Source organism: Halichoerus grypus, chromosome 8 (assembly GCF_964656455.1).
Source record: "Halichoerus grypus chromosome 8, mHalGry1.hap1.1, whole genome shotgun sequence".
Classification (NCBI taxonomy): Eukaryota; Metazoa; Chordata; class Mammalia; order Carnivora; family Phocidae; genus Halichoerus; species Halichoerus grypus.
Genome location: NC_135719.1, coordinates 111,602,809 through 111,672,296, shown reverse-complemented (window position 1 = coordinate 111,672,296; position 69,488 = coordinate 111,602,809). Strand labels below are relative to the sequence as shown.

The 69,488-nt window shown below is 41.8% G+C and overlaps 1 protein-coding gene and 1 long non-coding RNA gene across 3 annotated transcripts; both read right to left on the bottom strand.

The window, feature by feature from the left end:
- Positions 1-24,423: 24,423 nt before the first annotated feature.
- Positions 24,424-34,392, bottom strand: DACT1 (dishevelled binding antagonist of beta catenin 1). Of its 2 annotated transcripts, none has more exons than XM_036115783.2 (4): positions 33,790-34,392; positions 31,285-31,417; positions 30,393-30,548; positions 24,424-27,477 (listed from the first exon to the last, which is right to left on the bottom strand). In XM_036115783.2, exons 1-4 carry the CDS (start codon positions 34,132-34,134, stop codon positions 25,574-25,576), a joined length of 2,538 nt encoding a protein of 845 aa, XP_035971676.2. In that variant the 5' UTR covers positions 34,135-34,392; the 3' UTR covers positions 24,424-25,573. The 2 variants fall into 2 exon arrangements, with proteins under 2 accessions (XP_035971676.2, XP_035971677.2); XM_036115784.2 differs by having other exon boundaries at positions 24,424-27,366; positions 33,790-34,390.
- A 6,644-nt stretch (positions 34,393-41,036) lies between these two features.
- Positions 41,037-42,539, bottom strand: LOC118550578 (uncharacterized). The gene is made up of 3 exons (XR_004924646.2): positions 42,383-42,539; positions 42,094-42,249; positions 41,037-41,207 (listed from the first exon to the last, which is right to left on the bottom strand). It is a non-coding gene; the product is annotated as an uncharacterized LOC118550578 (long non-coding RNA).
- Positions 42,540-69,488: the final 26,949 nt, after the last annotated feature.

The window sequence follows — 69,488 nt, the reverse complement described above, 5'->3', positions numbered from 1 at the left end:
ATGCTAGATGTAATGTAGGATCTTGAACCAGAAAAAGGAGACATCAGTGGGAAAAATTGATGACATCTGAATAACGTCTGTGTGCTAGTTAAGGGTATGGTATCAATCTTAATTTCCTGGTTTTGATCTTTGTACTATGGTTATGTAAAGTGTTAACACATTTGAGGAATCTAGATGAAGAGTTTACGCAGACTCTATTTTTTGCAATTTTTTTAAGTCTAAAATTATATCAAAATAAAATGTTTTACAAATAGCTGAAGCTAACATAACAAAAATTTTTAATGGTAAGGAAGTATCTATTATCTATACTCTCTATGTATAAAATATTTTATAGTAAGAGAAAAAATGAAGGATGTATAAACTTAAAATCTGAGTATAAGGAATTAGAAAGTCTAAAGAGATACTGTTATCACACAGCAATTTTTTAAACAATGAGTCACTGCAGTGAGGGACCAGGTTTGTATCTGCCGGTCAGGAACCTTGATAGAAAACTAGAAATACAAACACTGGCATATCAAGTGGTCCTGGTCTTCTGACTATTGTAAGCAAAATGTGTGATGTTAATTTCCATTCCCCTGCTGGTTTTCTCCTATGGTTCATGCTAATTTTGCTACTACTCTAATATTTTTCCTGTTTTGCTTTCTACCTAATTCCTCACCAGCCTAGAGGTCTATGGGTTAGTTTATTTTGCAGCTTTAGAAGTAATTGTCAATTTGTAGAAAAAAACCATTGGAACAAAAATAGAAAAATCAAGGGTACAGACTAGCTTTAAGGAGATGATGATGAGTTGAACTTTGAAATGTTGAACTCAAATGGTTTCATCATGACCTTCAAGTGGAGATGCTCTTCCAGGAGGTGGGAATGCAGGTCTGGAATTTGGGACTGCTATTAAAATATGACCTGGGTATTTGGGGATTATCCACAGTAAGTCCTGTGACCTGGTAAGACCACCAAAGTTTGTGAACAGAACCTTGGAGAATACCTAAATTTAAGGAGCAGGGACAAGAGAAACCAGGCTTTATTGGGAAGGTGGGAATGGAAACGGAATTATATTTTATTACCAGTAGTGTTAAATGATGTAAGAAATTCAAGAAAGATGAGAACTAAGTAAAAACCAACAAATGTGGATATTAGAATGTGGTCTTCAGGGCAGTGGATTCAGCAGGATAACAGAGAGGGATAGGACTACAAAAAGATGAGGCCAAATTGAGTGGAAATAAAGGAAAAGGAGTAGATATGTGGAGGGGAGAAGGAGGAAGGTGGGCTGAGTGGCAGCCTTTATAGAAAGCTGCCCTAAGGGAAGGACTGTAGAAAAAGAAACATGAGCATACGTGTAGGAGAGGAGAAGGAACCAATAGAGGAGGGAGAAGTATGCCCTAGGAGAACAGAGCAAAGACAGGGAGGAGCTGAGAGACAGTGCAGTCCATACACAGGTAGAGAGGTGTGCAAGAATGAAGAGCTAAACCCACCATCTTCAGGGCAACAGTGAGAGAAAGATTGAAAGTGAGAATCTGGGAGGCAGAGAAAAGAGACACTGAAGAAGCCTTCACCTAGAGCCTCTGAGAGGTCAGAATCAAAGTCACCTGCCGAATAAGGAGTACAGGGGAGAAATTGAAAGTAGAGAGGTTGAGGGGAAATTGCAATTTGAAATAACATTAAGTGTAAATCAACTGCTACCCCATTTTCTCGATTGTTAAGCAGCCCTGGAGTGAAAAGGATCGATTCATATAGCATTTAATAAGGTTGCTTGTGCATTTGTTTTGTAACTTGATTCCAACAACTGTAAGACATAACTGGAATGGATATCACTAACCCTGTTTTGTCAGTGAAGAAATCAAGGTGTGGGAGTTAAAGTCGTACATCAAATCAAGACAGAACTCAGTTCTTTTCACCTCACTTTGTTCACTCTAAGCACTTTGGAAGATTGTGCTACTTTACACAAATTATATGCAGCCAAGCAATTTTTTAAAAGCTCTCAATAAAAGCTGCCAATGTGTGCACTGTCAACAGAATCATGCCAAATAATCTTATTAGTTGAACAAGAGTCTTCACTAAATTTGTTACATAGTTAGATGGGGGTTGGTAGCAGATGGTAGGTAGTGAAAGCAGCTCCTTACAGCTAAAAGCTGTTGGTAAGAGCATTTATATTGTACAATGATGGATGACATAATATTCAATTTGGGGAAGGTGGTTGAGTCTAATAGGGTGACCCAAGGGTCAAACTCAGGCTTAGTCCTATTCAACATCTCTTGTGATTCTTTCAGCATGTATTACAAATGTTAATAGAATCTGAAGCTGGGGCGCTTGGGTGGCTCACTTGGTTAAGCAGCTGCCTTCAGCTCAGGTCTTGATCCCAGGGTCCTGGGATCGAGTCCCGCATCAGGCTCCCTGCTCAGTGGGGAGCCTGATTCTCCCTCTGCCTGCCGCTCCCCCTGCTTGTGCATCATTCTCTCTCTCTCTGACAAATAAATAAATAAAATCTTAAAAAAAAAGAAACTGAAGATAATCATAACTGATAGGTGACAAAAATACTAACAAGGCAGGAGCAAGAAAGTAAAAGGAATTTGATATGCTTTAAGGTTTAAAGCGAAGAGGGTAAGGAGTTGCATAAGGTTTAAAGTGAAAACACTTTTCACTAAAAAAGAAATGCAATTGTATAACATATAGAATTGCTGAATCACTATGTTGTACACCTGAAACTAATATGATATTGTATGCCAACTGAACTTTAATTAAAAAGAAAAAAAAAAGATTGGCTAACTAATATACTATAGTAGGGAAAAACCCCTACACTGTTGGAAGAGGACCAAGAAGAACCTAGAAGATGATCAGAAGAGAGCCAGCAAGTATTAATGCAGACAGGACAAACAAACTGTCAACCAAAAGGTTCAATTGAGTTAAAATTATTGCAACTGACATGCTATCACTTGCTTAACAAAAAAGTGGGAGAAAGAATGGATTTATGCCTTTGTACACGTATAAAACATGGACACACACACACAGAATATTTCTGAAAGGATACAGAAGAAAATAATAACCCTGATCACCTCCTACGAAGTAAACTGGTGGCCCACAAGCTACATCCAGCCTCCAGATTGTTATGTTTGGCCACATGTTATTGAAACTGTGAGTATCTTTAGGCTAAGTATAAGCACTTGGGTTTAGCATAAGCCTCGTCGTTCTCTAATTTGCCTTATATACAGCTGATTTCACACATTTATCTGCCTGGCCCTCGGAGGGAATTTTCTTGGCAGCATCACACGTGCCCACACACACACATACAGCTATACAGAGAAACAGAGAAATGCGGCCCTTACAGATATATATGGCCATATTTTGAAAGGTTAACAACAATGATCTGAGTAGCTAGATTATGGGTAACTTCTATTTGCAACATTTCTAAATGTCCTTCTCTAAACACATAGCGTATTTATATGATAAATAATAAAAGACAGTTGATCTTAAATTCATGTTTAAATTAACATCAATTAGCACTCTCTAACCAAATACAATCGTGGACCTTCCAGGGAGGTGTGGGACAATTAGCCTGATAGATTTGGCTTTCTGTCATCCCCTTGTACCTGTCTCCAACACCAGCCAGGATGGGAGACTCTATACTATGAGTTGATCATGCACATTAACCAAAAAACACACGAACTAGCATGGTATCCACTTTTCAGTAAAGGAACCTTTTAAGAGGAATTTTTTTAATTTTCATTCTCATAGATAATATTCTCATGGTCATTTTTAAATTATTAAATAATAGCCCACTCCCAAAATCATCCAGTTCCCCGACACAGAGGCAACCAAACTTACCAGGTTTTACATGTATTATTTCAGAGGTGGCCTATGCAAAAAAGTAATTATAAATATATAATCTTTGGGAAAATATTGCCCATAGCAAGTCCATTGGCTTTATCTGAGTATATAAAAATAAATTTAAAAATGTTTTTTGGGTTTTTTTTTTTACACAATGTGAACAGAAGTCACTTTCAATTTATTGTGGAACGACATTGTGCTTGCTACAACAGGTATGTGTTCATTTCATTATCATGGTGGCCACAGGCACCAATGGTTTTCTTACTCTTCCCGGTGCAGGGGAAGCAACGAGACAAGCGCCAAACCAAATATTTCAACCAGGCAAACCAACTGCCTTAGTGCTTTTAATGATATTCCTCTAATCTGATAATTATTGCCCCATTCCTTTCCTGTTGCTGACAAAAAGCCTATAGAGAATAGCTAGTTTCAAAAGTGAAATGGGCTTGACTGTGAAAATATGCAACCTTATGATTTTAGTGACAATTTATCTTAGTCAGAGCTAAGCGAATTCAAATCCAATCTATCATATTTCTACCTCCAAATCTCCTAACAATCCTGAAAAGACACGGTTGTGTCTGCTTCTCCAAAGTCATTTATCATTTTTAAAAGAGGAGAGAGAGAGAGTGCTTTCCCGCATAATTAAGAATCAAGAGCTCCCCCTGAAGATGTAGGGATTCTAACTGTGGCAGGTGTCTCTGCCCAGGGAGTTGGGAAAGGGGCTGGGATGTGTGTACATGAAGGCCCAGGTGAGATAAACATCCTTTCTTTAATAACCCATGCAAAGGCCACATTCGAAGGGATTAGGAGAGAGGCATTCCACCTTATCATCAGGATGTTAGGGCATGTCTGGTGACCCCTGTGACCTGGTCCCCACTCTGGAGAAGAGGGTGTCTAGGAAGCAGGGGCCAGCTCTCTTCTCTCTCCTCCCCCTTCCCTCCTGCAATCTAAGTGGTGTGATTGAGGCACGCTGAAAGGTAAGGCTGTCACACAAATCTCCTCTCCAACAGCCTGCCAGAACACGGAGATGTGTGACAGGAAAGGTCATAACGCCCAAACAGAAGTCTCCCTTGTGATTTTCAGCTGTCACTATGCAGGGTAGCAAGGCTGTCTTCTACTTATTCCAGAACTTGGGGTGTTGACTTTCCCTGACTCCTCTTCTGGACAACCCTCTCCCCCCCAGCTCCAAATTAGGAGCGCGTACTATAAGCTACTTAGAAGGTGAGTCCACACTGTGCTAAGAACCAGAGGTCAGGCAGCAGGGGTCAGTCAAATTGCTGAGAATTCTCACAATCCTCCCTATTTCATTTTGCTTTGCCTCTGGGCCGGCTGGCTCACTCCTCACACGCCCCTATGTGGCTTGAAAGTACACCGCCCCTACCTTTAGGAACAAATCCTTGGCTTTCCTGAAGCCATCTGACCCCAGCACCCCAACACCTCTTTAACGAGATGCTCTCTCTCCTTCATTGTTCGCACTCTCAAAGCTTCTTTCTTTAGCAAATCTAAAAACAGACGTCAGGAAGAGATTAAAGTTAAGCATATCTACTTCAGTGTTTTGCCAATCACGTCCACTCGCCCACCCCCACTCCTATTCCACTCTGTGTCCTCAGGGTCTAGAGCTGACAGCTGACAACAGACACAGACAGCATAGCACAGTTGAACGGGAGGATGTGGACACTGTCTACCCTCACCAGGGGACTCAGGAAAAGTACTATTGCTTCAACGGCCACATGGCACCCGCCCCCTTTTCCCTATTAAGAGAAACACAAAAAAATGTGCATTTCTATTTGTTGTAAAAATGTTCACCGAGTAGATTAATCACTTTCATTCTACTTCTAACCAATTAAGGGACCATATGCCATCCAAAGTATAATGTGGTGAGACAGGCTCCCTTTGTCTAAGTGAACATGTACGCTTTTCCCTCAACAAATGTGGACAAGTTACATAGATTCATAACCCAATAGGCTTGCTTTACATAGGACAGGCATTGCTTTAAAAGGACCCCTACTCTTGGATTTGGGGTGCCCAACTAACTTCAAGCAAAGCCCAAGCATGAAAAGGAGAGGAAGAGTATCTAAATAACCCCCAGAATGGCCTTGCAACCAAGGGCTACAGGGCTGGAAAAACACTGCAGACCTGGCATTCAGGTTTTGCCTTGCAAAAACAATGTTGTACAAATCTTCCCTGTCTTATGACAGGGTTATATCCCAATAACCCTGTTGTAAGTTGAAAATGCATTTAATATACATAACCTACCAAACATGATAGCTTAGCCTACTTTACATGTGCTCTGAACCAACAGCTACCACAAAGCCTATTCGATCATCAAGTGTTGACTAGATAATGTAATATATTGAATGCTGTACTGAAAGTGAAAAACAGAATGGCTGTATGGGTACAGAATGGTTGTCAGTCTATGTATTGGTTGTCGACCCTCATGACCGCGTAGCTGACAGCACTGCAGCTCACTGTGGCCGCCCAACATCACAAGAGAGTCTGGTGCCACATATCTCTAGACCAGGAGAAGATCCAAATTCAAAATTCAAAGTACAGTTTCTACTGAATGCATAGCACTTTTGCACCATCGTAAGGTCAAAAAATCATAAATCAAACCATTGTAAACAGGAAACCATTGGTACTGGGATAAAGAACATTATCATAAGAAAAACAATGGTTTCAAGACTAGTGCTTGGGGATAATCTGAGATTAGGATGCAATGCCCTGTCTAATGAGAGTACCAACATTTCTAAAAGGACTTCTGGGAAAACTGGGGTGATGGCCTACAAGGGCAGACATTGCTCTAGCAGCAAGCAGCCAGCTCTCCAAGGCCAACATCAACCATTCCTCCAAAAAAGAACAACTGAATTCTACTCCTGCCAGCCCCACCAAGCCCTTGGCCTTTTCTCTGGCCCCTCACCGCCTGCCCACCTCAAAGAGCAGGTACTTTCCCACCCTCTATTCCCTCTGCACCCAGTATAGATCCTGGACCACACAAGCCATTTGCAGCAGCCCAGGCTGCCTTGAAGCCTCCCCTGTCCACTGTCAGCTGACCCTTTTGGCAGCTGGTGGGTTCAGGGAGCACACTCCCTTCAAAGATACCTCTCCCCTGAGCCAGGGATGCTGTGGAACACTAGCACACCACTGAACTAATTCTTTGTAATTTCACCCAAACCTAACACAGAGAAATAAAACAAAACCACACAGTAAATATGACAGTTGGGGCCATAACTGTTCCATATGAAATTTGAAATTCCATATGAAATTTCAATTGTTAGGGACTCTAATAGTGGGGAAGTCGGTAGTATGGGAGGGAAGGCATTATAGGGTGATTTAAATTGACATCCATCTGGAAGCAAAACAGTCTATTAGTGTCAAAATGTGTAGCGCATACAAATTTTGTATGTAATTATCAGATACAGACATTGTTTATTGTTATTCAGAGGCCTTATTTTGGGTGACAGCTTCATTCTATTAGAAAAGAATCCCGCTCACCATGAAATTACTTCCAGCTGGTCCGAGACACCACCAACCTAGACAGGGCCTTGCAGTTGAGAGATGAATGCGCCTGGAAAAGGAATCAAAATGTGAGGCTGAGTTATACTCTGAGGACTTCCTGGGCACTAAGCAACCCATAACAACACTCCTGCTCTTTCAGGATAATTTTTCTGCCATGGTGCATTTGGCTGGGAAACACATGAAGCCATTTTTCCTGATAAGTATTAGATGAAAGTTTCAACTGATTTTTTGTGATCATCTGAAGGTTTCCATTGAATACGTAACACAGCCAGGATTTAGAGCTAATTTTGAGGATTTCATTATAATATACTGCTCCCCCCTCTACCTTCACACTATGAGCTGAGCAGCATACTTAAATCATGCGTAACTGAATAAAGTAAATGTTGAGTTTAAAGCAATTGAGAGAAGGAAATGTTAATTACTTTCTTTTGTAATTGGAAGGTATATAATTATTTTTATTTGAAAAATTAAATCATGTGATTGAAAACAAAATAAGCGTTTTAGTCTCATATCTGTGAAATAGCTGCTGGATGATTTGAAGGCAAAAAGCAGCTTGGACATCCTATCATTTAATCATTTTCTAAATAAACAACAACATATGTCCCAAACCTGCATTCTAACATACATGTACTTTGTCAGCTAGACACTGAAACTTGAGACTAATGAACAAAAGGTAGAAAATTATTTAATGGCACAATATGGTTGTAACTCCAAGAAAAATGCCAAAGAACTTAAGAAGTCCCTTCAGACACCAGCCAGAAAAAATTCAGAGTTTCTCTGACCCAACCAACTTTCTGTCTTGCAAATTAAGAAGGACTGACAGGCCCTTCCAGGTTATCATCCTGCCTGAAGACACAGCAAACATCATTCCAGAAAAACAAGAATCACCTGTTTGTCAAAATAGCTATAGGCGAGGCCTCCACTTTCTCCCCAAAGCCATCAAGATGCCTGCAGTCTCCGCTGCCACCACCTCCCACTTATCATCCAGCCTGAATCCTTTCTGCTGTGATCCAAGTCTGGTCCCTCGCAGTTTATCCTTAGTGACGACAAAGGATGGTCAGGCTGTCCCCACCTCTTACACTAATAATCTCCCATATGCTTAAGACTGTTTAATGCCCAATTGCAGGCTTTTTCTCAATGAATTATCCCCAGTCCTTTAGCATCTCTTCTCAGGCCTAATTGTTTTTAGCTCTTTCATCATACCTATGGCTCTCCTTTGGATATCTTCATGTTGCCCCCTCCCGATGCAGAGTGCAGGCCTGGACACTGGACTCCAGTCGTGTGCAGGCAGTACTGATTAGAATAAGGTTGTTTCCCAACAGACCAAGCAGAGACACAGAGAGGAGCAAAGACTAGATATACAAAGCCCCAACAGGATTCCAGCCTTTGCTTCTAGTCTATCCCAAAGCACCCTGTCTCTTCTTTTGCTTAGGTTGGTTCCACTATTTTCTGATACTTGCAAACTTTCTCTCACAAATACAACGTCTGTGTTTAACAGCTGCTCCCAAATGCAGCTGCTTAAAGACTGGCAAGGCCCAGGTACAGAGCAAGGCAGAAACAAGTTCTTAACAGCAAAATGCCAAAGCTTTTGGCCACTGATCCTGTCTGAAAACTGTGTCCTAGAAATTCCCTCTTCCCACCACTTAAGCTTCATGACTCCTGAAGATTTGATGCTCCTGGCTAGCTCTACCTAGATGACTGATCCATTATTATCTTAGATAATAACACCCAACTCAACATTCCCATCTGCACAGCCATGACCTCTTCCCCAGCCTTTGCTAGGGTTTCAACCATCTATTCCAGTGCCAACATTTCACAGAAGCTGAGAAAAATATAAAGTACATCTAACTGTAAAGCCCTAAAACCTCCTATTCACTTGACTTCTGCCAATTGATCCACAACTTACCCCAGTCACTGAATTCCTTAGCAGTATCTAAATCATGAAGGAATTTGCTATGCCAATATTTAGCAGTGTGACCTTCAACAAAGTGTTTTATGATTCTCTAGCTCTGTTTCCTCATCTGTTTTCAGAGTATTTTGTTTCTCTGAACACCAGCACCTGTGGACACATAGCCCAGTGGCCAGGAGCCTTGACGGCCAAATTACAAGACTCCTCATAGTCTCTGATCTCAGTTCCCCTTTAAAAAGCTACTTATTTCAACTTCATGACTATTAACAGAAGGACTAGCTTCTAGGCAATATGCCTCGAAAAGACTGTCCCCTAGAAACATGCGGCAGCTTTCTGTCTTATCAAAAAGAGTAAAAATGATCCTTCTGAATATGCAGAATTCTACTTAACATGAGAATCCTACTCAAACTCTGGCTCTCCTAACTGAAAAACCATTTTTAGCATTTTGACATATTTTTACTTCTATACTACATAAAAGTGATATCTTTATTTCCCTTCCTCCCTTCCTTTCTTTCTTTCATTCCTCTCAAGTTCCTATACTCTGCCTTAATCCCCTCTGAATTCTTCTGTTTTAATCTTCATTTACTTCCCCAGCTTACTGTTTGATATCTAGCCTGAGTCTCTGCTACCCTGGCTACCTTTACCTTTCCAAATTCCCATTTTAGGGTCCTCTAAGAACTTAAACATGTTTTATTTTCATTAAATTTCCCATCAATCATTAACACTGCTCCTGAGCATTTACTCATATTTCAATAATCAGTCATATTAGAGGAGAGGTAACATGACTTTCTTGGGCAATTTTGTTGTACATATTTTGTATCCTATCCTATTTCTAGACTCCCCTCTGTAGTCTACTCACATTTGCTGGGACATTACACCCAATCCGTTACCCAGAAAATGGAAATATAATACTAAGTGATTTATTGTAGCCCCCATTTCTTTCATAATGTCATAAAAATTTATAACACTTAAAAGCCAATGATCCCTGAGGTCATTTATCCTCTAGAAAGAACAAGTTTCTTCTTGTGGAGCAGAATCTCTATCAGGTGCAGTTCTCACATTATAAGATATGTACCCTTAATGCACAACATCAAGGCAGCCTGCAAGCACCCAGCATCCATTCAGTGCCCTGATGGTGCAAAACCCATTAGATGGAGGCAGGTGGGCTCTTACCATTCAGAGGTAAGGACCAGTATTTCAGCAATTCACTTCAGCCTCAATGTCAGATGTGGTTTCACAGAGAGATAATGACCCCCTTCAAACAATAGGAAATAACTGAGAAAAGTTATTATGTCACTGTTAAAAAATGTACTTGATTATCCCACCCTAGCTGTTACCTAATCTGAGTTTTATTTCTAAAGGCTCCTGAGCGGGAAGACTTAAGCGCTTGTGCATACCTAGTTCATGAAGTAACTGCATTCAATGTACGCCAGATATCGGTAGCAGAATGTGAGCAACTGGGGAATGAGGGGGTGAGGTAACTGAGGAATGAGGTAGCAGTCAAAGAAGTTACGAATCTACACCCAATTTGACAGAGCCCTTACCCCCTAACACCAACTGGAGAAAAGGCAAGGATCCAGCGAATGAGGGCTGTTTACAGGAACACCAGCTGGCCTGATGTGACTTCTCCAGCACCATCTGCCTCCAAAGAGACTCTCACCTGGGCTCCAGGCTGCTTCCTGGGGGAGCCCCAGGCAATGAGCAATACTGATCCCCACTGACAGCCACCTCTCCAGACAGCCTCCTTTGGGAGCAACCAGTTGTCCAGGTATTAGATTCACTCGCTCAGCCTCAGGCAAGTGTGAAACTAACCTCTGATGACCTTCTTTCAAGCCTTCTGCTCCCTCTCAGTGAGTGAGCAGTTCTCCTAAATTCCTGATAAAAAGAAGCATTGCAAACAGACGTATTTCCTATCACTGAAAATAGACCCTTCCACAACCCCCGCCCAACAAAACATTATACAGCCCTTCAAAACAATGATGCTATTATACTTGTTGACCAAAAAAATTTCACTGTAGATCATTACATTGAAAGTGCAGATTATAAAATATTAATCTGACAGTGTTTTTTAAATAACTGTTTATGTGAGTATTTTTTAAGGCATTAGAAAGTCTGTAAGGGATTACATCAAATATTAACCGTGATCATCTCTGTAAAGTGGAATTATAAGTTATTTTTTCATTTTGCCCACCCTTGTTTTCTAATTCTTTGATGAATATGTACTATATGTATAATTTTTTTAAATAATAAGTTAAGATAAAGAAATTCAGCCTCTAAATATGTGGAACATTTTTTTTTCCTTTTTTTACAGCAGTCATTGGACAGGGGCACTACAGTTCCCTAACTCTGGGAGAAATTTCCATTGGCCACAAGAGTTCCTTAAGTGCTCTGTGCCCCACAAAGGAACAGAAGAGCCTTATAAAGAAAATTGAGGCCTTGGACAACCACTGATTAAACACAGAAGAATTTCAGGAGGCTTGAAGGGGGAGGACCAAGTAACATGGCTTTAAAAAGTTGTTTAAAGGAAATAAAAGTATGCTTTAAACAAAATATATTGATTTTGAAACTATTACTATGATCTTTTCTTGATGATCAAAAGTAGATAGAATTTTATTCATAACCATCACAATTTTCTTTTTGTATTTTTACCAGCACTACCTAACATAAAACATCTGCTGCCCTTGGACTATACTCCAATGTGCCTGCTGCCCACCATGTATCCAGGCCCACGCCTCAACTATGATGCTGTTTTTAACTATATTCTTTCTGTGCTTCCTATCATCTATACAACTTTTTTTTTTTTTCTATCATCTATACAACTTTTGGCTTCAATAATATAAAACCTTTATGTGGTTATTTAAAATATAATATGTATATGGCTTCACCTCTTAAGAAGATTTCAGTTTACTACCAGGAGATCCTGTTAGTTGTCCCCAAAATACATTTTTTTCCCTTCCTCCAGAGTAATAGAGCTTCCAGTTTTTACCTAGGGCACACAGCCAGCCATAACAAAGTCCACATTTCCTAGCCTTCTTGCTGTTAGAATTCACAATGTGACTGGGCCAGTGTGAGATTAATTAATTAATTAATTAATTAATTCCTGTGTGCAACTTATAGGAAGTGCCTTTAAAGAAAGGAAGCATGCTCTCCTTTTCTCCTTTTTCTTGGAAATGTTGATGTGATGGCTGGAGCTCAAGCAGTCAGCTGGGACCCTAAAGTGAAAGTCACATGCCCATGTCCAGGAATATAGAGCAATAAGACATGAATAAACTGGGCCCTGATATTATGAACCTTCCCTAACAGCCTGGACTGCTTTTCTCTAGATTAATTTTATGTAAGAAATAAATTTCCATCCATCTTAAGTCTTTGCTATTTTGAAGTTCCTGTCACTCACTGATGAACCTAATACTTTCATTCATTCTACAAATATTTCCTGAGTACCCACTATGTGCTAAGCATTGTCCTGGCTCTAGAAATACAGCAGTGAACTAAGCAGGCAGTATCCCTCTCCTCTCTTCTCATCATGGAGCTTGCATTCTAGCTCAAAATCCACACAGGTCCTAACACAGTGTATGCATCTTGTAGGTGCTGGAATATCTGATGAACAAGTCAACAGTGAGTCCTCCTGTTTAGCTTTTGGTTTAAAACTGATTTTGTGCTCATAAATCTAAGAATCTTTGTACAAATAATGCTCAAAGAAAGAAATCACAACTACTTTTTAAAAGAAGCAAAATTAATTGAGGGTTGCTGGAGGGGCAGGGGTGGGGGAATGGGCTAACTGGGTGATGTACATTAAGGAGGGCACATGATATAAATGAGCACTGGATATTATATAAGACTGATGAATCACTGACCTCTACCTCTGAAACTAATAATACATTATATGTTAATTAATTGAATATAATTACAAATTTTTTAAAAAGAAAATTGAAAAAAAAATAGTCAAGAGACAAAAAAAGATAAAGCCAATATGACAAAATGTTAATAATTACTTAATCTAGAAAATGGGTATACTATTCTACTTTGGTGTTTGAAAAAAAATTTCAATTAAATAAATAATAAATAAATTTTTGAAATAATAAAAGAAACAAAATTATTTAACCAACCTTTTCTGCTATCATACTCCCCACCCCCCCAAATTAGGTTAAACACATTAACAAAGCCTGTTGTTGCCTTGAATTATAATGATGGTGCCATGATCAAAACAATGCATTGTAGTGTTACACATACTCTCTATGCATCCATTTCCTTACCCATAGTGAGGATATGTATATGACTGTTGTAAGAAGTAAATGAGATAATGTCTCAAAACCAGTTAATAAACGTTAGCTATATTCAGTTGATAATAAATATTAATAGCTTTAAAAATAGTCATAATCTTTAATTTAGTAATTCCATTTCTGGGATTCTATCCTAAGAAAATAATCCTAAGTAAGAGAGGAAATGTTATGAAAAAAGCTGCTCATCCCAGAGTCATTTTTAATAGGCACAAACCAGAGATTTAGTGACCTTTCCCTGCCACCCTGACTTTCATCCAATAGTGAGCTGAGGCCTCGTGCTCTGGCCCAAGCCAAGATCTATAAACCCAAGACTAGCTGGGAAGATACACACAGGGTTGGGAAGAGACAAAAAGACTTAAGTCCAAATTCCTGGCAAGAGAGCCTTACCAGAAGGAATAGTTCAAAATGTCAAGTACATCAGGGTAGAGCAGAGCAAGAGAGCCAAAATGAAGCTTGACCCCTGAGATCAAGCTCCTTGAGGGAACATTCGAGAATGTGGATCCTGGAAAGATGCCCTGAGAATGGGTGGGAAAGAGAAGGAAGAATATCTCAGGCACAGTTGGTGGGTGGGCCAGAGTTGCTGAGTCCTGAATAGAAACAAAATAAATTTCCAACATGGAAGGAATGGCTAAATAAAGTATTGAATACTGCAATAAAATATTGTGTACCATTAAAAAAAGTACTGATTAGAAAGACTATAGTAATCAGAAGAAAATGTTTGACTATTGCTAGGTACATAGGGTTTTATAAAGACATATATAAGTACATACCACATGCATATGTAAATGTACATATATATACTTACATAATATATATGTTTATATATATGTATGTATATACACACACATATATATATTTATGTATATGATAGCAACTATGGCATATGCATAGAAAAAATACTTGGAGGAACCACATCAAAATACTAATAATTGTTTGATTAGGAAGGTAAAGTAATGTTGGATTTGCCTTTTTATTTGTTAAATTTTACTTAAGGTATAAGTTTTAAATAAATTTTTAAAAAATATTTATTTTTATTTGAGAGAGAGAGCAAGCACAAGTGGGGGGAGAGGGTGAGAGAGAGAATCTCAGACTGCCCACTGAGCGGGGAGCCTGACGTGGGGCTCGATCCCAGGACCCTGAGATCATGACCTGAGCCGAAACTGAGAGTCGGATGCTCAACCAACTGAGCCACCCAGGTGCCCCTAAATAACTTTTTTATTTAAAAACTTGTGTGTGAGGACAAAAAGAAAATTAGGCACATTTATCTAAATGTTACAGTGCTACTTTTCCAGAAATTTGTTAGGAATAAAATATGTGTGTCTTAGGCAACAAGCCACATTTTCAGCGTCCTAAATCCTGTCCTCTAAATATCAATTGATGAGATTCTGTAGAAAGAATGTTCCTCCCTTGGCCTAGTTTTGGCTTTGGGGGAATAACTGTAACTCTTTTCTGACATAGGATATCATTTAGGGAACAAAACTCAAAAAACTCACTTAATGGTATACATGCTAGTGGTCAGCAATTACCTGAGTCCTTTTCAAAGATTCTAACTTGGTAAACCTTATTCACACATTACATGAAGTAATACAAAAGAGAGCAAAGGCTACAAATATAAGGACTGTTACATTCCTCACATTGTATGTTTCTTCATTCTTATTAGGAACTTCTTGACAGAATGGGTATCATTTCAGTCCCTGAATTCACCAGAGCACAAGTTTATCTTTGATTTTGGTAACTCTATAGTTGTGGTCAGAATCAATTAAACCAGGCAACAGATTAACCACATGATTATCAGTATCAACCATTAGCCCTACCAAAGACTTCCCATGAATTTTCTGAATCAACTGAATTTAGGCAAATGTTTAGAATAACATCCTTTTATCAAGGATTGATTTAATTTTAAATTTTTTTCTAAAGTTTTCCTAACAGTTGGGGAAATGCAAATGTGTCTTGGATATTAGATAAGATGAAGATGCATTTACATGGAAAGTCAGAGACTCCTGACTAAAAATCCAGTGGCAAAAGAGCAAGTAAGGTATGATCCCATCCTAGAACAAAAATACATATATATGCATAATTGCAGGGGATCTGGAAAGACATACAATGAAAGGTGGGTAGGAATCATCTCTGAATAATAAAAATAGTATTTTATATTCCTATTTTTTGCTTATTTGTTTTTTAATTTTCTATAATACACATATACTGTGTTTGTAATCATAAAAGATTACTTTCAATGAAAAAAAAAAAAACCTCCCCTGGGTGCCTGAATGGCTCAGATGGTTTAGGCATCTGCCTTTGTTTTTGTTTTTTGTTTTTTTAAAGATTTTATTTATTTATTTGAGAGAGAGAATGAGAGAGAGAGAGAGAGCGTGAGAGAGGGGAGGGTCAGAGGGAGAAGCAGACTCCCTGCTGAGCAGGGAGCCTGATGCGGGACTCGATCCTGGGACTCGAAGGCATCGCTCAACCAACCGAGCTACCCAGGTGCCCTAGGCATCTGCCTTTGGCTCAGGTCATGATCTCCAGGTTCTGGGATGGAGCCCCGTGTCGGGCTCCTGGCTCAGCGGGGAGCCTGCTTCTCCTCGCCCTCTGCCTCTCTCCCCTGCTCATTCTCTCTCTCTCAAATGAATAAGTTAAAAAATTGTTTAATAAAATAAAACAAAAAACTCCCCTTAGAGTAAAAAATAGACCTCTGCATTTCATGGTTCTAGCTAAGTACAATATTCAGAATAAAATGCCAGAACCCACTAGAAAGCCAGAAATGTGGGAATAGCCTCCTCTTAAGTAAGGAATAAATATTTAAGAAGAAAATTTCATGGGAAAAAGATGCTCTGCAAGATTCCCTGCCCAAGTTTGCCAGTTCAAAGACTTAACACATTTTGCATAAGATTTTAATAAATAGATTTTAGGGTTGTTTACCAAAACCAAATTCTACTCTGATCATTTTGATGTTCCCCATCATTAACTATAACCTCCCAACAAAACTCTCTAGGTTGCAACTCTACATCCTAGTATCTGTTTGTAGTGTTCCCTTTAAAATATAACATCTAGATGAACTAGTGATACTTAAGACATTTTTTATGTTTTGGTAACCTTGAAATATTCATCTGTTATGCTTAAATATAAAGGTAAATTATTCATTGACCACTTCAGTTGTAATGATTCCAAAGCAGCTGTTACTTACCTGGGCAATGGTCCTCAAATTAAAATAATTCTCTGAATCAGCTCTAGGCTCCATGCTGCTACTCCTTATGTTTAACAGATAGGTTGTAGCAGCTCCAAAAAAGCACTGTGGGCCAAGGAGTAAATAACCATTTTCAAAAGCATAATTATATACTGTATTTACATTATAGTGAGAGATACGGTGATCAGGTAAATAATTAAAAGTGACAGGTCTGAAATGAAACAAAATGATCCCAAGGAAACAAAAGGTACTTTTATGTCACTGTTCAAGCAATATACATATGTGTAAAGAATGTTATGTATTTTTTAGCCCCAAAAGAAAAAGTAGTATAGAAATAAATTATATAGCTCCCTTGTACCTTTTAAATTAAAGGTTTGCACCTAGAAAAAAAGTAAAATAAAATTGACTGTGCCAACCCTAAATACACCCTCCTCAACATTGATAAAGGGTTTCCTTGCTTTCATTGACTCTTACTATTATATGACATTTAAGAATCAGAACACGGAAAGCCTATGTGTGTTTTTCAGAGTAGGTGGGGAATTTGGGGGAAGCACATTGATTGGCTCTCCGGTATGACTCTGCTGGGCCTTTGAATTCCATCCATATAAAAATAAATGGGTCAGTGGATTCTGGTTCTGCCATGGCAGTGTGAGTCCACAATAACCTAGCCCTCCTACTGTTTACAGTTAAAAGCTCTGATAAAAATATGGGGGGAGGCAGGGAACTACCTGAGAACTGTGAAAGTAAACAAAAGCAGATGGATTTGGGGGGATGGGTGAGTTTTCTGTTTTCTCTCTTTTCTCATGCAGCTTTATCCTGAAAACAGGCCCCAGTTTCAGAGCGGTGTGTGCTACAGGCAGCTAAAATTCCAATAGAAACATGTCTTTCTAGCCACAGGGACCAGAAATGTTGATCCTGTGGGGTGGAGTGAGTGGGAGAAATCCCCAAAGGGAAAGAAACAGAGAAAGGGGTTCCCCAATTCGGTATATGAGCCCTTGGTTCCATCTAACATCCGAGCCAAGCATGTAAGGTATAGCCTCAAATCAACATAGCAAAGGCATTGACAATTTAAATGAGATATGAACCACCTGCATAAGTCTCAGACTAACCCCTGAACTACACATGTGCAGGACAGACCTAATTTAACTGAGATTTAAACAACTGCCCACAAAGGTAAGAAGAACTTAGTTAAGGTCAGAAACTAACTGGGTTGATTGCTTGCTAAAGCAAAAACATCAACATTCTCCTAAGGATTTAAAAAAAACTCAGAATGAACCTGTACAATATTACATTGACAATGTTCAGGATACAATCTGAAATTACTTGACAACCAAAGAAATGGGAAAATGCGACCAATTCTTAAGGGAAAAACAATCAATAGATGACAACCTCAAGATCACCTAAATGGTGAAACTATCAAAAACTTTTTTTTTTTTTTAAGATTTTATTTATTTATTTGTCAGAGAGAGAGCACAAGCAGGGGGAGCAGCAAGCAGAGGGAGAAGCAGGCCTCCCGCTGAGCAAGGACCTTGATGCTGGCTAGATCCCAGGACCCCGGGATCATGACCTGAGCCAAAGGCAGATGCTTAACTAACTGAGACACCAAGGTGTCCCACTATCAGAGACTTTAAAGGAGCTACTATAACTATGCTCCATGAGGTAAAGGAAAACACATTTGAAATGAATGAAAAGAGAAATCTCAGTAAAGAAACTAAAAACAACAACAACTACAAAACATACCCATTTGGAAACTTTAGGACTGAAAAATACATTATCTAAATTAAACAAAAACTTTTTATTCACTGGATGGGTCCAATAGCAGAATGCAGATAACAAAGGACAATGAAGATAGATCAATAGTAATCATCCAAACTAAAGAATAAAGAGAAAAGATTGGAAAAAATGAACAACAGTTTCCAGACTTTAGGACAGTATCAAAAAAGCCTAGCATTAGAATTCTACAAAACTATCACTAAAACAAAGAAATGAAGTTAACAAGGTGCACAGCTCAAGGTTAATATGCAATATCAATTGTATTCTTTTATTCCACCAGCAATTGGAAAATAAAATTTACAAAATTTCTACTTACAGTATCACCAAAAATCATAAAATACATAGGAATAAATCTAGCAAAAGATGACTAAGACCTCTACACTAAAAACTATAAAACATTGCTGAAGAAAATTAAAGAAGACCTAAATAAGTGGAAAGATATAGCATACTCATGGATTAAAAACTCATTATTTTTAAAATGGCAATATCTCTAGTACAAACTATATTCCATGTGATACCAATAAAATTTCAGCAGGTTTTTGTTTTGTTTTGTAGAAGTTGACAATCTGATTCCAAAATTTATATGATAAGGCAAAAGATCTAGACTAATCAAAGGAATTAAGAAGGAGAAAGAGAAAGGGGCACCTGGGTGGCTCAGTCAGTTAAGCATCTGACTTCAGCTCAGGTCATGATCTCTGGGTCCTAGGATCTGCCCACAAGCCCTGCTCAGCAGGGAATCCGCTTCCCCTCATCTTCTCCCTCTGCCCCTCTCCCTACTCATGCTCTCTGTCTCTGTCTCTCTCTCTGTCAAATAAATAAATAAAATCTTTAAAAAAAAAAAAAAGAGAGAGAGAAAGAGAAAAACAAAGTTGGAAGACTTGCCCTACCTGATTTCAACACCATAAAGCTACAAAAATCAAGACAGTTTGGTATTGGCTAAAAAAAATAGGCATATAGATAAATGAATCGGGGCGCCTGGGTGGCTCAGTCATTAAGCGTCTGCCTTCAGCTCGGGTCATGGTCCCAGGGTCCTGGGATCGAGCCCCGCATCGGGCTCCCTGCTCAGCGGGAAGCCTGCTTCTCCCTCTCCCACTCCCCCTGCTTGTGTTCCCTGTCTGTCTGTCAAATAAATAAAATCTTAAAAAAAAAAAAAAAAAAGATAAATGAATCAACAGAATCCAGAAATAGACACATACATGTGTCAAGTGTGTGTGTGTGTGTATACAATGGTGCCAATTCAGAAGGGAAAATCATTTCAACAAATAGTTATAGACCAACTGAATATCTGTGTGCAAAAATTGAACATCTAAAAATCTTTAAAAAAAAAAAAGGGGGGGGTGCCTGGGTGGCTCAGTCGTTAAGCGTCTGCCTTCAGCTCAGGTCATGATCCCAGGGTCCTGGGATCGAGCCCCGCATTGGGCTCCCTGCTCGGCGGGAAGTCTGCTTCTCCCTCTCCCACTCCCCCTGCTTGTGTTCCCTCTCTCGCTCTCTCTCTCTCTGTCAAATAAATAAATAAAATCTTTAAAAAAAAAAAATTGAACATCTATTCTTACTTCACATCACACACAAAAATTAATTCAAAAGAAGGTCATTGGCCTATATGTAAACCTAAAATCATAAGACTTCTAGAAGAAAACACAGAAAAAAGTCTTTACAACTTTGGATTAAGCAAGGTTTCTTAGATGGGACACCAAAACCCAAACCATAAGAGAAAAAATAAAGAATTGGACTTGATACAAATTTAAAACTTTTGTTTTTCATAAGGCACCATTAAGAAAGTGAAAAGGCAAGGGGTGCCTGGCTCAGTTGGTTAAGTGTCTGACTCTTGGTTTCAGCTCAAGTTGTGATCTCATTCATGGATGGTGAGATCGAGTCTGCACTGAACTCGATCTCAACGCAGATCTCTCCCTCTGCCCCTCCCCTGACAGTCGCGTGCACATGCTCTCTCAAATAAATAAATAAATCTTTTGAAAAGAAAAAAGAAAGTGAAAAGTCAAGCCACAGACTGGGAGAAAATATTGACAACATATATCAAGGGATTTTTACATGGTATTTATAAACTCTTACAACTCAATAATATGAAGCCCAACAACCCAATTTTTTAAATGGACAAACTATTTGAGCAGACAACTAATCAAAGAAAATATACAGATGGCCAATAAGCACATGAAAAAGATAATCAACATCATTAGTTATCAGGGAAATTCAAATTAAAACCACAATGAGATATCATTACATATCCATTAGAGTGGCTAAAATGAAAAACACTGAGCATGCCAAATGATAGCAAGGATACAGAGTAGCCAAAATTCTCATACATTCCTGGTAGGAATGTAAAACGGTATAATTAGTTCGGAAAATATTTTTTGTAATTTCTTAAAAAGTTAAACATATACCTACCACAAGACCAAGACCAAGGCATTCCACTCCTGGGCATCTAGCTATAAGAAAAAAAGACATCTGTCCCCACAAAGACCTGTACATGAATGTTCTTCACAGCTTTATTTATAATAGCCCCAAACTGGAAATAACCCAAATGTCCATCACAAGTAAATAGGATAAACTGTTATATATCTACACAAAGGAATACAACTCAGTAATAAAAAAGGAATGAACTTATTGAGACAGGACATAGCATGTTAGAATCTAAAAATCATGATGTGGAATGAAAAATTCGGGCAAAAAAGTATAATACAAAGTAATCTATACTGACAGGAAGCTACTCAGTGGTTGCCTGGGGAAAAGTGGAGGAAGAGATGGATTACGAAAGGTATCAAAGAAACTTTTGAGAATGATGGAAATGTTTGTTATATTGATTGTGGGGTTTACATGGGTATATACATATGTCAAAACTGTTCACCTTGTGCAGTTCAAATATGTGCATTTTACTGGACTTCAATTGCATCTCAATAAAATAATACCAAAAATAAGACAGGGAAGGGAGAATCCAACTTATTGACAAAGGCAACAAGCAGTTCTATGCTTCCAGCCATATGGTGAATTGGATAACCTAATTGTCTCACTATAGAACAGAAATGATAAGTAAACTATTTTTTTTTTTTTTTTTTTTTTTTTTTTTTTTTTTTTTAATGTTTTTTTTTTTTTTATTTATTTATTCATGAGAGTCAGAGAGAGAGAGAGAGAGAGGCAGAGGCAGAGGGAGAAGCAGGCTCCCCGCCTAGCAGGGAGCCCGATGCGGGACTCGATCCCGGGACCCCGGGATCATGACCTGAGCCGAAGGCAGACGCTTAACCATCTGAGCCACCCAGGCGCCCGATAAGTAAACTATTAACAAACATCCTCTTAAGTGTGTTTTGACTTCATTAGAAAGAAAGACACGCAACTTTGGTCTACCCTTAAAGAGTAGGGGGAGAGATTGCTGGTCCCTTAAGCAAGGGGCTTTGGTTTAGACAGGCACTCATGGACAAGAACTTGGCTTGGATTTGGGACTGAGGGTAGGATTTAGGACTGAGACTTCCCCAAATTCCTGAAGCAGTGAGGGGCCACACCCTCGGTAAAAGGTTGGTCCAAGGAAACATTCCACTTGCTAGCCCAGGAAAAAATAAGGAAGCTCTCCTGCCTTGGGAAAGGTCTCCTCTGAGATTGAGTCCCGCATCAGGCTCCCTGCTCAGTGGGGAGTCTGCTTCTCCCCCTGCAGCTCCCTCTGCTTGTGCTCTCCCTCTCTGATAAACAAGTAAAAATTTTTTTAAAGACATATGAATAGTAAAAGACTAACAACATTTTGAAGAACTGAGTTGTCTGAGAGTTCTTGCTAAAAAGATGTCTTATTTTAAAAAAGAAAAAAGATGTCTTACCTTTATAAGCCATGGGGAAATCACTTGTTATATTCCAAAGTTAAAAGCCTTCTCAGACATAAGAGGTATATAGAGTATAGGAAAAGAAAATTTCCAAGACAAAATTTAAAAAATGGTTAAAGAATTTTTGTTGCATTGAAATTTAGCATCTGAAAAATTCATCATAATTGAGTACATTTCATAGTAAATATAATTATGAGACTGGGCTGATTCTAGTTTCAACAAAATTTGTCCTCCCATTGGCCAAATTTGGGACATGTTGAGCATCAAAAACAAACAATAACTATGATTATAAGATATCAAATGAACAAAAATCCATGAGTCCATTGTGATATTCAAAAAAGAAAAAGGGGTATTATTAACAATAGCCAAACTATGGAGAGAGCCCAAATGTCCAAAGACTAATGAATGAATAAAGATATGGTATATATACATACACAATGGGATATTACTCAAGTAATATTATTTGAATATTGCTCAAAAAATTCTTGCCATTTGCAACAACGTGGATGGAGCTAGAGTGTATTATGCTAAGTGTAATAAGTCAGAGAAAGACAAATACCATATGATCTCCCTCATTTGTGGAATTTAAGAAGTAAAACAGCTGAACATATGGGTGGGGGGAAAAGAAAAAAAGGAGAGGGAAACAAACCATAAGAGACTCTTAAAAAAAAGAGAGAGAGAGACTCAATATAAGAGAACAAACTGAGGGTTGATGGAGGGAGGTGGGTGGGGGATGGGCTAGGTGGGTAATGGGTATTAAAGGGGACACTTGTGATGAGCACTGGGTGTTGTATGTGATGAATCACTGAATTCTACTCCAGAAACTAATATTGCACTGTATGTTAACAAACTAAAATTTAAATTAAAAAAAGAAAAAGGGAAAAAAAAAATAGGGAAAGCCCTTTTTTTGTAGAATGTATAAGGGAAGATATTTAGAAAACCACCACTTTGAATCCCCAAGGCAATAACTGGTTCATGCAAGGATCAGCAGTGTAAGCTAAAGCCATTAAGCAGAAGGTTGTGAAGAATATCCACACAATATTGAAGAATCACCCACAAATAATAACCATTTGCAAAGAGAAAAAAACCTTTATAACAGATAAATCTCTGCTCACCCACTTAACCAAGGAATCACTCTTAAATTCAGTAACAGTAGGGCAACCTGATATTATGTTTCTTAATGTGAAGCAATAAAGACACACAAGATCACCAAGTGAAACCTTCTTGCCAAGAATGTTTAACCTGAATCCAATCAAGCCTTACACGGTTTACAGGAAATAGAAGGACTAGGCATTAAAAGACAGCATAAGGAAACAACCAAATCCAGAATGTGGGCCCTTCTATAACTATGACTTTAAAAACCCAATGTCATTTTTAAGAAATGTAGGGAGACTATTCTAAACTAAAAAGACAAAAGATCTACAACCAAATGCCACATACTGACTGAAACCTGGCAAGGAAAAGGGAGGAAACTGCTGTTAAAAATTCTGAAACCAATTGGAAAATCTGAATAGAGATTAAATATTTGATGATATTCAGAATTGTCAGTTTTCCTTCGGTGTGATCATGTTGTAGTTATATATACAAGAATTTCCTTGTTCTTGGGAAATACATGCTTAAGTTTTTAGAGATGAAATACCATGATGCCTGAAATTTACTTTAAGAGTACAGCAGTGTGGTGGAGAGAGGGAAGATTGCCAAAATCTGTCTTTAACCTTCAAAACCAGCCTTAACCTAAAAATACGTAAAGAGAGTTAAAGCAAGTGTTAGCAATCGTTAGCAATTGTTAAATCTGGGTGTCGGCTACACAGGTGTTCACTGTTGTATCATTTCAACTTTTCCATGTCAGAAATTTTTTTATACTGAAAAGTTGGGGGAGGGGGAAGACTCTTCTCAGAAATATTTTCCCTAGAAGACACCTACCAAATTTACCTTAAATTTTAAAGAAATACCTTAACTATTCTAAAGAAGTGGTTTGCTTTTCCTCATTTGTTCACTCACCATCCAGTCGAAGCCTACAGCTAAAACCTGCTTTAATTATTGCAAATATTCTAATGCTTAGAATAGAAATCCCAAAATAATCAGCACAAGATTTATATGTGTAGCTGGTTTTATACCCGAACAACAAACTTAACAGCAGTAAAACAAATTGTTTATTACAGCATAAAATGCGTTATATTAAATTTACACAATGATATATAAAAACACATACTGTTTATATCATACAGTAATTTAACATCCATAGAAATATCAAAACAAATACTACTCATGCACAAAACATGCATATATTGGTATAAAAAACCATTTTACACAATACTGTTTACCAAAACAAAAAAAAAATTTTTTTAAAGCCCTTCCAGACAGGGTCAGTGGTCCAATCTGGACTGGATTGCACTAAAATGTTCGGGCCAATACTTAGGTGGCACAGTGCTCAGTGAGCAATTCTGGGCTTGGAGTCACACCCAAGGGTTATTCAATTAGTGAATTTCTCAGTACCCAAGGACCAAAATTTTATCACAAAGGCAAGTCCTTCCCAAAAGAAATGGCTGGATCTGCTGCAAATCAGGGAGGAGGAGAAAGGCATCAAAATGTTGGCTAATGGGCCCTAAAAGGGTTACTGTATCCAGGGCCTAGGCACCAAGTGTGGCGAAAGTTTTAGTGAATCCTTTTAAGGTTATTACCAGCCTCCCTATCCAGGTCACCAGCTCTGGATTTAGGGTCTGGTCTTCAAGTTCTGAGTCCAGTAAACCAAACAGTTGTGAGAAGAAAACAGAATGGGGGATACACCTAAGAAAGGGAGACTATATAAAAAATTACAGAAAACAATGACTGTCCATCGTACCTACTTCACACAATTGTATGTGATGCCCCTCAACAGGAAAACCCTGGCGGAGACACTGCCCGAGAGAACCAAGAAGCAAACGTATGTCCTAAATTCCATCCACCTGACCTTCAGATCAAAAGGTCCCATCCCAGCAAGACTCGAACATCGAAACCTTCAGAGATGCTCGGAGACTTTCCGATAAAAATCACCTGATCCCACAAAATTCATTCACTATCACCACCATTAAAAACCCAGTATTTACTCCTAGCCAGCAAAACACTCTTTACCTTCCATTAAAGGCACTAGCGTCCCTACAGGATGAAGACGAGACAACTGACCTCAGGTTTACCTCAACAAAAGGAGAACATTCCGTGGAATTGTCACACAAAAAATAAGACGCCACCTTTTCCTCTAGAAAACTAGAAAACGCCCCACCCGCCCCACCAGTGGTGTTCCTCAGACGGTCGTCATGAGTTTCAGCGAGCCGGACCGGAAGCGGAGGATTTTCTTCTTGAGGTTATGCGAAGCCTTAATTTTGACAAAGGTTTTCGTGGGGTTGCTGTGGAGGTCTGGGGCTGTGACCGCCTGGATGGGGAGGGTCTGGACAAACTGGGACCAGATCAAGCCCCCGCTTTCTTCGGAGTCACTGGAGCTCGTGCTGTCGCCCGCAAACTCCCCCTCGCTCACGCTGGACTCGCTGTCCCCGAAGCAGTTGGTGGTGTAGTTGCTGCGCTCGTCCTCGCTGGTGTCCAGCACGGTGGAGTGGAAGAGCGACTCGCACTCGGCCGAGTACTCCGAGTCGCTGGCCACGTACGCGTAGGGGCTGGCGTAGGGCAGCGGCACGGCGGCGGGGTACAGGCCCACGTGCTCGCGCCGGCCGCGCCGCGACCTCCGCAGGGCCTCTTCCAGGGAGACCTCGGCGGCCGAGCGCCAGCGCCGCGAGTCGGTTCGCTTGTGCTTGGGCTTGGCCACCAGCGCCTCCCGGCCGTGGCCGTGCGCCCTGCCCCCGGCCCTGTGGCCGGCCCCCGGCGGCCGGCTGGGGAGACCGGCGTCCGCCTGGCCGCCCCCGCCCTTCCTCCCCCGGGACGAGGCCTTCCTGAGCTTCTTATTTGTATCCGCGTCGTCGGGGAACCGGCACTTCTTGCCGGCGGCGCGGTTCTTCTCCCTCACGGGGGGCAGCGCGCTGTCGGGCCCGTGGAGGGCCAGGGCGCCCCGGTGCTTCGGGGCCGAGCCCCGCGGGGCGGCCGCGGTCCGGGCGCCGCGGTGGGGGCGGCCGCCCGCGGCCTGCGGGCCCGGGACCGACGGCGCCTTCGCCGGGGGCCCGTCCTCCAGGCTCTGAGAAGAGGAGCCCTCGCTCTTGAAATCCAGCGCCGGCCGCTCTTCCCCGGCGAAAGCGGAAGACAGCAGCGCAGCCGGGCCGGGAAGGGGCGCTGCCGGAGGGGCAGGCGGCAGGCCGCTTTTCGGGGACAGCTTTTTCAGTGGCTGGACGACTTTGTTCTCCTGCGGCGGCGCGGGGCCCCTCCCGGGGCTCTCCTTTGGGGAGGCGGCTAGGACCTGAATGCCGTCTTTGGGGGACTCCCCTGTCACAGCGGTGGGACACCGAGCGTGTTCCTGGGAGGCGGCCTTGGCATTTTTGGGCAGATGCTTACTTGGAAGTTCAGTGGCAGCGCCTGGCGAGCAGCCCTCCGGCGGGGACAACCTCTTGCTTTCCACTTGTTCTGCCTTTGATTCTTTTGACCACTGCTTCAGTGGGGAGAATGTCCCGTTGTCCAAAGAGGGGATTCCGCCAGAGGGCAAAAGCACCTGTTTAGAATTCTTAAGGTTCCCGCTGTTGCCCTGTGAGACACCCCCAGTCACTCTGACACAGACGCTCCCATTCCTCAGAAGCCCTTTTGTGGGGTCAGCATTCACACTGGTTCTTGGTTTGTTGGTCCTTACAGGGTGTGTTTTTTTCTGGACCAGGCTCAGAATGTAGCCATCCATTTTCTTACTGGATGATGGATGGGGAGCAGACCACAAACTGCTTGGAGCTGGTAAGGAAGTGTCTGTCTTGATGGCGTCCAGCTCAGATCCCACACAAATGTCACTGGCATGGTTACCAAGCCTCTCCTCTTCCCTCAGAGGGTTGCCCGTCAGGCAAAGGAGAAACATGGGGCTCTGCACCGCCACGGCATGAAGTGGACTGGGATAGCGATACACATCGTTCCCGTTTTTAGACACCAGATCACACTGGTACTTGGGATTCACATCTGCAATGATACCAAGGGAATTAAATTGTGATGTGGATTGGGAATGGCAAACTGCCCCCGAGGCCTGGTCTTCACAGTGGCCTTCTTTATATTCCAACCATCCTATGAGATCTGAAAGACATTTAAAGGTACACTCTGAAGAACTGAATTGGTCAGCGCCGGCTTGACGCGGGCCAATTTCTATGAAAACGAATTCAGATAGAGAATGCTAAAGAATCCACAACTATTCCTAGAAGCTACTATACTCTTTTACATACAGTCCATACTACTAGATGAGGGAAGAAATATTTAACAAAGAAATGTGTAGCAAGAAATGATATATCCTCTGAAGGAAGAGTATTCAGCGGTTAAAAATACTTTTAAACTACTGAATAATATGGGGAAAATCCTTTAAAGTTTAGTGAAAATCATGATATAATGCCAGACTATGATTATAACTTTATTGGCTGTATACATGCAAAGAGAAGAGTCTTAGATGAAGCACACCAAGATGCCGACGGTAGCACGGCAGTGTAGAAAGCAAGGGACATTTACTGCATTTCCTATTTTCTAAATTTTCAGTAAGTATGCACTGCATTTATAACTAGGAAAAAAAACATTTTTTGAATCATTCTTTTTGGTTTCCTTTTGAAATACTGCAGATAAACTGTACTTTCTGAGAGCTTTCTCCTCATTTTCTTTTTTTTTAGACCTACTACTTAATGACATATGTTTGGTATAATTGTCAACTGGAAATTCAAAGAAACTGATCAAATTTCAATGGAGACTAACCAAATATAAATAATAATCACCTTATACTTTCAATAGTGACACTAAAAAAGAAAACAATATTTTTAAATAGGAAGGGATTCTTGATAAGGTTTTAAAAGATTGAGTTGTAGTATTAATGAATAAATTTTCCACATCTCAAAAATGTAGATGCCAAAATACAAAGAAATCAAGCTTTCTTGCTTAATTAAATGATTTTGATGTCTTACCTTGGTGACTATTATAAATAGCAAGTGCCTTTAATGAACTTCAGCTAAGGAAAATCAAAGTTTTTATCACTAATATATCCCGTATTATATTTACTCACTCAAATATTAAAAACCTACTATGTGCCAGAGTCTATGTAAATTGCTTAATTTAAGGGAAAGCTCCATGACTTTCAATGATAATTAGCAGTCCTGGGGAAAAATACATTCTGGACCCAGAAATGCTATGATTCATTTGTAAAGAAAAGATTATTATAAAGTAAAAGTGCTGTGTCCTTACCCCCTCCACCTCCACTCCTAATAAATAGCTAATTGTAAGAAAGGGAAACCTTTCTACCTAATATCGTTGCCCATCCCTCTTCCTCCACTACTCTGTCTTCACCCTACCTTTAAGCACGGCCCTACATGTACCTACACTTTACCATTCTGTCCCTGTTCCCTACTTAGAGTTAAGGAACAAGACAGACCTCTCAGTCCCCAAGGCCCAGTACAACTGTCTCAATTATGTGAAGATGTGGCATTTGGGAGATGAGGGGTCTGTCTTCAAGGAAAACCTATACCAAAGCGCCTTTGATGGGTTTTAAAGCTTCGCTCTGAAACCAGATCTGCAGAGTGAAGGGGAGCAATTACCAATGAACTTGAGGCCTAGACACTCTAGATAACACAGATTTGTGCTTCCCCAAATGATTGCTGCTGACAGCACACAGTACAAACACAAAGAAACCAGCCAGTTAGCGGCCTCAGTTGTGTGGCATTACGTTTGCATTGCTCAGATCTCGAAAATTCAGCCTTTCCACTGAAGTGGAGGACACAGACCAACCGAGAGTGCAATGACTTGTGCACCTACAGCTCCTCTCCATGTTTTCTCTGCTCTTCTGAGGAACCACAATAAAGCAGAACTACGCAAGGAGCCCCAAGTTTCAGCAACAACTCTGCCATTCAGCAAATGAGGAGCCTCTGACAAACTGTTTTTATAAAACCAAATTCCTCCTCTGTTCAGTGAGAAGGTCGAACACAGCAATTTCTGAATTCCCTGGGTGTGGTGGAAAAAACTTGGACCTGGCAGTTAGTCCCGAGCGTGAATCCTGCCTCTGCCACTCACTAGCTATATAACCTTAAACAATTAACCTAACCTCACTGGACCTCATTTTTCTGAGACATAAAATGGAGCTAAGGATAGCTGCATACCCTGCAGAACTACTGGGAGGATTCAAAGGAGATAAATGTATGCAGAGCATTCGGTACAGTGTGTGACATACAGTGGAAATGCAGAAACTCTTCCAATACCAACAACAGCATGACTCTCTCTGGAGGTCACTGCAAGGATAACCCAAAATGGGGAACAGTGGCACATGGCCCAGGGGAATCTCACCCCACCCACCTGCTAGAAGAAAAGACAGCTGCCATCGGCAAGACATTGTGGAGAACCTGGAGGGGCCACTGCTCCCTGAAGTGCCAATCAGTCTGACAGATATATTTAACTTAGTGTAAGTTTGAGCTTTAAATGATTAAAAGAAGAAAAAAACATCCAAAGTGGTTTTCAAGAGAAAATGCAAACAAGTTAAACTAACGGCAAAGGCTCACAAACAGAGCCCAAGATCTGTAATATTGGGACAGGATTTCTAAAGATAAGCTACCTTGCCACCATCAGCTAACTGGTCCCCAAAGAGGACTTGAATAGTGGTCATCGTGGTTCTAGATCAACTATGTCATGAAATGTAACACGTTGATGAAATTCTCGGACCTTCTGTTTTTCTATCAATAGAAGGGGTTGAAGCTAGATAATCTTTAGGAGCCTTTGACCCCTTCCAATTAAAAATGTCTATCAAGGGGCGCCGGGGTGGCTCAGTCATTAAGCATCTGCCTTTGGCTCAGGTCATGATCCCAGGGTCCTGGGATTGAGCCCCACATCGGGCTCCCTGCTCGGCGGGAAGCCTGCTTCTCCTTCTCCCACTCCCCCTGCTTGTGGTCCCTCTCTCGCTGTCTCTCTCTCTGTCAAATAAATAAATAAAATCTTTTAAAAAAATGTCTATCAATGCTAAAAAGTCTTACCTGCAGATTTGGGGCAACCATCGGAGATCGTCAAGGTTGCCTCCAAGGGGCTGCAAAAGCAGGTACTGGAATGACAACTGGATAAACACTCACTGAAGACCGAGTTAGAGGAATTGGAAAGGGATCCTGAAGCCCCATCACTCAGCTCATAAAACCCTACAAATAAAAACACCATTTGGAACTAAGATCATGTCAAGCAATAGTACACATTTGTGCTTAAAAGGAAAAGGGTTAATCAACTAGGAAAGGGAGGAAAGGGAGGTTTTGGTGGGGGGGGTCAATTTTGGTTCACTGGATTTAGCACTGTGACTGTATGGTTTTATTTCAAGCGATTCTGAGGAAAAGGCAAAAGCCCATATCTATGGATACATTTCAAAGTTACTCTCACCCTCAAATCGACCGCCCTCCTTGACCCCACCTTTAAAGATGGGCAAGGAAAGAGACTTAGATCTGTCAAAGCCTCAACTTTATCATGAACGTCTCAGAAGGAATAATTTGAAGAAAAAAACAAATCTATTTAAGGAGCCAAATGGCTTAAAAGGAAAAAAAAAAAAACTTTTGAAGTGGTCTCAGGAAGTTGAAGTGTGACTAATTTTCTAGCCCAGTTCTGACTTTCTCAAGTTTCAAAGGAGGACTGCTCTTCCAGAAATTTGAATAGAAGCTTTTATTTTTAAACTCAGGGGACTCCAGTCAGATCAATCTCATTATTAAAAATTTTGTCATCTGGTTTTATTTCCCTCTCATACAACTGAATGGCAGACTGCTTTTTTTTTTTAATTCTCTCTGCCCTAGAAACAAACTCCATTGCCATTTGCAGGTCTGGGAATGCTAAACCCAGGGGGCTGAAGTAGAACTTGAGTGCAGAATTCTGTCCTTGTGCTCACACACTCACCTGAGCTGGGCCGACTGTCTGTCTCCAGGTGCTCTTCAGATGTCTTTTCTACATCTAGTCTCAGGTCACTTATCTGCTTGTCAAGTTCTTGCAACTGATTCAACAAACCAGCATCTCTTCTCCTCAAACAATTCTGATTAGGAAGAAACACAGAAAGGAAAAATGAACACATTTTTGGTCACAAAGAACCAGAAAGCCTGCTCTCAGTATTCAGATTACCATTTGAAGAGTTCACTAAATCTTCCAAAACCAAAATTTTACTGGATGACCTGAAATTTAAAAAAAAACAAACTTCAAGAATATTTCCTATGTTTCGTTTTACTTTCTTAGATTTTGTGGTGCTATAAAGTTTCTCCATAAAAACAGGACTTGCTTTTTGTATAAACGAATATATACAAACTCGCTTTTTATAGGTAAGGATAAGAAAAGCTTTTTTTTTTAATTTTTTTAAAAAGATTTTATTTATTTGACAGAGAGAGAGACAGCAAGAGAGGAAACACGAGCAGGGGGAGTGGGAGAGGGAGAAGCAAGCTTCGTGCCGAGCAGGGAGCCCGATGTGGGGCCCGATGTGGGGCTCGATCCCAGGACCCCGGGATCATGACCCAAGCCGAAGGCAGACGCTTAAGGACTGAGCCACCCAGGCGCCCCAGAAAAGCATTTTTTTTTAACCCTCTGCATACAACCAATTTTTTACAAAACCATACTTCACAGTAGACTCTTTAATTTGAAGTCAGGGTGTAAGATATTTCCTACAATATACTATACTCTTACTTAGGTGAGATTTTCTGGCCAAATGTCCCACAGAGTTTTGTTTTCTATTAGTTGCTTTGTGGGGTTTAATCAGTCTTAGGGCCTTTGAAAGTGAGAAACTAATACTAATAGCCAGTGCCAAGTATAATGTGAGCTGGCAAAATCCAAAACCCTCAAGGGAAGGTCCATCAAGATTTGAATTCAACTCGGGTTTCCAAAGGTGACGGATCTGTAGTGCTAACTCACACCGCCACCTAGTGCTTCCTACTGCTGGGAAAGCAAAAGAACTAAAAAGGCATCTGGTTCAAATCATGAATGCCAAGTCTACAAATGAAAAGAGTGCCACAAACACTGACTGGACTGAAATTCTCCTGACATGCTGCCTTGCTCCCCTCCAGGGGACAACAGGAATGTGCCACTCACAATCTTGAAACTCGTGAAGAGAAAAAGGTGCTATCGTACAAGACTGCATAAAATGTCAATGACCAGGCATAACCAGCAAGAATTGACTCAAATCCACATTACACACAAATCTGGTCTGCTACCAAAAAAAAACCAGTAAAATGCCAAAAAGGTAGTGCACAAACCAGGATACATCTTTAAAAAAATAGATGCATAGGAATATTATTCCTCCTGTCTGACCTTTGATTTAAAAAGCTTGTAGACAAAACCATATATGCATGTTTGCTAGAATGAGTTTCTTTAGGAAAAATGAACCAAAGTAAAAGCACTTTGATGCTGGAGAGAAAAAGGGAGAGAGGAGAGAGAAAAATTATCTGAAAAGAGATAATACAAGAAACCCCTTGACAAATAACTACATGGCATCACCTGTGTTCACTATTGTAGGAGGAACATTATCTAGCATGTGTCTAGTTTCAGACTATCACATGGTCAGAAAAAGATTTTTTTTTCCTCTGTTTTCAAAACTACATTTTTGAGGTCACCATAACAAAGCTGCCGCCATTATTCTGAGGCGGGGTCAAAAGCTGTTCATCAATACATTAAGCGCCAAAGTTCTTTTTCTTCCCCATTAATGCAGATGGCATAGAATGAGACACTGACGGAAATCCAGTAAGATAAATGTTGCCTAAGAGCAGGTTCTCTCTCTCCCACCTCCACCACCCGTCACATAAAATACGAGAGGACAGGGCACTCTCTCCAGCCAAATTTCTATCATTTGCGTGTTTTCGCTGCCTCATACAAAGGGCTTCTATTTGAAATCAAGCAGCAGCCCAGGCAAAATCTGGCAGGCCGAGAGCCCTGGGAGGGGCAGGGCTCCCTACGTGCGCTTCCGCGTAATCGTAAAATTCAGCATCGGACACTTAACCTCGCCACAAGCCCCCTCCTCGGCTTTTGTCCCCTCTCGGCGGGAGGACACGAAGCTCAGAGCTCCAAATGAAATGGTTATTTTAAAGGAGGGTTTGCAAACATTCGGGGAGAGCGCGTTGCATTCGTCCAACTAGAGAGGTTGAAGGTTACAACCAGGCGACTCCAAGAACACCGAAGGCAGCGCCAGGAGGGGAGCGCTGCCACCCCCTCCCGGCAATCCGCGCGGGGTCGCCAGCCCCTCACCTGACACAAAGCGGGCACACGCCACAAACGCGTGGGCGCCGGCGGGCCACGCAGGAATGGGAGTCCCGGAACCGGGAGAGTCCCCCCAGCCGGAGGCACCCTCGCGCCCACCCCCAGACCACCTGCCCGAATCCCAGCCCCTGTGCAGGGACAGCCGTGCCCCTACCTCCAGGCACGACCTACCAATTGCTTCCGCAGCAGCAAGATATTCTCCTCCAAGAACTTCTCCTCCAGGCGGCTGCGTTGCGCCGCCTCCGCCGGCAGCTCCCCAGCGCGGGGCGCAGCGACTCCCGAGCCCCCGGCGCCACGCAGGGCGCCCCGAACCAGCAGCTCTTGGCGCTGGCGCAGGTACTCCAGCTCCGCCAGCCCGGCCAGCGTGGCCTCCTGCCGCTCCCGGGTGCGCTGCCGCTCCGTGTCCGCCTCGCCCTTCTCCCGCCAGCGCCCCTCGGGCTCCCCCGCGCGCTGCTCGCCCCGGGCCGGCGCCTGCGGCTCCAGCTCCCTCGCCGTCCCGGCCGCACTCGGCTTCATGGCCCCCACCCTCGCAGCGAGCACCCGTCACCGCAGCCGGGCCGCCCGGGCGGAGGAGCGGGCGCTAGGGCTGCGGCCGAGGGCTCATGCCGCCCTGAGACGGGGCACGGCGACGGGGCGACAGCCAGAGACGCTCAGGACCCGCTCGCGGCCGCGGGCTGCCGCCGTCCGGGGTCGGGCGGCGCCGTCCGCTGTCGCCGCGCGTCCCTCGCCGCGGCCCCGCAGCTGATAACGCCCTGCCCGGCGCTACGTCACGCGCGGCGGCCCGGCAAACCCCCGCCTGGCGCCCGCCTCCCCGCGCCGGCCCCTCCGCGCCGAGGCCCGCTCCCCCAGGCTTCCCCCTTTTCTGTCAGGGGCGCCGCTGGCGCTCAGCGCCGGCCTCCTCCGCGCTCGGCCCTCCCCGCTCCTCCCTCTCTCCTCCCCCGCTCTTCCCGTGGGCCTCCTGGCCCCCTTTTCGGGTTTACTGCACCCAATTTTTGCCTCGCTCCTTATTGGTTCTTTTGCTTCGCACAAAGCAAGGGGCGAGCTCCTCGAGTCCCAGCATCCTGTTACAGTCGGCCTCGCAGGCAGGGTCGCGAAGGGACGCAGCAGTTGGGCTCCCCAGAGAACTTTCTGAAACTCGACCGAGTTGCAGCACACAATCTTAACCCTTTCCCCCACGTCCACTGTTCACATCCACTCACACCGATTTAGGTTTCTTTCACCTTGCCGAGCAAGGTACTCAGCGTGTATGCAAAGACAATTTCTGTGGGTTTGGTTTCTTTGACTCCGCTTTGTGGAGGCAAGCGATACCAAAGCACAGTGCAATGTTGCTCTAAAACTGTCTCACTCTTAGTTCTGTGGCTGTTGTATGTATGTATGTATGTATTGGAGGCATATAAAATTAGGCGAGAGGAATGTCGCTGTAAAGGAAGCAAACGGTTGCATCAATTCTTTCACCAGCCCGGGGTTTAATGCTGGCGCGCGCGCCTGCGCGCTTTGATTTTTGTTTGAGTTTTTTATTGTTGTTATTTGCTATCTTGAAGAGCTCTGACTCTGAAACCAGACTGTCTGAATGTGAATTCTGTTCCTTGACTAGCTGTGCAGACAAGTTACTTCGCTTCTCTATGCCTCTCTTTCCCCAACGGTAAAATGGAGCCACTAGCAGACTATGCCCGTTGTAAGACTAATAGTAATATACGGTATATAATATGGCGGGGCGAGGGTGAGCCTTTACAAAGTGGCAGGCACATAGATGGTCAGGATTATAGGAGTTGTGGCTTTTTGTTTTCTTCTAGAGGGACCTATAAACTTTCCCCCCGAAGTGCCATTTGTAGCATGGTCACCTCTGCTTGGGACACTGGTCACAGGGAGTCTTGGTGGGATAGAGGTTTGGAAGCGCCACTAGCTGGCTTGTCTGTGGAAAAGCACCAGATCTGTTTTAAAAATCAATACATCAAAGAGCCTCAGAAATTAAATCCAACAAGTCACAATCTGCTGACGTTCAGGCAAAGTGTTGTGTGAAGGAATGCATCCTCGATCATTATATCAGACTCTTACACCTTTGCCTGGCTGCCCTTTCTACCCTGTGTGGTCTAGCCTTTCCTCCAAGATCAGTTCACTTCCCTCCTCTGAACTCCAGATAACTGTATGAATATCTGATTCTTACCAAATGCTATTTGTTTGGTTATTTATCTGGGTGTGTACACACGTATCTATGTATGTAGGTGTTTATGTGTATTTCTTCTCTCCAATTACCTTATAAACGTTCCTTGAAGGCAGAGACTGTTTTAATACCCTCTTTAGTATTACTGTACTCAAAACAGTGCCTTGCAAGCATTCAACTGATGATCTCTAGAGACTCAAGAAAATGTAGGTTGGTTGTAAATTGTTTTTACATTAACATACTTTCTAACTAAATAATAGTACCCATTTAATCTCTGCAACAAGTAGAATCAACTCAGCATTTACTAAAAACAACAAAAACCAAATTCCCTTGCCACACTCCATTGACCTCCCCATTGCTGTCCCTCACAGACATAAAACAAACTCTAACGACAATCATGATTCATGATCAACAAGATTGTGTATTACATCTAAAAACAGAATTATGTTCAAGTGTTCATCAGCATACAAAATCAATTCTATTCGGGTCACCTCTTCTTTATGCTTACTGTGTGCCAAACAATTCACTTAGTAACACAGGAACTAATTTTCCCCCATAACTTTAGTAAAGCACTGAAGGTACTGAAGAATAATGACCGATCCCGCATAGTAAAGGCCACTCACCCATGTCCTCTATCATTGTCTCATTCTATTAATTTCTAAGCAAGCCTCTTGCTTTCTAGCTCCGAATTAGATTGCTTCTGGCTTGGTGGAGTCTATTATTGTGGCCTGGGTTATGTCACACATCGACAACTATATTTATAGAGTTGAGGGGGGGAGAAAAGCTGAAACATGTTTTACACACTACTAATAAATCTTGTTAAAGTGGACAGACAAATCACTATGTCTCCAAGTCTCCCCCCCCCCCCCCCCGCCGAATCTCACCTCCCCTCCCCACCAAATGCCACTTGGAGCTGGCTCATTAGTCCAAAGCAAACCATTTGCCATAACAGCTTGTACATCTCCATGAGAAAGTGTTCCCAGCAAGTTTAAATATTAAAATTAATGTATTCAAATGGTTCCACCAGCAAAATGGTCACAAATAGGAAAAAAAGTTATGCTTTCCAAAGTATCCATTACCCATTAATAAATAATGCTGTTCATTCACATGCCAATTAAAACAAACTCGGGCTGTCAAGTGAAATTAGAAGCAAGGAGCTCAGTGCTGTAATTGTGGGGTTTTTTGTTTGTTTGTTTTTTTCAGGAAAACTCCCAATGTCGTCAGATTAAGTGTAACTAGTTGGGTTGCCCCTATTCTCTTCTTTACTCAACAGCCAAATTTTCTCCTCTCCCATCGAGTCCTGGCTTTCCTTTCCCCTTTGATTCTTTGTTTTGGTTGCAGGTATTCCGGAGGCAGTTGAAGGTAATCACCCACCGCTCATTGCTCCCTTCTGTTGCCAACAGGATCTCACTTCCCCCTACTGTTTTGATTTTTCTTTCTCTACTTTTTAAAGCAGGTGCTGGTGCTTCTTCCTCCGCTGATGCTACTTTGTTATCTCCTTTCCAGTATTAGTTCAGCCCTAGGTAATTCTTCTGCTTCCACCCCCTCACGGAAGCCTCTGTTTCGGTTTCACAGAAAAGCTGTTAATCCACACTCAGAAAGTGGTGGCACTAAAGATGGAGTGGATCTGCTGCCTGGAGAATCTGGAGAGTAAGATAAAGTTGCTAACATGAAAAAAAGTCTTGACTGAATATATCGTAGTTGGGTAATTTATGCTTCAGAGCATTTCCTGGGCAGATCCGAGAAGGGTCCCTCAGATCACACAGTCTGACCCCTTGCCCTTGGGCAGAACAGCTCCCACCAGCACCCCCACTAAAGTCTGAGTAGCAGTCTACAATACCTCATCCAGCAGTGAACATTCTACTGCAGCCAGGCAAAGTAAGGAGCATCAGTTGCAAGTTTTGCTGTAGAGAAAACAACAAAATGATGCCTTGCAGCTTTTATGGCCAAACACAAATGATGTAATTGGGAAAAGCTGTCTCCAAATAGGAGGGAAAAAAATAAAGGGCAATCCTTTGAGTTGGGGTGATGACCACCATTCGAGGGTCTGGGATCAAAGCTCCAGCCAGACATCAAAGCCCATTTGAGTCTAATGCCAAAAGAGCCACAGTGAATTAAAATTCATATATAAACTAATTATAGCTTGACCCCACAATCAGGCTTCAGTGAGCACATAGGGGAAAGAAAGCAGACATTGAAACAAAAGATCAAGAAAAAGAAAAGTTGGTAGCAAAACTGGGCAACATCATGGCCCGGACCACTTTAAAAATCTTTTGAGGGCAGAGGGGAATAAGGGAATGGTGGTGGAAACAGCAAGCTTTCGACAATGCTGGTCTTGTTTGCAAGACTATGAAACAGCTCTTTCCACCCTCATTGACTCGTGCACAACCACACACTTTCTCATTCCTGGAAGAAAAGGTTATCTGTTAACTGTTTTAGCATTGTTATAAAGGTTTCCAGTCACCAGGTTTCTGTTGAAGAAGCCCTAGATGATTCCATGAAGTTTGGGGGTGAGTTCTTCAGGAAGCTCAGCTTCCTTATACAGCGCACCCTGAGTTCCAAACACTCACGCTGGGAGTGATTTGCATTCCCCTGGCCTTCATCACTGATGTCTCCACCAACCTCAGACTTCAGTCGCCTAGCTCTGCCATTTACAGATGGAAGGTGCCTCATAGCAGGTGTGCAAATACCCTAGAACATGCTCTGGTACTAATCCCACAAAACTACTTCATTCCCAGGCAAAACTGAAAACTGTTTCAGAGACAAGTGGTCACTTTAAACAATTGTATTTGGTAGCTTTTGCCTTTACTCTGCTTTGTTGGGACTGGTCCCTAAATATTTGAAATTCTCCATCTCATGAACTAGCAAACTATTACAAATCTAATTTGATAATCCACAGAACATATTCAATCATGTTTATTTGTAGATAAGCATTAGTGATTTCTTAAAATAATAATCTAATTATAACCTGAGTCTCTTGCATGAGAGAAGAAAACTTTAAAGCAGGCATTCCCATAAGATAAAAACAAATATGTACCATCATCATTGCTTTGCACCTCTTTAAGTGACCATTCATTTATTCAACAGATAGGTATTGCCTTTCCAATACATGACAGGTACTGGGGAATACAGCGATGAACAAATCAGACTCAATCCCTACCTTTATGAAGCTTATGATCTAGGAGGGAAACTGGCACTAATTAAATAATTACATACATATATCTATGATATTTATATTCAAATATATATACATATTTCCATATATTCTAAAACATAGAATATATAGAAAATATGTTTCCATATATATTTCTAAATATACAGATATTTCCAAATTTATAAATAATTCCAAATTGTGAAACAACTATCACAATTTGCAAAATGATATTTTCAAAGCAGACATATGCTATGATTATATCTAAAAAGTCATACTCGAGTCACAAAAAAATTATGACATTTATAAAAAATGATTTTTACTTTTTATTATCTTTTTAAAAAAATATTTACTCCCCTAAAAGCTACATTAAAAATGTCTAGGGAGATACTTGCTGTATAGCAAAACAGTTCAGTATTTTCATCTAAATATCATTCATTGGAAGGTAGTAGCTAGTATATATAATTAAATTTCAAGATCATGAATTATTTTACAAATCTATTTCTCTTTTCCTCAGAACAAAGAAAGGAGAAAGAGAAAACATCACTCCAATCCATGGTACTATGAACAATTTCCAGGATGGTTTCCTGATCATTTCTACACCAGCAAAGAGAGATGACCGAGGTGATGTTCTGCAGTAGAGCTCTAGATCACTGACATGAAAGCAGAGGCTTTGGCTTTGGGACCGAGACAGTTGGGTCCAGTTCCTCCATTTCCTTTGCTCCATGAACCAAAGAGGCTAGGCAGAAACTGAACCAGAACTCAAAACAAGCTCCCACGCTGAGTTCTGAGCCCGTGTTTCCTTCCAAGACCCACAAAGCCGCTTTAATTAAGATCCCTCAGGGGCCTAGGGATCCCTGTGGAAAAGCCCAGAATGCTATTATCACCCCGAGAGCCGTGAGCGGCTGAAAGCTCTCAATGCTGGCGGAGGCTTAGGCGGCCCCACGGGGAGCCTGGTTCTTCTGATGCCCTTGCACGTTTGCAGCGGCACGTGTGAAGAGTCACACGTCCACTTCAAACAGAAAGTGGGCTCTCGGTATGTTTGGGCTAAGGGGAAGGCTGGGGGTTGAGAAGAGCCTCAGATTCAAAGAGAAGTCAGCTGGGATGACAGGCAGTGGCCGTATGCGGCTCCAGGCCCCAGAGACTGAAGCGGCTGATAGGAGGGCCAGGGGCTCCATTTCCATCTCTCTCTGCACCTCAGGGGTCTCTCCCTCCAGAGCCAGGGTTCTTTGAAGTCAGGGAGGATGGTTTTGACAACAGATGGGACAATTCACTTCTGTTCAGTTTGGTTCAAGCAGACTGAATTCAGAGGGAGTTTTGCCTAATGACAAAGAAACTGACATTTTGTTACACTCAACTCTCCACCCCCACCCCCCACCCCGGCCTATGGAGGAATTTGGTTGACCCTCTCTTGCCTTTACTAGAAGCTGTTTCTACAGGAGAAAGAATCTGATTCTAACGCAGCACTTACTGATGTGGTGAGAGTGTTTACAGCTGGGGTCAGGCCAGTGTGGATTTGAACTCCAGCCACACCATGCTCTGCTCCTGGGTGGTGTTCGCCATATGCTGGTATTGCGGACTTTGACCTCTCTCAGCCTTGTTTTTCTCATCTGTAAAATGGGGCTTATACTTAACCTTAGAGAGAGGTTGTAAAATGTCTAGAAAGAAATGTCGGTTACCCCAAATGTCACACATGCGTGAGCACACCCACACACCCACACAGCGTGGGCGTTGAAAGACATCCCGATCAGATACAAATTATCATTAACTATTGCTTTGACAGTTTCCATATAGCATTTTGAAGCTTTTCCTAAAGCATACATGTCCTGTTGCCTTCCCTTTGTTGGGGTTGGAGAGATGTTTTTCATGAACAACTAAATCTATTGTCACATAGATTAAAACTAATGGACACTTTGGACCATTATACATAGAAAACACCGAAGCCAAGAATGTGACTTCAAAAACTCAGAAGTACATTCTTGGCTTAATTAGTGTTGCCTCTCTTGTTCAATTAGATTTTAAACTCCTCAAGGGCAGGGCCTAATCCTACTTCATCTCTAACTCCCTCAGAACAAAGCTGGATATAAAGCAGATACTCACCAAATGCTTGTTTAATTCAATTGCCTTTCAAGGTAGATTGAGATGGAATCCCCTGTCTACAACACACCGAAAGGACCGACTTCGGAAAATTCCATAAATAGATACTCAGAAACAAACCCAAATTGGGTGCTTTTCCTGTCTGTTCCACTTTCAGAAGCGTCTTTTGTAAGTTTGTGCCTTTTAGGAAAAAAAAAAAATGAGGAAACAGGAAAAAGTGAAACAGTTCCATTTCTGAAAAGATAAGAATAAAGTCTGATAAAGACAAAAGGCATTTGAGGTCAGTAGAGTTAAAACAAACTCAGACTGCCCAGCCTATTTGAGGTTGACAAGAAACAGAGAATGACCCATCGGTCCATTCTGGAGCACAAAGCAGCTTCATCAGCATTTCATCAATGAGGAGGCACTGGGTAGCCTAGCCGGGCCAATTGGCAGTGTGTGAAGAGCTGGGCACTTTTATCTAGAGGGCACTCACTTCTACCTGAGCACACCTCTGTGTTGGCGGGTGCATGTGAGGATGAGGAATGGAAGGGGTTATCACTACTTTGGGATTCATACTTTCTCATTGCTTCCAGTAATGGAATTCCTATGAAGATTCTTGGAAAAATGGTTTCGTTTTGTTTTGTCATTTATTCAAATTTACTCCTTTGGGATCATGCGGAGCACCTCACAGAGTCCTAAGCACCAACTAGGAGTTTAATAAATAAACGTTGCTGAATTAAATAGGCGCAAGAGGAAAAAAATCACTAACAAAATATTAAACACATGCCATGTCCACGGAGATGCTTTGGTGAGGGCTCTTCTGAGAGTGGTTTCTTTCCAAAGATGGGTGCGTGTGAGCCCACTTTTCTGAGCACAGAAAGATTTACATCAAACACTGTCAACCTGGAACTAATATAACACTGCATGTTAACTAGAATTAAAAACTTAAAAAAAAAAAGCCAACAACAACAAACTTCAAACCGCAAGCCCTTCTGTTCTACTGAACATGTACCTGACAGACCCAAATATACTCTGACTCACACTGGGCTCTTCCCAAGATTTTTCCAGGGAGCCAGGATCTTACCTTGCCAAGTGCTGGTTGCTGTAGCTGCAGCTGCCTGAGTCAGCACAAAGGGAGGGAAACCTGGTTCTGCTGCACAATGGGTGTCCCTTTATGCATCACGCCTATGCATCATGCCTATGCATCACGCTGCACCGTGCACCTGGGGGGATCCACGGGCTTAAAAAAAAAAAAAAAGCCCAGACTTTACAGGCACACCTTTTCCTTTCCCTTTTAGCTCATTTACACATCATAGAATTAAGTTTCTCCATTTTCAATAGAGCTGAGCCCGTTTTCGAACTATAACACATACCACTCTTGTTATCTGCACCAGCGTGTCTTCTGACCTTGTCCAAGTCATGTTATCCCACCCTCTTCCCTTCTTCCTTTTTAAATATCTCCCCTCCTCTGAGAATCCTAAAGCAGCAGCTTGGCAATGGAAGGCAGTGGAAACTAAAGTGGATCTTCGGCAGACCGGATCCTGTTGAAGAAACACAGAAAACCGAGATCATATGCCCCAAGTGCAGACTTTGATCATTAATAACTCAAGAGGGGGGGCGCCTGGGTGGCTCAGTCGTTAAGCGTCTGCCTTCGGCTCAGGTCATGATCCCAGGGTCCTGGGATCGAGTCCCACATCGGGCTCCCTGCTCGGCGGGAAGCCCGCTTCTCCCTCTCCCACTCCCCCTGCTTGTGTTCCTGCTCTCGCTGTCTCTCTCTGTCAAATAAATAAATAAAATCTTTAAAAAAAAAAAAAAAAAATAACTCAAGAGGGGAAGAATGCAGATACATATAGTCTACATTCCCTATGCATCACTAGGTAATTGCTCGAATCCTTGGTCTTTACAAAAAAATATGTGTCATCCCACAAAATTTGTCTTCCAAGAAAGAATAAAATTAGCTTTTTACCTTTCCTCCATGTTACCACAAAAGAACAAAAACCCCAAGTTAGATGATTATGTTTCAGTCCTCTGTGTACCCCTTCTACCCATGTGTTCTGCCTGGGAGCCTATCAGAAGAATGTGAATAATGAGACTACCTTTCCTATTGACCTAGGTGTTTATAAACAAAGCTTTTCCTTCTAGGAAAGGCAACGAACGACATTTAAATTGCTGAAAATTATCAGCTTCAACTCATCTGAATTTCATTGCCGTGCTACTCCTTCAGGAAATGGGAACCACGAGAGTTTCCCTTTTTTTTCCAAATTGCCTCCAGATGTGACATACAGAAGAATCTTTATTAAAATATCACACAGGAGCTGATGCCTTATAATTTCTTCTTCTGTCATCTGGGTCAGAATATGAATAACAAACCACTGGTCATAGAAAAAAGCTCTAGGTGTTGTCTGGGATCAGCTTTAAAATGGCAACAGCCCTCACCCTGCCCCACAATCTCCAGCCACCCTACCCTGCCTCACCTTGTCCTTTTTCCATAGCGTTTAACACCTTATTACACTATGCAATTTACTTATTTATTATGTTCATTGTTTCTTGCCTGTCTCTCTTGCTAGAATGCATGCCCCACAAAAGCAGGGATCTTTGTTTTGTTGACTGATATACCCCAAGGACCTAAAACTGTACCTGGTGCCCTGTGCTTGCTCAAATAAATATTGTTGAGTGAATGAATGAATGAGTCAGTTTGTCATCCCTTTATTATATCAAAATCTCTAGTCCTGACCCCCAAATTAACACTAATGCCACATGTCCTATTCCATATAAACCACTAAGTTGTCACAAGGATTATCCCAATCTTATTTCCAGATGCACTTCACTTTCTCTCAACCCCCTTACCCTGCCTCTCTTCCCAGAGTATCAATTTTGGTCAATAACAACATAATCTACTAGTCCTAAGACTAAAATTCTCGTTCTTTCTATTTACTCTTCCTTCTCCTTCATCCCTCAGATTACGAATTTATCAAATTCCTATAAATTCTTCCTTTCAAATATCTCTCCAGTTTGTCCCTTCCTCTCTATTCTCATTGCCCTGGTCTACACAATTATCACCTCAAATAGACTCCTAATTGGCCTCCTAGCCTCTAGTCTCTCCCCCCTACAGGTTCTTTAGCATATCATAAGCATCGTTTTGATCATGTCAATCCTCTTCCTAAGTCGGCTGTGATCTGGCCCACCCAGCAAACCTGACCTCCCTGAGTGGTCAAATGGTCCGGAGTTAAATCTTGAAAAAACAGAAAGTGTTGTGTGGCAAAAAAGTTATGGTAAGTAGGGGTGGAGGAAAGGAGTGGGGGGGGCGGGAGGGACCAGATCATAACTGCCAGGCTAACGAATTTGAACTCCATCCTGGAAGCCAAGAAGGGCAAGCTGTTAGAAGACACGTCCATCAGGAAAATGACAAGATGAAAATGGTGTTTTAGCAAATGCAAGCCGGCGAGTTGTTGGAGGTGCCATTGGAGGGGAGACTGGCTGGAGACAGAATTCATGGACCAATTGCAAGATATTTCTATTAATTCAAAAAGATAGCTCTAACTATTAATCCAGCAATAATCTGCCGTGTGCCCACTCTATGTCTGGGGATACAGTGGGAAGTAGTTATTTCTTGGGGTTCTGGGAACAATTAAGGAGAAAGCACCAAAGACCAGTAATGATAATCAATAACAAGCCACCCACAGCCTCTGTCCTCAAGCCCACCTGGTCTCTTCTAGCCCCGGACAACCTCTCAGATTTAAAATAAGCAGTTAGGGGCACCTGGGTGGCTCAGTCGGTTAAGCGGCTGCCTTTGGCTCAGGCCATGATCCCAGGGTCCTGGCATGGAGCCCCGAATCCAGCCCCGCATCCAGCCCTGCATTGGGCTTCCTGCTCCTCGGCGAGCCTGCTTCTCCCTCTCCCTCTGCCTGCCGCTCCCCCTGCTTGTGCTCTCTCTTGGTCAAATAGATAAATAAAACCTTTAAAAAAAATCATAATAAATAAAATAAAATAAGCACAGTTAGCCGGGCTAGGCATCACTACACCAACTCTCATGCTCAAAGCTGCTGCTCCTGAAAACCTGGTCACATGTTAATTAGGAAAAAGAAAGGAAATGTTTTCCATAAGTCAAGAGTCAACAAGCTTTTTCTGTAAATGGCCAAATAGTAAATGTTTTGGGCTTGTAGACCTTACAGTATCTGTCACAAGTACTCAGCTTTGTAGTTGCAGCACAAAAGCAGACACAAATAACACTTAAACAAGTGAGCATGCCTATGTTCCAATAAAACTTTATTCATAAAAACAGGGAGCAGGCAAATTTGGCCCATAGGCCAGAGTTCACTGACCTCTGCTCTAAGATATTAGGATATTGTAAATCCCAACACTCAGTTTTAAATAGAGGAGTAGCATAGAAGAATATAAAGACAATGAGTTTAAGGAACTCAGAAAGCTGGGCTAGAATTCCAATTTTGCAATAAATCTTGGGGCATTAGGAAAACAAACTCCATTTCCAAATGCATAAAATGAGAAGCAGCATGGCATGGTGGCCCATAACCTCAGACTGCCTGGGTTCAAATTCCAGCCTTGCCACATACTACTTTTGTGATTTGGGCAAATTCCCTAATCTGTCTGAGCTTCAGTCTCAGCTGTTTTCATGGGGATAAAAAATATACCCTTCTTCACTGAAAGGATTAAATAAGATCATGCATATTAAGTACCTGGGACAAAGCAAGCACTTGATAATGGTTAGCTATTATTATTATTGTTATTATTATTATCATATTACTGTGAAATTTCCCAAAGAGCGGCTATTTATACAATACGTGAAAGTATTCATTTTCTTATTTCTAGAGATTAAAAACAGAGAGGGGTCATTCTGTTTTAACACTCTTGTACTTCCTAAACATTTTTCACACAACTGCAGGAAGCTGAAGTCACCTTGTAAACCAGTCACTGCTTTTTCAGATGATTGCCTTTAAGTGGCTTTCAAATTCTGAAGATTATCATGCATAATGTATTATGCTTATGTCAAGATTAAATTTTTTCCATTGATTTTTCTCCTGCCTCCATCAAAGGTTTTGTCAGACAGGACTTTGTCTCAAGAGGAGGCTGTTCTTGCTTTCTCTAAATTGCAAGCACAAAGAGTTTCTTTCAGACATAGTGTCTTTAAACCAACTAATGTGATTTCTGTCTCCAATTACAACCAAGTTAAAATTCTCCAATATACACTAGACTTCCCTCCCCAAGCTAGACACAGGAATGTCCCCATCTATCCAACACCTTCAGGAGAAAACAGGACTGGGTTATGGGTGGCTCCTCCCAGAGCACCCCGTCCTCTTGGCAGCTGGTGTCAGCACTAAGGAAATAAAGTAGATTCCTGAGCTTTAGGAAATTTCCATTCCAGGGCACTGTGACCACAGTTTAGTTCTAATGTGCAAGTAACCTTTCAAAGCACAAAAGACAATGTATATTACCTTTCACATTGCATAGCACATATCAAGAACAATATTGCTCTAAAATACATTAAAGCAAAGATGGTCTTATTTGAGTGAGAATCTCTAGGACCATCTTTGTTGTCTGTTGGTCTTTATTAAAATGCACCTCGGAACTCTTTGTGGCTACTCACATAAAGATCTCTTGAGCCAGGGGCATGGACCGCTTCCTTCTGGTCCTTTCACCGCTAGGAAGTAAGCTCTGTGGCCTTCTCCATGCCTGCTCCTAGGGTGATGAGCTGCATTTCAGGTTGTCTCAGACAATCCAAGCCACTGTACATACCGTGCACTTTGTTAGAAGTAATCAGCCACGGGGGCAAAGGCAGTAAACAGTAATTAATATGCAAATTTGCAAGTAACTTGCCCCTTGGTGCTGAGACTTCTTTGTTTGTTTGCACAGTCGTGGACAAACTGGGGTTTGTCTTCGCTATAATTAGCAGGATAAATATAAAATTATGACATTACTTGTTAGCTGGCTTTTTAAAAATGGTAGTATACTCCTGCTGTGCCCGAGATGCTGTAGCTCAGTAGGGGGTTCCTTCAAAAATGAATTTTAGAATGCTGAAATACCCATTTTAATTAAAAGGCAAACACTGAAATGAGTTTGTCACTTAGATATATCGTAGTTACGGGGCAACAAATCATCGATGAGTATATTAACAATTAGCATTTGTACATCAGGTGACCTTATCCCAATGCAAAAAAAAAGAATATCATTCCTTTATAATAATAAGAAAGAGTAATATTTATTAAGGCACTGCACTAAACACTTTTCTTGCGATATTTCACTGAATCCTCACAGCGGCCAGATCAGGTGGTGCTCTTAACATCCACGTAGGGACGTGGGAACTGCAGCTTTAGGTAGGTCTTTGGAAGATGAGTTTTTCTGGGTCTGCTCTCTGATTGTGGTGCCCTCAAGATTCTATCTGCAGCTTTCGCTTCTTTTCTTTTCTAGTTCTCTCTTCCCTGAGAAGTGTACCATTTCGCTGCTTTCAGCCAGTGCTTACCCTTCTCGCTAGCTCTGACCTGTCTCGGAAATCCTAGTCCTCAACGGATTCGCACTCTGCCACCAACTACTCCCGGTTTCCACAGCCAGATATTGAAGGCTCTCCACGGTCTGGCCCAGCCACCTTCCAACTTTTATTTCCCAGTTTCATCTTTCATTATCAATTCATTATTTAGTTTCATAGTTAAGTTCCCATTATTTAGTGCTGATTGGTAAAGGCAGTATATTTATACTTTCCTATAAATATAGGAAAGGGGGAAACATGAACTTTGAGAAAGCACCTGTTCTCAAGGAGGTTTCAAAGGAAGCAATGATCAAATTCTAAACTAGAGACTTGATGGCCCTGATGGTAGACAAGTAGAAATTGGACATCAGTGCCTCTCTCTTTCGGGAGCACAGCCCAGTGCCTTAAATATGGCGTAATGCCACATGCCTTCTGTAATGGTTTTCTTCCAGCTTGATCCATATACCCCTGGAAGCTTTTTCTTTCCTTCCAAATTTCAACTCTAGGTTTCCCCCCACCCCCACCCCCACCCCCAGAGAGCCTTCCCTCCTTCTCCCAAGCAGATTAGGCCTCCTTCTGCTCTCTCCCTCTACATGCTTTCTTTGACAATTACAATATGATATCACACCAGGGTGCAATTACGTCTTTGCCTGGCCATCTCCCCTGCTAAACTGTGGGCACCTTGAGTTTAGCACAGCGATTCTTCTCCCCTCTGTGCCTCCCAGGCCTGGACCAGTGCTAGCACCTAACTAGTACGAGTTGCTCTCTGCAAGCAGCCAGACAGTGTCAGACCTGCTAACAAAGTTAGGATGTACCTTCGGGGAGGAAATTAACAATTCAAAGGGGGAACGGCCGGCCTAGGCAAGAGATCTCCACACTTCCAGCTGATGGCGGAGGGCTGGAAATAGGCGTGGTTGCCAGAGGAAGGCTTAGTGAGATGACGTCATAAACTGCTCCACTCCAGGACTTTCTAAAACAAAACACAGGCACTGGCCTGGAGCCTACTCCTTGAAATCTGGCAACTTTGGGCAGGCTTTTTTGGGAAGAAGAGGGGTAGTATTTAGTCTACGATTTTAGAAGACAATGAAATGATGGCGGCCACCAGAAGGCAATTTCCCCAGTACTGCCATAGTAGCCTCTTGAAGTCCTTGCGACCTTGCCCTCTGGACGTTCAGATGGATGTACACACCATCAGCCGGAGAGCCGGGAGGTCTTCCTGGCACTGCCCGTGGCATCGTGCAGGGCCAGAGACTGCCGAGGCAAGAGGGAGGAAAAGGAATTGTGAGAGGAAGAAAAGCATCCCCATATTTGTAATATATGCCTTCAACCTCTCTCTCTTCCCCCCCTTCGACTCTCTCCGGTCTGAGACAGAAGACACCACAGCATCAGCTATTCTCAAAGGATAGGAGAGTGCCCCCCAAACAAATGCTCTCTGGGTACAGACAAAAAGTATTGGCTTATTCTGCTAGAATTAATACCACAACCCTTCTAACCCCCCAGGACTGACCTAGACAGCTTTGTTCTCTGGTTTAGCATACTTCTGCTCCAGCTTTTTCTCCAACCTTGGTGCAGAGTGTAATGGGGTGGAGACTAAGAAGCCAGAGGATGTTTGGGAGTAGGCACCCCAACTACAGCATTGAGAACAGCACTGGGACATAACATAGTAGGTGCTTGTATTCCTTTTTACTATGACTAGAATGTGGCCTCCACAAGGGCAGGGATTTTGCTGTTTTGTTCATTTCTGTATCCCAAGCACCTAAAACAGTCCTGGCATGTAGAAAGTGCTCGATAAATAGTTGTCGAATGGATTAGATGAATACATTTTGCTACCATCATTCCTCACAGCTTTGGAGGCCACGAAGTAATATCACTTCTAACTGTCCTCCTCCCCTCACTCCTAACAATTGGTCTCTCGTCCTCTGGTGTCCTGCAGCCTATAAAGTTGGTGCCTCGATGAAGAACATGGCTTAGGAGAAATGGCACTGTGGTGAGCACTGACTAGCTCTGTCACTACTCTATCTGTGGCCTCAGTTTCCCTGAACTATAAAATGCAAGGGTGGGAGCTCAAAAATCCAAGTATATGCATCAGCCAGGGGACTGACTGTGAAAGATACTGATCACAGACCAGATGTGAAATTAGGTGGCTTATTTGCTAGCTAAAACTAGGTTGGCTTACAGAGTCATGCTCCCAAGAATTAATTGTTCAACCAGAAAAATGTCCCCAAAAGCCATCAAAAGTAATTCTAAAAGTCTATAACTCTACTCCTGAGTTACAGTATGTTGCTTCTCCATTACCACCAATTAGATGCTTTATGACCATTTTCATTCAACATTCATGAAGAAGAGGAGTACTGACCTGAAAATGTATGTTCTCCTTCAAAGAAAGCACTCCCTACCCCTCTTAAAACCTTGAAAACCCACACACTCCATGGGGCCACAGAATGGGATGTTCATTATTGCTGCCCCGCACCTAGGAAAGAAGCAAGTTGGTGGAACAGCACATTCAATATTGATTACTTCGGTTCAGTTGAAATTATACTCAGATTAGATTGTTTACATAATAACAATTACTGTCAGAGGGAAGACAGGTACTGAAATGTGCCTGTGCGGTTGACACATGAATAATGGAGAAGCTCACACCGCATATGGTATACAAGATGAGCTTTTTTCTGGGCATCCATGAAGACACCAAGGTGAGTCCCAAATCATTATTGGTGGTAGGGCAAGTGCTAGTGAACACAGGGTTAATGGAACTCCTGTGGGACAATCTTATGTGACTTAAGCCCAGCAAAGAACCCAATCTCCATTTTTCCCTTGTCATAAGCTAAATTTGACCTATAGGATTAAGGTAATGATTTGCTCCAAGAAGCTTTCAAATCACTTTTGAAACTTTCACAGCTCTGCTCTGAGAGACATGCAATTTTCCTTCCTTAGACTCGGATCTAGGTCCTTCCAAGTTACGGTACCAGTGCCCGGTGAGACTTCAGATTCCTCAGCTTTTTATAATCCAAAGGTCCCTATCTGACCTGATCTTGGCTTATCAACATGGAAGCGGGTGTATTGGTGGTCCAAGTTTTATTCTCTGAACTCAGTGAGGTTTTATCGGGCATTTAAGCCTAGTCTAAACAGTTCTGACCTAGGTTTCTTGCACATTTGGAGATTATCAGTCCTTTCTTGACAGATTCCAATTATGTGCCCCTGGGTTTAAGAGGAAGCCATCCTATTGCTAGTTGTTGGCTTTCTAGCCTCTCTCTAACTCTCTTTCCACCTGCTCTGAATTCTGTCTAGCACCTTTTGAACATTCATTCTTTTGTTCAGTAAATTATCATTGAGCACCTACTGGGGTCATGCATTATGCATGGCACAGAAAAATATGGCCCCTGATGTATTTCTGGTTGGCTCTTCAATATTTTTATTATGTTAGTAATATATCCTCACTGCAAAACAAATAGGAAATACAGATAGGAAGAAAGAAAAAAGATAACTGGAATTTGAAATCATTTGATCATTACTTGTTCTTTCCAGATAAACAGATATCATAATACCAAATATACTATAAAAGAGCCAATACATTTTTGTTAGTTTAACTTTGTATTTAAAAATAATTATAAACTCATGGAAAGTTACGGAAATAGTACCTTTCACACAATTTCCCCCAATCATCATCTTACATAACTACGGTGTACTATCCATACCAGGAAATTGCACGTGTGTGTGTGTGTGTGTGTGTGTGTGTATGGTTCTATGCAATTTTACCACATGTAGATTCATATAACCATCAAGGAACTCCCTCATTCTACTTTATAGTTGCATTACCCCGTCTCTAATTCCTGGCTACCATCAATATTTTCTACATATCCATAATTTTGTCCTCTTGAGATTACAGAAATAGAATCATGCAGTGTATGACCTTTGGAGACTGGCTTTTTAAACTGGGCATATAATGCCCTTGAGATCCTTCCTACCTACTGCATATATCAATAGTTCATTTTTTTCTATTGCTGAGTAGTATTCTATGTTATGGATGTACCACAGTTTGTTTAACCATTGAAGGACAGTGGGGTTGTTTCTGATTTAAGCTATTACAAATAAAGCTTCTATGAACATTTGTGTACATTTTTTGTTTGACCGTAAGTTTTTATCTCCCTGGAATAAATGCCTGAGTGCAACTGCTGGCTTGGACAATAAATGCATTTTTAGTTTGATAAGAAACTGCCAAGCTATTTTCCAGAATGACTGTCTTAGAAATCCACTTTCTCCACATCCTCACCAGCATTTGGTATTGGCACCATTTTTATTTTAGCTATTGTAAGTAAAAGGCATTTCTAAAATAACAGTATCTCAGAAAGCACGGAGATAAACACAATGAAATTTAACTTCCTTACTTTAAAAAACAAAAACTAATATCTTCACTTCTAATATGCAAAATTTTATCTATAATATTTATATCAGATTCTACATCATTAAATATTTCTTTAGCTTTTCTTACCTGAAAAAAAATAATAGACAAGCTCTGTCTGGCATTGGCAACTAATTCACTCACATGTCACATTGTAAAAATACTAATTGGAGATATTTTGAAAAGTGTCCAGGGTTTTTGGGTGAATCCTAGAATACTAGTGAGCAGAACTTGGGTTCTTCATCAGTAGGATATCTCTATCTCCCATTTTGCTTGGGGCAGTCCTGATTTATGCTTGCTGTTTAGTATCCCATGTGGTTTAGCATTTTTTTTCTAGATTTTTCATTTTTTAATAAAGTATAACTAGCTGCATTAAAATAAGCTGGGGTAGATTTCAGAGGTCCCCACACTTCTTATTTCCAGCTTCTGCCAGGCCACATCTCATGGTATATAAGACGCATGTGCAGTGAACCGAGTTCTCACTGAAACCCCTGGTTATATCTCAAAGACTGCCACCGACACTCTGTCTCTCACCTCCTGACCCTTTCCATGTGATACATAACTAATCCTCTCTTTTAAGGTTGTACGCAGGGCACTCATTGATACAACAAAGAGAACTGAGATAACGTAACCAAGGGCTACCTACTCTTTCAGATCTTAGGGATGGCAGGAGAAGTTTTTGAAGTTGTTGCCCTGCTTGCCACTTGGTAGACCAGCCAGCAGTGCTATGGCCAATGTCAGAGCCAGAGAGATGCTGGGATCAATGAGAAATGTGGGACATAGGGATACCCTACTTTAACCATATGAAGAGTCTAGAGATTAAGTTTTTACATGGTGGTTTTACCATTTATTGTAAGTCTGCAACTATTTATTTTGAAAACGTGTGTTTATATTGCAATAAATCTTTTTTATAGCAATGAACTCAATAAGAGTATATTTAATAAAAAATTAAGTACTAAACGTCTGAGGAAATTGATGATGAACATGTTTCTCAGACAAAAAGTTGGTTGACATTTATCATTCTTCATGGGGATCATAGTGATATCACTGATGAGATGCCACCAGAAGACTAAATCTGCTAAGGAAGCATTAGTATCAATGATTAATAGTTATTTTAAGAAGAATGTGCTGAAAGAAAAGTTTACCACTAAAGCTTCAGGAGATGCATTTACACATCACTCTGTGAAGCATGACTTTCTGTTTAAATCACATGACTGTTCTTCTAAACACATTTCATTATATTCCAAGTTTTCTTGTGTACATAGAAAAAGTAAAACGAGATGTTATGTGTTGTCTCCATTAACAGAATCACAATTATATGCCAATGTTTTTCATCCAATTCATGGAATCAGAGTAAAGCTTTTAGATGTTAATTCTTCCACACCTGATATTACCGTGAATGCTATTGAAAATTCCATTTAAAAGTTTGAAACTAAAATTAAAATTATTGGAGTGCCTGGGTGGTACAGTTGGTTGAGTGTCCAACTCTTGGTTTCAGCTCAAGTCATGATCTCAGGGTCATGGGATCAGCCTGTGTTGGGCTCAATGAGCAGAGGATGGAGCCTGCTTGGGATTCTATCTGCAATCCCCCAACCCCAATAAATAAATAAATCTTTTTAAAAAGTAAATAAATAAATTAAATTAAAATTATTTTTGTGGTGATAATAATACAATGGACCTTGGACAATGCAGGGATGGGGGCACTGACACTCTCTGGAGTCAAAAATCTGTGCATAACTTTTCTTTTTTTAAAGATTTATTTATTTATTTGAGGGAGAGAAAGAGTGAGTGCAAGCAGGAGGAGGGACAGAAGGAGAGGGAGAGAGAATCTTCGGCAGACTCCCCATTGAGCAGAGAGCCCTAGGCAAGGCTCAATCTCAGGCCCCTGAGACCATGACCTCAGCAGAATTCAAGAGTTGGAGGCTTAACTGACTGAGCCACCCAGGTGTCCCGGTGCATAACTTTTGACTCTCCCAAAACTTAACTACAAATTGCCTAGTGTTGACCAGAAGCCTTATTGATGATGTAAACAGTCAACACATATTTTGTATGTTATATGTACTATATACTGTGTTCTGACAATAAAGTAAGCTAGAGAAAAGAAAATGTTATTCAAAATACCATAAGGAAGAGAAAATACTAGTCCTGAACTGTAAAAAATCTGTATATAAGTAGACCCGCACAGTTTAAGCCAATGTTATCCAAGGGTCAACTGTACAAGTTTTGGTGGAGCAGAACATCATGGTAAAAAACAGTGTTCTCCAGTAATGGAGCAGAAATGTATTAAGAATTAGTGTAATGTTCATATAATTTATAGTCATATCCAAACAAATTGATTCTATCAATTCTACCAAATTAGATTCTACCAATGAAAAAGCTGCAATTAACAAAATGGAACAAACATGATTACATATACATAGCTTTGCTGAACTGCAAAGCTGATGTTGAACATTCTAAATTATGCCAGCATGACACTGCATGCTTTTTTTTCTTTTCTGTCTGATATTTATAACATTTGAGAAATGCTTAAGCCTTTGAAGAACTATTGTCTATATCAACCTCTGTGCCCATTGATGACATTGAACATTTTTGTAAGCAAGTTTTCTAAATTTGGGCTGCATTTTATTCAAAATTAGTTGGAAACACTTAAAGTATTTATTGAATGGAATGCCAAATATTTCAGCTTCTGAAGGTTAATGAAATCATATTTATTGAAAACAAAGCTCACATATGAAAAGATACTGAAATGTTTTGTTATATAAGCAAGAGAGAACGTGAACAACATAGGAGAGTTAAAATGATTCTCAGATATGATTTGAAATTCTGTAATTGTGCTTTGGAATATCTCATTTTCTATGAAGTATCTTTTGATAAAATTCCTGTTTTTAACAGGATACATTTATATTCTCTACCAAAATGGAAAGAAATTTGAGAAGATCTACAGTTTTGGAACATCTAAACTTGGCAAAACATTTCAAAAGAGTCATAAATAGAGAAAACTTTATTCAATGGGTTTTTGCTTGTAAGATTATTTGTTGAAATAGTTACTCCAGGGCAAAAAGATGGCCCTTGTGAAGATATTTGAGCTAAAATATTCAATTTGAAAATGGAATATTTCATTTGAGAAAATTCAAATAAAAAATTAAATTGAAAATATATTTCCTTTAGCAAAATTTACTCTGAGCTTGACAAGTGCCTCAGCATCCGTACAGGGAGTGTTTTCTCAGACAAAAGCCAATTAAAGGTGTTAACAATTTTAAAATTTATTAACCTTAAAATGCCATCCTTAAGATGATTTTGAGTAGGGGCACCTGGGTGGCTCAGTCAGTTAAGCGTCTGCCTTCAGCTCAGGTCATGATCCCGGGGTCCTGGGATCGAGCCCCGCATCAGGCTCCTTGCTCTGCAGGAAGCCTGCTTCAACCTCTGCCTGCTGCTCCCCCTGCTTGTGTTCCCTCTCTCGCTGTGTCTCTCTCTGTCAAATAAATAAATAAATAAATCTTTAAAAAAAAAAAAAAGATGATTGTGAGTAATTATATGTAAAAATTTTACTTATAAGACCATATTGAACAAAATGTATTCATCAGAAAAATACCAATGGCATAATATTAGACAGAATATTATGAAACTGATTCAAGCACATTAATATTTACCAAGAATAATTATTCTGAAGATGCCATTTTTAAGTTCAGATAATGGATATAAATAATTAAATTTTTTCTTTCTGTACACTGCTATATTATTTTTAGTTAGAAATACTTTCATTTTTTAAGATAGTTTTTGAACAGACTTTATAGCTCTACCAGTCTAATAAAATTAACTTATAAGTTAATAAATACACGATTTTTTAAATATATAATTATTTTTAGTACCCTTGTCACTCTTAAAAGTGTCCAGATTTGAGGACGCGTGGGTGGCTCAATCAGTTAAGCGGCTGCCTTTGGCTCAGGTCATGATCCCAGGGTCCTGGGATCGAGTCCTACAATAGGCTCCTTGCTCAGCTGGGAGCCTGCTTCTCCCTCTGCCTGCCGCTCCCCCTGCTTGCTCGCTCTCTCTCTGACAAATAAATAAAATCTTTAAAAAAAAGTGTCCAGATTTGAAAAAACAAAACAAATCAAAAGTGTCCAGAATTATATGATCACTCTTTTCATAAAGAGGCATTTTCACACTGATAGTTATTGCAAAAAGTAGACAGCAGATAGTTCGATGGCTCAGTTGGCTTTGAATTAGGCGATCCTCAGACAGGGTAATGGATGACGACAAAAGACTGACAACACCAACAATGGACAGAATGTCTCTAAGGATGTCTGCCAAGTTTTGGAGGGTTCCTCATGCCTTGTGGACAAAGAGAGAAACTCCGTTAAAGGAGTGGCTCTGGCAGTCCCAAAAGAAGGGGATGTTTCTCACTGTACACAGCATAAGGGCATCAATCGTGATCTTCAGTTCTATAGAGAGTTGAAGAAAGGGACCTTAAATACTCCTTCAACCCATGTAGTCCAGAAGAGAGAGAGAGACACAGCCCAACCTTCTTCCATGATGCCCCTCTGGCTGACTGACCTTGCTTCACAGGATAATCTGACTTCAGCAGTCCAGACTGTTGGGTTCTATGGAGCCACTGAAAGATTTCTACCAGGCTGCACCCCACTGAGACAGGCTTGGCACACTGGGGGCTCATTTGTAATCTCACATAAACCTTTCCAGATTTCAAGAGCAGCAAGCACAGTGGAAAGAATATAAATGTTGACGCTAGATAGCATTTTATCAGCTATGTTCTCTTGAGCATCAGGACTCCCTATTGGTACACTGAGAATGATGATAATAATACTTTATACAAAAGAGATTAATTTGCAGCAGAGAGAATGATTTGCTGTTTAAAATACAACCATTACTACTTCCAACCCTGGGAAGGAAAAAAATTTCTTCTAGGAGTAGGTCAAGTTTTTGCCCAGCAAAATACTTTGACAAGAACCTCAAACTCAAACCCTGAGCATGGGCCATGGTTTAGAAAGTTATCAGAGAAAAAAAAGAGAATTATAGAGGGGCTAAATTTCAGATACGAACAGAAATTTGTGGGAGCTAATTAATCTTAAATTCTCTTTTATGAGCTGACCCCTGCTGTTGTTACTCTAGGCACTTTAGCAAATGTGTAGTCCATCCTATTGCCTTGTAGGAGTGGTGTTTGGGGAAATTCTCAGACAGGGCCACCTTTGTGGGCATGTAACCCATGCAGTTGTATAGTGCCCCAAGCTTAGAAAGGCCCCAGGCTTGCTTTAATGCTCTCTTGTTGCCATCTTGAAATTTTTAGTTATTTTTGACCAAGGAGCTCCAAATTATGTAGCCAGTTCTTTTCCAGAGAGAGGATCCATGTCTCTGTCGGGGTCCATGGGTCTGTTGCACAGATAAGGAAAGAGTTTCAAAAGGCCAGATATCAATGAGAATGAGAATGCAGTATGCACATGAAATCAGAGCTAACAGTAACCATAAGAATCTACCCCAATCTCGGTAACAGCATTGGATTTCCACAGAATATTAGGGCATTCAAACCTTTTATAAATTTCAAAGGTAGGGTAAGCCCAATGTTTTCTGTATTACATTAGCAATTATATATATACATATATGGAGAGAGAGAGAATAGTATATTATATGTATTTTATTATATATAATTATATATGTTAGTGGTATATGTTAGTAATATTGTATCCAACATGGCTGTTACATGGTTATGTTCAACAAATGGGTGGTATTATTGTCATTTTAGGGTCATACTTAGAGTAGTAATGAGAAAGTGTGAAAAGTATGAATACACATGTGTGCATGTGTGTACACATGTTTTGGGTGCCTCTCTAATATCAGAATTTCCAGGCCCAGACCTACAATGAAAAGAAAGTGTTATAGGAAAGTAGAAGGGTATAGGCAATGAAAGCAATACCTCTGTTTATGGAGAAATGTTTTTAACACAAATAGTAGAGTCATGGCCCAGCCTTACTGTAAACATGATTAGAGCATTTTTCCTCTGAGAACACTAGGGAACAGAATGAACTCACTTTATTCCAAACATAGGGGAGGCTGACTACTTCCTTTGGATCTTTGACCCATATCAATTTTCTTATCCTGAAACACCTTTGCTTTTCCATTCGAGGTTGAAGAAAAGTCTTGCTGATAAACTCAGCTTTCTTTGCTCCCTGATATCCTCTGGAGAGGAAAAATTAAACATCCAAAATGATGTTTTGTATGTATTTTTCACCTCCACATCTAAAGTGACATTAATGTCAAAGTTGTCCAAGAAGGGAAAACCCTTAAACCCTTGAAACAGGGATCTTCAACTTTGGGATATGATTCAGTGATGTACATGGATGATGCGGGACATTTTCTTGAGCATTAATCTACATTATACTGTCCTGAATGCATGAGAGAGTGGCTAGTGATGCTCATTAGCCTTGTTTCAGTTCTTATCCAGAAGGAGGATGTGGTAGGCAGAATTTAAGATTACCTCCTCTGACCCACATCCCTGAGCATCGGTGGGACCTGCAACTTAGACAGAATATGTCAAAGGTGATGGGACATCACTCCCATGATTATATTATATAGTAAAGATGAAGAGATTTTTTTCAGATGTAATTAAGGTCTACAATCAGTTGGCTTTAAATTAATCAAAAGGCGATGATCCTGGGTGGGCCTGACTTAACTAGGTGAGCCCTTTAGAAGAGTCTGCAGTTCAGAGGTGTTGGCTTTGAAGAAGCAAGCTGCTGTTGATTCTACGGCAGCAAGAAAATGAAGCCTGCCAACAGCGACATGAACTTGGACGAGGACCCCCAGCCTCAGGTGAGACCATACCCCCAGTTGACCCCTTAATTTCAGCTTTGTGAGACTCTGAGCAGAGAAGGCAGTTAAGCAATACCCAGATTCCTGACCCACGGAACTGTGAGATCACAAATGCATGCCATTTCAAGTCACCCTGTGTCTGGTAATTTGCAACACAAATTAAACTTAATAGAGAGGAGTAGAAAATTAGGAATGAGGGCCAAATAGGAAACCCAACCTACCAAGGAAATCATGAGCTAGATGATGATTAAAGCTAACTGGAAATGCTCAGCTGCTAAGAAGCCCAGCATGGGACTGCCTGCTTGACAGGGAAACAGAAGTGAGAAAGGCAGTAATAGATTTCTTTTCAGATATGAAGTAAACACCACCAATTGTTTGATTATCATCTGAAGCGCATCCATAATTATAGCTGGTTTTGCTATTTAAGTCCAATTTCTTTTGCAGAGTTAAGGGAAAACAGAAACATAATCTCAAGGTTATTGATCATCTTCAAAAGCCTTTATGTGTTTTAGTCAGCAATTCTGGCTCCTTTGCAATGTTTTTGAAAAATAATAGTATTTAGACCCTACTGCTCTCCCATCCAACTCTCCAATCAGCTAGAAAATCTGAAGACACTCTTTCAAAGATTTAAAGAGAACAGTGTGGGAGTCCTGGGATCACTGAAAAGCACGGTCTGATCCCTGATTTGTTATCATTCTGATGCTCAGTGGGAAATGGAATGAAGAGAAGGGGAGAGAATTGGGCTCCACTCATGTGTGGAAGCCTTGAGAAACCTTTAGTCATGTTTAACAGGTTAAAGGAAATATATGAATATATTGGAGTTTACCTAAAGCAGCTTGCCTTCTTTATGCTTTAGTTCTTGAAAAGCTGTAAATCAACTTTGTCGTCAGTTGAATCTCATTTTCAATCCATCAGGGAGCTCAATATTTGAAGGAGCTCTACAGTAAGCCAAAGTAAAGCAAATCTGGTTTTTGTAGGGTATATACTTAGGCAAACTAAGACTTCTGTTGTACTGATATGAATTTTTATATATCAAGACTTTTTACAGTTACCAAAAACTACGCTCAATTCGTTTTTGTCAAGTGCAGTGACCATAGAAACCTCTGCTGATGTGGAAGGGTCCCAGACGGGCCCTGTGGGAAGACAGAGATATGAACACAGATTGATCTGGAACACTGGAAAAAAGAAGGCTGATGGGCCATTTAAAAGCTATCTCCACCAGGAGGGCTATAGATCCCAGGGGCCTCTAGGTGGGATATGGACAGACCTCTAAATCAGGATGTTCACGAAAGTAAAGCTCAAGGTCTTAGGAGATAGTGTCTTATATTTCGCAGTCGATTCCAAGGGCTCAGGTCCTGGAACCTCAGGGTACCAGTTGTGCCAGGGGCAGCACTTGGCCGCTCTATGTCATCTGTTACCTGTAAAATGGAAATCATAAAATCCCAATTTCGTAAGATTACTGTTAGGATTAAATGCAAGAACGCAATGAAGTACGGGGTGAAGTTTCTAATCATTGTTAGCTGTTTCTGTTTGGAGCTGTAGAGGTTCCAATGATTAAAAACACTGACTAAACCTGGGGGAAAAAAAGGAAAGAAAAAGACAGCGCCAAAGGAAATAAACGTGCCACAGGGAAAAAAAAAAAAAATGCTAGTTTCTCCAGCAGGAGAATGCCTCAGGCATTTTCAGTTCAATGACTACGTACTATTTCCAATCATTATCTCATTTAGAATTACAATGAAGAATGTTGGGAATAATTAACCCCATTCTGTAGTCCCAGGAGCCTGTCATTGCAGGTAGGAAGGATTAGGTACCAGCTTTGTCAGTCCTGGCCTGCGAGCGAGCGCATTTCCCCCTGTGATACGGTGTCATCCCGCCTCTTTTCTGGCAGGTTCCGTAAATTCCCCACCCACTGCGCTGGGGCAAGGACGGTATCTTGCATTCGTCTCCTGCTTGATAACACTTTTAGAGTCATAGAATAGCAGCAGCTCTTGAAAATGCCCAGCCCTCTTTGAAAGCTCAGAAATGACAACAGCAGCGAGTGAGGGTCCCTTTAGAGCCCAGTGTGGTAAATCCTCGCTCCGCGGAGCTGCCAGCCTAGGAGCCCGCTCCCTCCTTTGTTAGGAATTCTAGTCACAAAAACCCGACAATAAAATGCTGCAGGCGCATCAATAAAGGATATAATGAAATCAAATGAGTCTTGTTCCTTACATTTACATGCAAAGTATATCAAAGGAGCATCCAGTTTGTCCCTGAGACCAACACAATGGATTCTTTGTGTGGGAGGAGAGAAGATATATGAAGCTGAATTAGGAAGCAATTCCAATTAAAAGGGCTGTGTTGAAAGCTCCCAAGACAATGCAGCCTTTGCTAGACAGTGAGCTATTAGGAGTGTCTGGCTGCTGAGGTGGCTTTATGGTAACTGGGCGGGAGCTGGGTGGAACGGAACACAGCAATACCACGGGGTCCCCGCTCCGGGTCACGCTGCCTTCCCTTCCAACTCACTCCTGTGCCACCTCGAGGATCCTAATGCCTGCCTACCGGGCCGTCCGGAGGAGTAAGAGAAAGAAAGCCTATCAGCCACTTTGGGCAGTGCGCTCTGCAAGCGTTAGCTCTTCCTGGCCGCCGGACTCACCCAGGTGACTAGTGAATGGGACCCTGGCTGGGCCAGCCCTCGGAGGCCACATGCTGTGTGCTGAAGGGACAGCTGTCCCTCGGCACAAAGGCCTCTTCAAGTCAGCGCTTTCTTTCCTAGAGAAATGGAGTTTCTCCGGTAAATATTGGATACCTGGGACATGTGCCGCTTGAATTAGCCTCCCTGTTTCCTATGCCCTTTGCATATTTTGTAGCTTTACAATCAGAGATTTGGTAGATGGCACCTCGAAGGTAGGGTTGTCTGCAATTTTTTTTTTCTTCCAGATTCTTCATTAATCGTAAATGGGACCCACCTTTTTGGAAGTGAGCACACAGGCTGCCTTATGCCACCTCAGTCTGTAGCTAAAACACCACAGCATATTTGTCTATGTGGAAAATTACATTTTCTCAATTCTTTGATTTTATTTTAAAAAAAGAAACCTAAACTGTATCATATTTCTTTTTTTGTTATGATCTTGTTTATTTATTTGAGAGAGAGAGCCAGCACGGGGTGGGGGGGGGCAGGGTAGAGGGAGAAGCAGGCTCCCCGCTGAGCAGGGAGCCCGGTGTGGGACTCGATCCCAGGACCCTGAGATCATGACCTGAGCCAAAGGCGGACCCTTAACCAACTGAGCCACCCAGGCGCCCAAATATATCATATTTCTTTTAAAAATATTTAAAGCCCACATAAATTCAGGGCTGCCATGCTGGGCAATATCAATATCCCCTAGAGCGGAGGCCCGCAAGGTGTGGGAGGTGAAGTGGGAGTAGGGTTCCAAGTGAGGCTAGGATGGGCGTGGGGAAAGGGACAGATAGGTCCTCTCAGGCCGAGCTGGAGAGAGACAGGAAACAGTGACTTCCTGTAATTCCGAGGGAAAAGTGTACATTGTCAGAAACTCTTTCCTGGGCTCACGCTGCCGTCTCTCTCCTGTGGCCACAGCCCGATACAGGCCAGAAAGGCCCAGGAGGTGGATCCGAGCCCAGGGCCTGGTGGGCGTAACATTCTGGCTCCTGAGATGACAGGATGCTGGCCAGATGGCAAGGCAAGACTCAGGGAACTGAGCTGGCCCCTGGAAACTTCTAAGGCCAAGGTTCCACTTCTAAGAGAATCAGGTGATTCAGCCTTTGGCTGTCCTCCCTTACTGGTTCACTAAAGTGCCTCTTGAGTTTCCCTTAGCACAGAAGTACCAGAAATTCTCAGTTTTGTAAACTTAATGTCATTCTTCATCTACCTTATTAAGAGGGTAATAATTTCAACTGGGAACATAAGTTGGAGGAAGTTTGAAGCATAAACTGAACACCGGTAAAACTGTGGAATGTAGGAGAAATTCAAAATCAAAAGAAACCACTGAAGGTTGTGAGAGACATGAGGTGCCTGAGGACCCTCACACCGTAGTAGGAACAAAGGAGAGAAAATAGCACGGTCCCCATTACAATTAGTCACTCTACAAAGCATAGGATATGTACCTGGATGCTCATTTCAAATATGAGTCCTATTATCAAGAAGATGTAAATGGGCCTAAATCACAGCACCTCTTGTGGGAGAAAGCCCTGAGGAATAACAGCATGAAGCCGTCACTCTTGCAGTGACATTTTAAAACAACCAGTCATGAGGAAGGAAGGGGAAGAGGCAAGGAGAGGCTACAAAAGGGGCTTTATTGCCATTTGTAATATTGGATTTCTTTAAGAAAAAGGACCTAAAGCAAGTACGGCAAAATGCTAAATATTTGTTATATTTAGGTGGTGAGTCACAGGTATTGGTTGTGTTGCTCTCTGCACCTGGCTGAATGTTTAAAAGTATTTCAAAATATTTTTAAACAATTGTGTAGATTTTGAAGGAAAAGCAACAGAGTTTTTGGCAACCAAAAAGGGAGCAGCAGTCTTTGCGAAGCACAGCACAATAAAAAGCAAATAAAGTAAGCGAGGAGTAGCTCAAAGCTTCCTTTGAGGTAGGTTTTCAGAATGACTCTGGAAGGTGCAGTCCATGTAAAGAGAAAACCTTTCTGTCTCCCTTTGATGTGGCCAAATGTGTTTTAAGTTAAAGGAGCCGAAGGCCTGGGCTGGTGGCCTGTGTGGAGGGAAGCCTCCCCTGAACTCACCAGGAGCAGCTCCACACACTCCTCCTGACTTCAGTGAGGTAATGAAATGTCATTTTAAATAATCTAACAAATATGCAGTAACAACAAAACAGTGGTTTGGATACGAATTGGTTTAGACCAAATAGGGATGAAATCGGAAGTAACTTTGAAAACACCCCTTTCTAAAAAACGTAGGCTGGTGTAACCAAGAAAACACGGTCCATATACAAATTCAGAATTAGATTGTTGGGGTGCCTGGGTGGCTCAGTCAGTTAAGCACCTGCCTTCAGCTCAGGTCATGATCCCAGGGTCCTGGGATCGAGCCCCGCATTGGGCTCCCTGTTCCGCGGGAAGCCTGCTTCTCCCTCTCCCACTCCCCCTGCTTGTGTTCCCTCTCTCACCGTGTCTCTCTCTGTCAAATAAATAAATAAAATCTTAAAAAAAAAAAAATAATAATTGGATTGTTATGTTTCTTCATGAGGAAAGAAAAGAAACAATGCATCAAAGCAAAGACGAGAAACCCAGATAGGGTGGACGACTTCGGTGCGCAAGCTAATCATGAGGGTGCCTCCCAAAGCGGGCTTATTTAGCAAATGTCGTCTGTCAGGCCAGCCGTTGTCCATCGTCAGGCGCAAGGCCGGACTGTAAACATTTTCCCTGCACAGAAGGCGGCTGCTGTGAGGAAAATGAAATCTGAAAAACCATAAAGTGTGGATTGTGGGGAACTAGTAGTTGTTTGAGATCTTCAGTTCATTTACTTGTGATGAAAATTTCAGGGTGTAAGTGACAAATTAAGAATAACATCAACAATCACCTTTACTCATGAAAAAGCCCTTTCTCAAGTATTTCTTTGACAACAGCAAAAGAGACTGTCTTTTTTTTTTTTAAGATTGATTTATTTATTTATTTATTTGGGAGAGAGAGAGAGAGAGCACGCACGAGTGGGGCGGGGGGGGGGTGGGCAGAGGGAGAAGCAGACTCCCTGCTGAGCAAGGAGCCTGACACCAGGCTCCATCCCAGGACCCTGGGATCATGACCTGAGCTGAAGGCAGATGTTTAACCGACTGAACCACCCAGGGGCCTCAAACGAGACTATCTTACCTGATGCTTATCTGGCACGTGTCTAGATTTAAAATAAAATCCATTATGAAAAAAAAAAGAGAGACTACCTTAAATTAGTTTTTCTCTCTCCCCCGAATTGACCATATAAGAGGGAGATAGAGTTAAGTAAAACTTCCCCTGACATGGCACTGCACACCCTGTCAGTTTTTAGTGTCTTTTCCATAGTCGTGACCCTCATAGAGATCGTGAACTGCTGAACAAGAACACTGGTGCTATTTGAACCCACAATCCTATATTAACCTAATTTTCAACACACCATGACTCTGAGAAGTGAACACAAATTGCTGGGAGCTAAACCCAGTGTACATGTTTCCAGACACTAGAGACTAAATGTGACTCATCCTTCCAAAATTACCTAAGACTCCGATAGGAAGTGTTTTTGTTATTTTTTTCTAAGTAATTTTAAAGCCTATCTAAAACAAACGTGGAGGTTGTGTTTCTTAGGATGCTTTGGGTTGCAAGTAACAGATATCAATTTAAGTAGGCGAATACACACAATGAGAATGTTTATAAAGATACAGGGAGTCTGCCAGACCTGAAAGGCAAGATCACATGAGACCTCAGGAGACGCTAACATTAGGAAGTCCTCTCCTTTCCTCTCTTGGAGAAATGGCTTCATTCTTCCTAAAAGAAGGCTTTCTTTGCTATTCAGTTCTCATGATGAATAAGAAATGGCCATCAGTATCTTGCAAGTTCATACATTTTAAAATACCAGTCATCCAATTGCTGGCTCGTCTCTTAACTCTCCCTTTCACACACAGACACACAACTATCGTCATGGGTTCTCTCAGCCGATTCCAAATGCGTAGTTTAGGCATGCTCTCTGGTACAGCTTAAATCAGGTATTTATGGCCAGCAGGGCAGTTACACAGCTGCCAGGAGTGAGGCCAGCAGTCTCCACAGAAGAGGAATATGGCAAACTACATTCACTACACATAACAGTAACAGAGCAGAACACCTTCATGCAAAAATATTCATTGAAGACCTCCTCTGTGCCTGACACTCTTTTAGGCTCTGGGGATATGAGAATAAACAACAAAAAAGGCAAAGCTCTTACTCTTGGAAGTCTTACATTCCACTGGGGGGAAAACAGTAAGCAAACGATCAATAAATAGCTAATGTATCAGATGGTTAATAAGTGCAATATATGGTTGTAGTTGTGTTTAATAACCAGCTTCCTGGAAGGCATTGGACCATTTCCGTAGTGTGAATACTTCCACCATGGTCAATTTCAAGCTAACAATGTGATGTCACTGATCTTGTATTTGAGAAAAGACATGCAATCATACCCTATTGTAGAGTAGCTTCACTATACAGATAGATAAAAGAGACATAAATACCCTCAAGAGCATAGACAAGAGTAGAATGTAATAAATAACCAGGAAGTGATGAATTTTGAGGATTTATTACCTTTTAAAAATATAGTTCATTTAATTGTAAGTTGAATAATTTTTAATGATGGCTTTAATGACTGGCTCACAAAATTCCTGAAAATTTAATAATCAGCTCTCACAAGCCAATATGGGCCAAATCCAAGACACTACTGGCAATAAAGAAAATAAGGCAGGGTGAGGGTGGGTGTTCCAGTTATCTATTTCTGTGTAACAAACCACCTCAAGACTTAGTGGTTTGTAATAAGAACTGCTCTATCCATCTCACAGTTTTGGGGGCCAGACATTTCGGCTGGGCAGTCCTTCTACTCAGTAACATCAACTGGCAGACGGCCTAGTGTTTAGGGTCCAAGATGGCTTTGTTCATGTGTCTGGTATCATGGTAGGGATGACTAGAAGGCTGGGCTCAGCTGGAACTGTTGACTGGAGGACCCATAGATGGCCACTTCAGCTTCGTGGTCTCAAATAATAAAACCTAGGACACCCAGAGAAACTGTTCTAAGAGGCAGGGAGTAGAAGCTGCCAATCCCTTAAGGCTTGGGCCTGGAAACTGTCCCAGCACCACATCTGCCATATTATATTGCTCAAAGCAACCACAGAACCTGCCTACATTTAAATGGACAGAGACCCTCTCTCTCAGCAGGAGGAGTATCAAAGAATTTGGGGCCATCTTTAATCCACCACAGATAGAGAATGGTAGTGGTAAAGGAGCTGTGCTATTTTAAATATGACGGTTGGGGAACACTTTTCTACTAATGTGACTTTTTTTTCCCTGAAAACTGAAGGCAGTGAGAAGTGAGCTGTATGAAGAAATGAAATGCGCATGCGATTTTTGAGTCCAGCTTTTGGCAGCCAATTCAGACTAAATCCTCAGACCCAGCTCTACTCTAAGGATATCTCAATGGAAAAGTTTGAGAAGCACCAGTTGGATCAGCTGCTTCATTCCCCAGGTGAAGGAAACTGAAACCCAAAGAACTCAAGCATTTGTTCCCAGGCACCAAGCAAGGCCATGCTAGCTGGTAGCAGAACATGACTTGAGCCTCGCTCCTCTACCCAGATCTCCTATTTAAAAGTCTAGTGCTTAAAAATAAAGGAAGGTAAGATAAAGTAAAGTAAAATAAAATAAAATAAAAATAAAATAGTCCATTGCTTTTCCTACAACTCTTTTTTCTTATTTTTACAAAACTCCTTCTAAATCACCGTTATCACATGATTTAGCATTTGATACTTTTCTATTTTAACCACACATATTTTATATCATCAGTGAGAACATAAACTTCTTGAGGAGACTTACTTTTATATTTCCCCAGGGCCACTGCACTGTGTATAATCATGCAGTTTGGACCCTGCACAGGAAATCTGACCGGCTTGGGGAGGGGGTTGAATGGGACCGTGCACTTGGCCTGCGAGGTTGTGGGCTGTGGGGCTGGGCTGCATTGTCCCAGAGGAACAGGCATCTTTTTCCAGTGCCTACGAAGAAGAGGCAGATAGAAGCCCTGTCCTTCTCTTGCAAAGCGCCCATTGCCTATTATAGCGATAGGCACACAGAAAAGGATTCTGGGGTGGAGGGAGGGGGTGGGAGTGGAGGGAATGACATTCAGATTCCTCCCAAAGCATTCTTATGGGTGTGCTTTGATTATCTATTGCTGGGTAACAAATGACCCCAAACCTAGCACACACACGTGGCCTCCCTAGGTAACTTATGTTTCCCACAGCACGGCGAGAGCTCTGAGAGGGATCACCTCAGGAGGATGTCCAGAGAGCACGCCTTCCGAGAGAGACCCAAGTGGAAACAGCAGGGCCCGCTCAGCCTAACCTCAGAAGACATGGGCATCACCTCCACAACATGTAACTGGCTGCAAGCGAGTCGCCCTGGCCAGCTTAGATTCAAGGGCAGGGTAATGGGACTCTGCCTCTTGACAGTGACCTTGCAGATGAGCATGTGGGATGTGAGATGATAGGGCTATCTCTGGAAGATGCTACCTGCCACGGGACTCATCTCTTCAATAACCCACTACCACAAAGGAGATGGAGCAGTAATTAAGGGATAGAGCTTCTCAAAAGTCCCCATGACGCTTGTGGTAAAGGGCCATCGGGGACAGAGTTCAGATGGACTGCTTTCTGAGCACCTGAGTCTTCTACGTCTTGGTCAGGGATGAGCTCAGGGCAGGCGACCCGGGCAGCTGCTTCCATGCCCCAGCTGCTTCTCATCCTTGGCTGTGGTGGTTCTGCCACCAGGAAATTCTACAGACCAGCCTGACAACTTGAGCTTTGCCTCTTTTTCAGTGTGTGGGTCACCAACTAACCGTCAAAGTTACCAGGCTCATTCCAGAGCCAGATGTTATGAACAGATGTGCAAAGAAAGCAGTTCCCTTATTACATCTTTTTAAGCTCGCTGATGCTATAAGATGCCTTTTTAGTCTAATTCAGGGTTGGACACCCCTGGCAAAGCAACTGTAGCCATTTCCTCTATTTTAGTACACATGAAATAGCCAGCCATGACCTCAAGCCCTTTTCTTCTTAACTAATTGGGTGGCCTTCTGCAGCTGGGCGATGGAAACCGAGGAAGTTTCAAATGGAAGGTATACACATTTTTATTTTTTTCCAAAATTATACTGATATATTTATATATCATTTCTTCAGTTCTGAAATGTATTCCTTCCATCCCATCCCATGCCACTATTCCTCTCCATTCACATAAGACTTCCTTATGTGGCATAAGCAAGAAAGCAAGGAGACACCACCATCCATAATCGCAAGTACACGACAGGGTTCGCATTCTGTTTCTACCCCATCCACTCCACCTGGACCTCAGAGCTGGAGGATTTGCGGGAAAGCAGAGCAGAGCTACCATTTAGCTACAGTGTCACCAAATAGCCTCCTCCTTCCCCCTCTGTTCTGCTGCCCTGGAATCTCTCCAGCTGTGCTGTCTGCAAAATGAGCTGTCACCACATCAGATCACAAGTGGGAGGGAGCTGCGTGCTCACAAAAGAAACCCTCCCGGTGGGGCTAGGATTCCTTTCCTCTACCGAAACAGTTAAATGCCCAGAAACAAACTACTTTTATTATTCAACTTAAACATAAAATTTCACTGTTTTCAGTCTGCCCAATAACATCTGTTAAAATGAGAAAGCGCTCTCACCCCTTCCCCTGCCCCCTCCTCCCCCACCAAGATGACCGTGTATGTCCAAAGTTGCAAAGGGGTAAGACTGAAATCAAGTGTGTTTAGGAAAAGAAATATTTATGAAAGGACATGACAGTTATGATCAACTATTTGTAAGGAATGAGACCTTTTCCATGGCTCTGCTGAGTGCCCGGCCCGGTGGTATGTCCAGGGCTGCCAGAGTTCTATGTGAGAGAGCTGACGGCAGCCACACGCAGCTCTCAGGGGCTCTGACGGGGCCTGGAGCACTGACAGGGTGCGTGGGCTGCACGAGTCGGTAAGAAATAAAGCACGGAAGTAACTTGGCTTTGTGACTGACACAAAAACTCCTTTCCAGGGTAACAAGGTGACCCCAGAGTATGGCCGCATTCCTCCCGCCCCCCTAGCCTGAAAAGATG

Coding starts and splice junctions, on each gene's coding strand:
- DACT1 (XM_036115783.2), bottom strand. CDS start 34,134: ATGAAGCCGAGTGCGGCCGGGACGGCGAGGGAGCTGGAGCCGCAGGCG. Junction 30,549..31,284: donor AGACAGTCGGCCCAGCTCAG/GTGAGTGTGTGA, acceptor TTTTATTTGTAG/GGTTTTATGAGCTGAGTGAT. Junction 27,478..30,392: donor TGGTTGCCCCAAATCTGCAG/GTAAGACTTTTT, acceptor AATGTCTTTCAG/ATCTCATAGGATGGTTGGAA.